Source organism: Panicum virgatum, chromosome 9K (genome assembly GCF_016808335.1).
Source record: "Panicum virgatum strain AP13 chromosome 9K, P.virgatum_v5, whole genome shotgun sequence".
Classification (NCBI taxonomy): Eukaryota; Viridiplantae; Streptophyta; class Magnoliopsida; order Poales; family Poaceae; genus Panicum; species Panicum virgatum.
In genome coordinates, this window is record NC_053144.1 from 15,749,605 (window position 1) to 15,818,319 (window position 68,715).

The 68,715-nt window shown below is 46.4% G+C and overlaps 8 protein-coding genes across 13 annotated transcripts; 5 read left to right on the forward strand and 3 right to left on the reverse strand.

The window, feature by feature from the left end:
* Positions 1 to 24,575: 24,575 nt before the first annotated feature.
* On the forward strand, positions 24,576 to 27,457 carry LOC120650367 (protein OSB1, mitochondrial-like). Its single transcript, XM_039927480.1, has 4 exons — positions 24,576 to 24,967; positions 26,098 to 26,236; positions 26,680 to 26,776; positions 26,864 to 27,457. Exons 1-4 carry the CDS (start codon positions 24,645 to 24,647, stop codon positions 27,013 to 27,015), a joined length of 711 nt encoding a protein of 236 aa, XP_039783414.1. The 5' UTR covers positions 24,576 to 24,644; the 3' UTR covers positions 27,016 to 27,457.
* Positions 27,458 to 28,164: 707 nt separating this feature from the next.
* LOC120650368 (protein tas-like) lies at positions 28,165 to 32,576 on the reverse strand. Its single transcript, XM_039927481.1, has 9 exons — positions 32,269 to 32,576; positions 31,360 to 31,573; positions 31,181 to 31,276; positions 30,985 to 31,068; positions 30,508 to 30,668; positions 29,745 to 29,862; positions 29,200 to 29,335; positions 28,864 to 29,042; positions 28,165 to 28,762 (listed from the first exon to the last, which is right to left on the reverse strand). The coding sequence occupies exons 2-9, from the start codon at positions 31,561 to 31,563 to the stop codon at positions 28,523 to 28,525; spliced, it is 1,218 nt and encodes a 405-aa protein (XP_039783415.1). The 5' UTR covers positions 31,564 to 31,573; positions 32,269 to 32,576; the 3' UTR covers positions 28,165 to 28,522.
* Positions 32,577 to 37,255: 4,679 nt separating this feature from the next.
* On the forward strand, positions 37,256 to 40,153 carry LOC120650369 (serine/threonine-protein kinase SAPK10-like). The gene is made up of 8 exons (XM_039927482.1): positions 37,256 to 37,757; positions 37,857 to 38,033; positions 38,150 to 38,203; positions 38,356 to 38,448; positions 38,824 to 38,916; positions 39,107 to 39,211; positions 39,296 to 39,394; positions 39,478 to 40,153. The coding sequence occupies exons 1-8, from the start codon at positions 37,581 to 37,583 to the stop codon at positions 39,766 to 39,768; spliced, it is 1,089 nt and encodes a 362-aa protein (XP_039783416.1). The 5' UTR covers positions 37,256 to 37,580; the 3' UTR covers positions 39,769 to 40,153.
* A 1,235-nt stretch (positions 40,154 to 41,388) lies between these two features.
* Positions 41,389 to 44,365, reverse strand: LOC120650370 (serpin-ZXA-like). Its single transcript, XM_039927483.1, has 2 exons — positions 43,854 to 44,365; positions 41,389 to 42,401 (listed from the first exon to the last, which is right to left on the reverse strand). Exons 1-2 carry the CDS (start codon positions 44,268 to 44,270, stop codon positions 41,622 to 41,624), a joined length of 1,197 nt encoding a protein of 398 aa, XP_039783417.1. The 5' UTR covers positions 44,271 to 44,365; the 3' UTR covers positions 41,389 to 41,621.
* A 2,152-nt stretch (positions 44,366 to 46,517) lies between these two features.
* Positions 46,518 to 49,300, forward strand: LOC120650371. 5 transcript variants are annotated; one of them, XM_039927486.1, is made up of 8 exons: positions 46,518 to 46,811; positions 47,501 to 47,681; positions 47,788 to 47,827; positions 47,936 to 48,006; positions 48,389 to 48,483; positions 48,632 to 48,699; positions 48,785 to 48,895; positions 48,988 to 49,300. In XM_039927486.1, exons 2-8 carry the CDS (start codon positions 47,504 to 47,506, stop codon positions 49,163 to 49,165), a joined length of 741 nt encoding a protein of 246 aa, XP_039783420.1. In that variant the 5' UTR covers positions 46,518 to 46,811; positions 47,501 to 47,503; the 3' UTR covers positions 49,166 to 49,300. The 5 variants fall into 5 exon arrangements, 3 of the variants coding, with proteins under 3 accessions (XP_039783420.1, XP_039783421.1, XP_039783418.1); XM_039927487.1 differs by having other exon boundaries at positions 47,504 to 47,681; XM_039927484.1 differs by having other exon boundaries at positions 46,519 to 46,811; positions 47,449 to 47,681.
* Positions 49,301 to 49,617: 317 nt separating this feature from the next.
* On the forward strand, positions 49,618 to 53,290 carry LOC120650372 (protein ENDOSPERM DEFECTIVE 1-like). The gene is made up of 6 exons (XM_039927488.1): positions 49,618 to 50,644; positions 50,745 to 50,864; positions 51,696 to 51,812; positions 51,954 to 52,043; positions 52,503 to 52,610; positions 52,750 to 53,290. Exons 1-6 carry the CDS (start codon positions 49,685 to 49,687, stop codon positions 52,813 to 52,815), a joined length of 1,461 nt encoding a protein of 486 aa, XP_039783422.1. The 5' UTR covers positions 49,618 to 49,684; the 3' UTR covers positions 52,816 to 53,290.
* Positions 52,868 to 54,541, reverse strand: LOC120647753. Its single transcript, XM_039924605.1, has 2 exons — positions 53,975 to 54,541; positions 52,868 to 52,888 (listed from the first exon to the last, which is right to left on the reverse strand). Exons 1-2 carry the CDS (start codon positions 54,539 to 54,541, stop codon positions 52,868 to 52,870), a joined length of 588 nt encoding a protein of 195 aa, XP_039780539.1.
* Positions 54,542 to 57,259: 2,718 nt separating this feature from the next.
* LOC120650373 (zinc finger protein 1-like) lies at positions 57,260 to 59,288 on the forward strand. 2 transcript variants are annotated; one of them, XM_039927489.1, is made up of 2 exons: positions 57,260 to 58,447; positions 58,555 to 59,288. In XM_039927489.1, the coding sequence occupies exon 1, from the start codon at positions 57,686 to 57,688 to the stop codon at positions 58,445 to 58,447; it is 762 nt and encodes a 253-aa protein (XP_039783423.1). In that variant the 5' UTR covers positions 57,260 to 57,685; the 3' UTR covers positions 58,555 to 59,288. The 2 variants fall into 2 exon arrangements, with proteins under 2 accessions (XP_039783423.1, XP_039783424.1); XM_039927490.1 differs by having other exon boundaries at positions 57,266 to 58,451; positions 58,714 to 59,288.
* The last annotated feature ends 9,427 nt before the right edge of the window (positions 59,289 to 68,715 follow it).

Here is a 68,715-nt window from a genome sequence, read left to right on the forward strand (position 1 = left end):
AAAGAATGTGCATATATAATATGAACACACGGCATGAATCCTTCCCCTCGCGATATGGTTCACCAAGGGAAGATAAACTAACTTGCTTTGGTTGAAACCGCCTCAACTCAACAAGTTTCGTCCAGAGTAGCTCTAACGTATGCCATACTAACCTCGCTCAACAATATTTCAGATTCGAAAGCAACTAAAGTACAGCTCACAATTAAAGTTTCACACACTGACAGAAAAGATCATTACGGGAGTAAAATTTACATTAAGCCACCACGCTGGTTAAGCTGGAACAAGGGCTATTACATTACCAAAGCCCTGCTGCAAACCAACTAACATTAGAGAAGGGTTCACAAACGACCCGACAACACACCACTACGAAAAGAGGGGTCTTGCACGACCTGGCTACACACCACACTAGCGAGGGGTTATCCTACATGACTCGAACTACTGAGCCACAAAAGAATTCTCAACCCAAGGTTAGCCTAGAGCACTATGTTGGTCATCCTACCCAACTATCCTACAGTTAGGCTACACTGCAAGGGGAGAATCAACACTATCCATCCATGTCCTCACGGAGTCCCAGGTCCCGACTCGACTCCAGACACTCCCTCGATCTCCTCAGGGTCCTCTTCTTCTTCCTCTTCTTCTGGCTCCTCTTCGGCTGCCTCGGCCTCCATCTCTGCTGCTGCCTCCACCTGAGCCTGGACGTCCTCAATCCACTCCTGGGCCTGCTGAAGCTACCCCTCAAGATGCTGCACCATCTGAGTCCTATTCTCCAGCTCCTCCTGCAACTCTTGAATCCTTATCTTCCTCGCTCTGGACTTGGCCTTCAGGGTCTTGATCTTGTCTTGGGTACCAATCATGTGCTACTCATGGAGGTGAGCCTCTCGAGCCTTGCCCCTGCATACCGCATTTTCCTCGCGAAGCTGCTCATACATGTTGCTCAAAGCTGAGTAGCTGAACGAGAGGGCTGTCCTGACGTTGTAGTCGGGCATCATGTAGTTCATGTTGCGGTTAACCCGATCTGCATAGGCCTGAGTGGTCTCATCCCTCAAGGGAAACACACTGTAAGGAGTATCTATCACCTCTGCATTATACTTCTCTGAGAACTCCTCAATGGCCTTCCTAGATGCAATCTCCCAGGAGTCTGCCAGCTTCCTACCATAGACAGTGAGCTGCCACGAGTCCCATTCCAAGCGAGCGGGGCAAGCAGGAATCTTCACGATCATCTGACAGCGCTCAGTGCCCAGCAAGCTAGACTCGTGTCCTGAGTACTGTGGGGGCTCAGTGTAGTCAAACGCCCTGAGCATCTGCCACAGCAGACGAGGAAAGTGGCCGGTATGGAGGGCATTAGAGTGCGCCCAACCCTCAGCGTCCACGATCACGTGCGTGAAGCTAGCCATCTGTAAGAACACATAGCGCTAACGTAATCCACCATTTTCAAAAGAAACAGATTTAAACTTGGCAACGCAACACAAATAAATTTTTAAAGAACGCATAGTAAAACATGGCGATCCAAATAAATTTTTATGAAGCGCAACCATAAGCCACAAAACGATCAACAAACTTGGTTATGCAAGATGCAAGATGCATGCATGTTCTAGCATTTCTCACCCAAACAAGTACCAAAATATGGTATACGAGAACAATCGGTGGCACAATTACGTACTCTCCCTATATATAGACTAGTCGTTCCTACGATCAAGGATTTTATAACGCTCTTAACGTGGTTAGTTTCCTGCAGAAGAACACAGAGACAGATATATAACCACTTCTGGACCCTTCGTGCCAGCACTCACGAACGGCCCCCATGTGTCCTACGCCACACGGGTAACGCATATGCAGTTTCCCACATATTCACACATACATTACCATCCACTATAGAGATGGCACCCAGACATTCGACACTGAATGGGCAGCGCTGCATACATCATAACAACGTATTCACTTCCCGTACACTCGCCTTACGGGACATCTAAGGGTAGACGTGTCCCAAGGGTCACGGTCATGGCCAACCGCATGACAGGTTTACATCTCGTAACATTACCTTACGAAATGACCGTGATCACAATCACACGGTATGAAATCCGCACTCCATATCAGGCGGCAGATAGCGACAGGCTCGTTTGAATTGAGCCTTATCACCTCCTCGTATGCTCATCATATGGGACCCGCGCACGTATGAAACACGTGGGCTATTCTAAAGGACTACCAAGAATGCTTACCTTGCTTACCTTAGCGTAGGTGCGTCGTTACCGAAATAAGGTTTAACAAAAAGTAAAAGCTGGAAGTGCTGAAATAAAATAGATACTTAGATGCCACCTAACTTATATAACATAATTAGGGCATACAAACTATCTATCCTATTCCTTAGCGCATCTAGCGTCAACTTTTCGAAAAACCCGAAATCGTTGCAAGGTACGAGTTACTTAACGTAACTAAGCACACCAGTAATCACCCCAGTGCAATTTAGAGCTCTGATGCCAGCTGTAGCAGCACCGTCCAAATTAAACCGGCGTAAATGCACTAACCATCATCTTAATACTTAATCAAGTTACTGTGCACTTAAAACGGTGTAACCTGACAGGCTGTCGGGTAAAATCCCGATTAAACTACTGTACTCCAGGATCACAATTGCACTTAGACCCGTACGAAGATGAGCACAGGTGATACCAGCATACAGAAAACTTCAAATTAATTTACAACACAGGTTTTACATAAAAGGTTCGAATACAAACGACAGAGTTCAAAAGCACAGCGGAAGGTTAAAAACTGAGTTTGAAATACAATACGATAACCACGACGATGATATAAGGTGAGCTCCACATCCTACCCACCGATGTGACGCCAACCTGCCCGATCTTCACGGGGAAGACGGGGCCCACACGACGGTCCACCCAGGAGGAAGCGGCTGTCCAATCCAGGACGCACATACCTCCTCGAAGTCAGCAGGAACACAACCTGCTCAAGAGGGTGAAGCGTCCCCTCATAAGAGAGAACTTAAATGGAGGTGGCAGCGGCGGGGGTGCGGGCACGCGGTGCACGCGCAAGCGGGGATAGGCGGTGGGCGGCGCGCGCGTTCGGGGCGGTGGCTCGGCACGGCTGCGTGTGCGGGCGGCCGGTGTCGCGGCTCGGTGTTCCGCGGTGCGGCGAGCGCGTGCACGGCCGGGCTGGTGCGGCGCGGTGCTCGTCCTAGGAGGGAGTCGGGCGCGCGTGAGGGGAACGGGGTGGCGTGCGAGTCGGCGAGCGGAGGGCCGGGGCGTGCGGAGCGGGGAGGGGGTGAGCGGCGTTCGGGCGCACGCGCAAGAGCGGAGCAGAGAGGCGTGGCGGGGTGCTGCTCGGGCAGGCGCGACGGGGAAGGAAGGGAGGAGGGGAGGGAGAAAGAAAAGAAATAGTGAAAAGGGAGAAAAGAAAAGAAAAATGGAAAAGGGAAAAGAAATGGAGAAAAAAGAGAAAAAGGAAGAAGGGGAAAAGCGGGCACGCGCCGGCGGCGATCGCGGGGTGCGCGGGCTAGCGGGCGGCGTGCACGGTCGGGTGCGCGCCAGGGAGGAGAGGGAGGAAAAGGAGAAAGAGAGGGAGAGATTCGCGGTGGTCGGACGCGACGCGTCGCGGTGGTCGGGAAATGGATGGGACGTGCGTTGAAATCGGGTGTCGGGTTGTTCAGGAGAAAATTCTGGGACTAGGGTTCAGGGTTTAAGGGGGAGTCGAGCTCAACGACGAAAAACAACTTTAGCGCACGATTTATTTTAGTAAATTTTTGGGATGTTGCAAATCTACCCCACTTAAAATGAATCTCGTCCTCGAGATTCGACTGGTTCCTAAACAGGTGGGGAAATTCCTTCTTCAGAGCGTCTTCGCGTTCCCACGTAGCTTCTTCCACTCCGTGTCTGCTCCACTGAACTCTGCATATCCGTACTTCGGAGTTTCTGGTTCTCCTAGTGACCGTGTCTAGAATCCTGACTGGTACCTCCTGGTATCGCAGGTCTGGATATAGATCAATCGTTTCTACTGGCACATGCTCTGCCTCAGGTACCCTCAAACATCTTCTTAGCTGCGAGACGTGGAATACTGGATGTATATCTGACATTTCTTCTGGTAGCTCCAAATGGTATGCTACTGCTCCAACTTTCTTCAGAACTCGGTATGGTCCAATGTACCGAGGGGCCAATTTTCCTTGTACCTGAAATCTTCGGGTTCCTCGAATAGGTGATACCTTGAGATACACGAAATCTCCTGGACTGAAACTTATTTCCCGTCTTTTCTTGTCGGCGTAGCTCTTCTGTTGGGACTGGGCTGCTTTCAGCTTTTCTCTAATCTCGGCAACTCTTTCTTCTGCTTCCTTTATGAGGGCGGGCCCGACTAGGGCACGTTCTCCAACTCCTAACCACATCAGAGGGGTTCTGCATTTCCTCCCGTAGAGAGCTTCGAACGGCGACATGCCCAAGCTTGCTTGATACCCGTTGTTGTATGAGAACTCGGCATAGGGTAAACTCTGCTCCCAATCCTTGCCATAAGTAAGGACACATGCTCTCAACATATCTTCCATAATCTGGTTTACCCTTTTTGTCTGGCCATCTGTCTGTGGGTGATAAGCGGAGCTAAAGTCTAGCTTGGTGCCCATGGCTTTATGCAAGCTTTTCCAAAATCTAGAGGTGAACTGGGTCCCTCTATCTGAAACAATTTGGCTGGGTACACCGTGCAATTTCACTATATTCTCCACATAGACCTTGGCCAGCTTCTCTCCGCCGTAGTTGGTCCGTACGGGTATGAAGTGAGCCGCTTTAGTGAGTCGGTCCACTATTACCCATATGGAATCATGTCCTTTCTGGGTTCTGGGCAACCCTACCACAAAATCCATCCCTATCTCATCCCATTTCCAAACCGGAATGGGTAGGGGTTGCAACAATTCTGCCGGCTTCTGGTATTTAGCTTTGATTCTTTGGCAAGTATCACAACGGGCGACAAATCGTGCAATATCCGCCTTCATCCCATTCCACCAATATTTCTGTCTTAAGTCCATATACATTTTGGTGGATCCTGGGTGAATGGAGTAGGCTGAGCTGTGAGCTTCATCCATGATTATTTGCCTGAAATCTCCTTTCTGAGGCACACAAATTCTATCTTTATACCATAGGGTCCCCTTATTATCCACTCTAAAATCTGGTGCCTTATTTTCTCCGGTCTGCCTTCGGATTTCCATTAGTCCCTTGTCCGATCTTTGGGCTTTCCTGGTTCTTTCTTCTAGAGTGGACTGAACGTTCAGTACTTGGCTGGAGCCTCGAGGGACAATGTGCACATTTAATCGTGCCATTTCCTCTCGTAAATGTTCATCTTTGGGCCCGTAGGATTTCCGACTTAGGGCATCAGCTACTACATTTGCTTTACCAGGGTGATAATGGATTTCCAAATTATAATCTTTGACCAATTCCAGCCATCTTCTCTGCCTTAAGTTCAAATCCGGCTGGGTGAAAATGTACTTCAGGCTCTTGTGGTCGGTATAGATTTCGCACTTATTTCCAATCAAATAATGCCTCCAGATTTTGAGAGCATGCACTACGGCTGCAAGTTCCAAATCATGGGTCGGGTAGTTTTGCTCATGAGTCCTGAGCTGACAGGAAGCATATTCAACGACTTTCCCATCTTGCATCAGTACACAACCCAATCCTTGTCGGGACGCATCACAATAGATGACAAAATCCCGATGAATATCCGGCAGGGTTAGTACTGGGGCTGTCGTCAATCTTCGCTTCAACTCCCAGAAGCTCCTTTCACACGACTCCATCCAAGTGAACTTCTTCTCTTTCTTGAGCAGCTCTGTCATGGGCCGAGCTATCTTAGAAAATCCCTCAATGAATCTCCGATAGTACCCAGCTAATTCGAGGAAACTCCTGATCTCACTGACATTGGTTGGTTGCTGCCAGTTGGATACTGCTTCGACCTTTTCAGGGTCCACGGCTACTCCTTCTGCGGTCAAAATATGACCAAGGAAGGCTACTTTCTCCAGCTCGAACTCACACTTGCTGAACTTGGCGTATAGCCTATGCACTCTCAGCTTCTCCAGAACTACCCTCAGGTGCTGTTCGTGCTCCTGGATACTCTTCGAGTAAATAAGTATGTCGTCGATGAAGACTACGACAAACTTATCTAACTCGTCCATAAACACTTTGTTCATGAGGTTCATGAAATAGGCAGGTGCATTTGTCAGCCCGAAAGACATCACCGTAAACTCAAACTGCCCATACCGGGTGACAAAAGCTGTCTTCGGGATGTCGCTCTCCCTGATCTTGAGCTGAAAATATCCGGACCTCAGGTCAATCTTGGAAAAGTACTTGGCTCCTTTTAACTGGTCAAAAAGATCATCGATCCTGGGGAGGGGGTACTTGTTTTTGATAGTGACTTCGTTCAGTGCCCGGTAGTCTACACATAACCTCATACTTCCGTCCTTCTTCTTGACAAATAAAACCGGGGCTCCCCAAGGCGACGAACTTGGCCTAATGAAGCCAATTCATTGTAACTCCTCTAGTTGTTTCTTTAACTCTGCCAACTCGGAGGCTGCCATCCTATACAGTCTCTTGGCAATGGGGGCGGTTCCAGGAACAAGATCAATGATAAATTCTACGTCTCTATCTGGTGGCATACCGAGAAGTTCTTCGGGAAAGACATCGGGGTACTCATTCACTACTAGGACTTCTTCCAAGGTCTTGGTTTCCATACTGAATACCATCGGGTTTGCTCCACTTTCCCGGGTGTGACAGGTCACTCGGACTTCGGGGTGGGCAAATTTAACCGAAACCAAAGAACCGAACCGAAAGAACTGGAACCGAAACCGAAATAACCGAAACCGAAAAATTCGGTTCCTTGTTCGGTTCCAGATATTGAAGAACCGAAATAACCGAAAAAAATTCGGTTCCTACCCTCGGGTAACCGAATTAACTGAAAGAACCGAATTACATAAACTTTGTATTTTGTAAGAGTATATTTAGTTTACATGTGATGTATCATACTTCAATTGCCATGTATTTCTCTTACTATATTGTTATTGTTCTCTTCTCAATTATTATTCTCTAAAGTAGAGGAAGTATTGTCTAAATTTGCTATAGAACATGTATATTTTTCTTGTTATCTTAGCTTTCGGTAAAAAAATTCGGTTCGTTTGGTTAGAACCAAAACTGAACCGAAATAACCGAGAACCGAAATACTCGGTTCCTGAAATTTCTTGGAACCGATCGGTTCCTATTTTCTTGGAACCGATCGGTTCCTATTTTCTAGGAACCGAATTTCTTCGAAAACCGAGGAACCGAACCGAACCGAACCGAAGAACCGAATGCCCACCCCTACTCGGACTCCTTCTGGGTTTGTTAGATGCACTACCTTGTCCGTATAACCTATGAGGCCATTGTGTTTGCTTAGCCAGTCCATTCCAAGGATCACATCTATCCCTTCTGACTTGAGTACTACTAGATCTGCTAGAAACTCTACCCCACTTAAATTAATCCTTACCCGTAGACAACCCAGTTGACACCTGATGTCTCCTCCGGGCGTCCGGGTTAATAAGGGTGTTTTTAGTAGTACTGTAGGTATTTTATGTTTCTCCACAAAACTCGAGGATATGAATGAGTGTGATGCTCCAGAATCAAACAGTACTGTTGCAAGAGTTGAGCTGACTAGGTACTCACCGAGTACTACGCCCTGAGCTCCTTGAGCTTCCTGCGCGTCGATGTGGTTGACGCAGGCTCGACCAAAAGACTGCTGGGATTGCCTCTGCTGGTTGTTGTTGTTGTTGCTGTTGCCGCGGAGGGGCACTCGGTTGGCACCAGTCAGAACTGGCTTGGGTCCGTTCACAGTGTTGGAAAAAGCTGAAGTAGCCGGCTTGTTCTTGACATAGGGGCAGTCGGCGATGAAGTGACCCGTCTCACGGCAGTTGAAGCAGGCCCTCACGTTGCTGTTGTTGTTGGTGACCTGGCTTGCATTACTCTGTGGGGCCCTCATGGTGCTCTGGCTTCTGGGCTAGGTGTTAGGGGCTCGTGGTCCTGTCACTTGCGACTGAGTTCTATACTGCATTGGGGCTTGGGACCTTGGTGCATTATAGCTGAAGCTTCTGGGCTTCTGGAAACGATCCTGCTGGCGTGACTTGCTCTCTAAGAATTTGCGCTTGTTATCTTTTCTTTCATCACTCTTGGCCTTCTCGGTGAGGATTGCTTTGTTCATCAAGGTGTTGAAATCAGGATAGATCTGAGGGGTGAGCAGGGTCCTGAGTTCTGGGTTCAGTCCCTTTTTGAACATATCCTGCTTTTTCTCGTCGTCGTTCACTTCTTCTGGTGCATAGCGAGCCAGCTCCATAAACTGGTGAGTATACTCTTCTACCGTCATACTCCCCTGCTGAAGTGCACAGAATTCATCTGCCTTGCGCTTCATGGTGGCCGAGGGGATGTGATAACGGCGGAACTCCCTCACGAATTCATTACAGGTGATGGTGGAGGCATCTCTGGCAGCAGCGCAGTAATTTTCCCACCAGGCTAAGGCAGTCCCGGTGAGTTGATGTGCTGCCAGAAGGACTTTATCTCGATCCTGGCACCCAAACGGCTCGAGCTTCCTCTGGATCACGCGGAGCTAATCATCTGCATCCAAGGGGTTGCTGGATCCGGCAAAAGTAGGTGGCTTGGCCCTCAGAAAAGCTGTCAGCTTGTCATTAAAGGTCTGCTCTCGTGGCTGCCTGTTCACTAGAGCATTGGCCAGTGTCTCCAGTATGAGAGTCTGGTTATGGATTATTTGTGCCAGGTCCGTGAAGGGTGGTGGTGGTGGTGGTGGCAGCTGTGCATCATGATTTTCTCCTCTGCCCTGACTCACTTCTTGTTCTTCCTGAGGATGGTTTTGCCCGTTAGGACGTACTCCTGCATCAGCGGCTGCAGGGTCCCTGACGCGGGAGGCCCTCGTAACGCTTCGGGAAACCATCTGTAGAACAAGTGGGTTGGGGTTAAGATTAGGTGATGTTTAAGTTGTTTAATTCGTGTAATCAAGGCAGAATCAACCTTCTGCCGATAAGCACACAACAACAAACACACAAACAAGCACACGCAACATTATTAAAACAAGGTAGGGGTACAACGCGGGGACACGACTAGTACGCATACTACACGTCCGGGTACAGATTCATACTTAGGGATACAACTTAAACCGGAAGGGCTAAAAGAGTACAACAATAGGGTAGGGTCGGACATTCTACTCGCGGGGCGAGCCTTCTTCTGGGGTGGAGTTTGTGAGCAATCCTTGCTCGCCGTCTTCTAAGTTCCCGTCCTCCTGGGGCTGCATAGCAGCTTCTCCTTCACCGACGGCAGTAGACCCTTCGGGGTTCTCGGGTGGGGCTTGCGGGGTTATCACGAGTGGTCCCCATCCTATGACGGGTGTTCCGAGTAGAATTTGGTCTTCTCCGATGGCCGGAACTGGGGTTCCACTTCTGGTCCATTCTTGCATGCACCGGTCTCGGGCTTGTCTGAGGCTCTCCTGGGCAACTGCTTCACTGCTGATCGCGGCTGCGGCTCTTGCCTCGGTTTGGGCTGCTCGGACCTGTTGGAGCCTCACCGCGAGTTCAGCTTGCTAAGCATGATGGGTCTGCTCCCTCAGCAGGTGGGCTTGTTCATCGAAGAGCTGATCCAAAACGGCTAGGTAGTTAGCCACTTGATACAGAGGGTCCTCTTCATGGCGGCGCCGTTCCAGGCTTCTCATGCGAGCTTCCCAAACGGGGGTTCTGATGGCCGGCGGGAAGAACTTCATTGGTGTGGGTGCTAGGTGTTCTTCGAAAATCCGGCACAGGTAACGGAGTGTATTTCTGATGGCCAAGGGATAGGTGTCTTGGTGCCTAAACCCCGTAGCGGTCACTCGCCACGGCTGGATGTCGGGGTAGCGATCACTTCTAGCGATGACTATGATCACCCTGCAGCGGAGAGTACCATGGTGCTCGTACTCTCTGCTGTAGTACCTTGGGCGTTCCGTAACGCCAAGGCTTTCCAGGACGTTGATCAATAGGCTGGGGAAGCCAGGTGCAGCTTGGCAGTCGCCCTGGGTCCATCCTTCCTCAGCCATCTGAAAACAAAGGTAAGGTGAAAAACTTGCACAATTATTTGGGGTACACTAAAGGGAGTAGGTGATATTTATTATTACAACATGGTGGGGTACAAACTTCATGGTTACACGATTATTAGGGCAAAGGTTCCAGCTTGGGGTGCTACTCCTATCATGGAAACTCTCCCTCAATCCTAAGAGGGCGCTTCTTCAGTGGAAGGTACTGACCCATCATGTCTTCTTCAGTCTGAGTTCCTTTATCCCAGTGGGTTTCTTCGGGTTCTTCTTCCTCGGTCTGAGTACCTACATCCCAATGGGTTTCCATGGGTTCTTCTTCTTCTTCCTCTATCCATCCACCTATTCCTCTGCGAGCCTCGTATTCTCGCATTCGGGCTTGGAGAGTGGCCAGGGAATTCTCGGCGCGTGTGGCTCTTGCATGTTGCTCTTCCAGTTCTGCCTCTTTTCTTCCATTTGGACTTGGAGGGCGGCTAGGGAATACTCGGCGTATACGGTTCTTGTCCGTTGTTCATCCAGCTCCTGGGTTGCCTTTTCTGCTCTGTGGACTTGTTGCTTCAGTTGTGCTGCTTGTTCGCGGTAGAGCTCATCTAGGCCGGTGAGATAGATGGATAGGTGGGATACTGTGTCTTCCATGTCTTCTTCTTCCCTTCCGAGTCCTCTCATCCGGGTGATCTAGGTGCGTCCTCTTCCTTCAGTTGGCGGGAAGAATCCCATAGGAGTCCGTCGAAGGTGATGTTTGTAGATCATTTGGAGCCGTCGCAGGGCTTTACGGGCGGCTTTCCGATAGGTATCCGGGAAACGGAATCCAGTGGTGGAGATGAACCAAGGGTCCACATCAGGGTAGCGGGTGCTTCCTGCTATGAAGATCATCAGGTCACACCGAAGAGTGCCCTTGGAGTCGTACTCCCGATAGAGAAACTCTGGTGGGTCCACAACTCCGATTCGTTCCAGGCTGAGTATCAACAACTTTGGAAGGCCGGGCTCTGCGTGACAGATTCCGCCAATCCATCCATTGTCAGCCATCTGGAACAGGGCAAGAACCAAAGGTAAGTGTTTGTGTCAAGAAAGGGTTATGGATAGAAAAGTCCTAAGGTAAAGGGTCTGAAAACGGGTTTCGCTCCTAGGGTCACGTCCTACGGCCAACCTACGGCTCTGATACCACCTGAAGCGTCCCCTCATAAGAGAGAACTTAAATGTGATACAAACACCAGTCCCAGGAGGCTGATGCCACATTTATTACATCAGAAGGTTCATAACCGTACAAACCTTGGAGGACACTCGATACAGATAATGATAATAAGTAACCAGGCTACAACATAACACCAGACTGCAACCCACATGGGGTCTAACTCGGGCTCAGAGTACTGAGTTAGCGAAAACATCTCGGGCAGGGCCGGTTCCACAGGCAAGGTTGGGTGTAGAACGATAACCCTACTCAGCGTCGTCGGGTACGAAGTCTGGGTCTTCTTCTGTAAAAAGTAAAAATGGGGTGAGTACAAACGTACTCAGCAAGTCCAACCACACCCACGGAGGGGGTTATATCAGAATAATATGCACAGGTAAACCAAGGGTAAGGTTACGGTTTAATTTGCAGAAAGCTAAATTTTATGCAGGGGTTTATTTAGCAGAAAACATTTCAGAAACCAGTTTTTGTTTTGAGTAACACGGAGTTTAAGTTTTAAACTACTACCGGACTCCCCGTCCGTCGTAGCACACGGCACAACTGCCGGACACAATTCCAAAACAACTCACACCAGCCCATCCCAATAAAACACTAGTTATGTGACCACACCGTAACTCACCCAATACCGTGGGCACGGCTATTCGAATAGCTTTTAACTCTGCAGAGGTGTGCAACTTTACCCACAAGTAGGATACCACATCTCGAGCACCGTCGTGTCGGTGCAGATCCCAACATAGCCATTACCCACCTTAGCTAAGCCTGACTAGCCATCACGGGGATTCACCAAGGGGTCATCGACCTAACTCTGAGGTATAACCGGGGTATAAGTCACACTGAGCATATCCCTTCTCCTTGGTCACCCGTTGCTCTCAGCCCTCCTGATGGCTATCACACCAACTAGTGGGATTCATGCTACGCCGTTGCCCATTCAACGGTCGAGTGATTTGCACGATAAAGGAGTTAGGTGAGATGACACATCAACTCGGTCCTTAGACACAACAAGATGGATATCTCCCTTCTTTGCCCTACCACATTGGCACGAGCACACTAAATGGCAAATCCGTAAAAATGCCATCCATCCCGTCTGAACTTTCTTTACAAAAACACCACATTTATCCCATCCCTCACACACACATTTTCTTTATAAAATAAATCGTATTATGAGTAAAGTCCTAAGCATTCTAATATCGATTAACATCCAAGCAAAACCAGACATTAATCTAGGTGGTCAAGGAATGGTCATCACAAATCAAGGGGTGGCTATCCAACCGTGTTTTCATGCAAGCAAAACATATGCGATTTTATAAAGCAGGCCATTGGGATGTGTTTATAAAAACTAGGACAGAAACATGCATCAAAGGATGGGATTGAACTTGCCGTCTTCGTAGCCTTCGGGGAGGTCCTGTCCTTCGGGCTCGGGGTCGCAAAACTGTCCCTCGTTTGCTTGCTCACAGTCCTGCTCGTCAACGGGCTCTCCTTCGTTCACACCGTGGTCTACGACGCATACAAACAAACACACAATCAAGAAACAGAAATACAAGCTTTGTCGTTGAGCTCGAATCGGAAATATTTAAGATATGGAGTTTGGAGTAATGTTTTCATGTGGTCTCCTAACAGCATGGCCGGAATTAGGTTAAGAAAGGCATGGTAAAGTTTCGGGCCGATCAGAGTTCGTTTGGTACATGAAATGATAGGTTTTATAAAGGTTCGTGGGTCGGTTAAGGGGTCAGGGGCCTAGTTGTAATTAATCCGGAGGAGGTAGGGGCCTGGTTGTAATTTTTGAAAACATTTGGACTGTTCTGGAAGGGTTAAGGATATATTTAGAATTATGTTTGTATGTGGAAAGGGTTTATTTTGAAATAGGGTAAAGGGCAGGGTTTCTTTTGCAAAACAGCAAAGAGTGGGGGGTTTCTTTACTAAATAAGGGAAGGGGAGGGGCCTTTGGGCTAAATGCCCTGCCCTCTTCCTCCACCCCCCCCCCCCCCCGCGCGCTGGGAAACAGGGGAGTGGGGAGGGCTCGCCGGCGGCGGCCCGACCGGCGGCTCAGGGCGTGGGCCTGGCCTCGGGGTGAGGGGAAAAGGAAGGAGGGGAAAAGCGGGCACGCGCCGGCGGCGATCGCGGGGTGCGCGGGCCAGCGGGCGGCGTGCACGGTCGGGTGCGCGCCAAGGAGGAGAGGGAGGAAAACGAGAAAGAGAGGGAGAGATTCGCGGCGGTCGGACGCGACGCGTCGCGCTGGATGGGAAATGGATGGGACGTGCGTTGAAATCGGGTGTCGGGTTGTTCAGGAGAAAATTCTGGGACTAGGGTTCAGGGTTTAAGGGGGAGTCGAGCTCAACGACGAAAAACAACTTTAGCGCACGATTTATTTTAGTAAATTTTTTGGATGTTACAGAGGGTTACAACAACAACCCTGAGTATGCTAATACTCAGCAAGGCTTACCCGACTTTGGGTATACTTAGCCCATTACCTAGACATGCAAAGCTTTCTGGCTCTGGAGTTCTTTTGCTGAAAGGCTACTAGCAGTGAGTCCTTACTTTCAATATTTTAGCTCCATTTAGTACAACGAGTATTAACTATATTCGCCTAACATCTAGAACACACATGGTAGATCAGATTAATTCTTCAAAACAACAGATACAACATTCCGACTTCACCTTTCAAAGCTTATTCCACTTCTTACTACGATGTGACGCAGTGACCAAGGTTCTCTTAACCGAGAGAGACGGCGAATCAATCCGATTTAACCTTGCAAGATAGACCTAACTCACATGACACGCGTAAACCCCTTCGGGCCACACACGTCAACTGTTCCCATCATCACCCCGACGTCTGAATTACGCCTGCCAAAACCCGGGTGTAGGGACCCTCACGGCGAACTCCCTGAGAACCCGGAGGCGCTCTCCCAGAGTAGCAGGTCGCGATTCAAAGTATCGTTGCAAATCAGGTAATTAGCTTACCAGTTTCGACTACCTCATACTTCCGGCATGTGGTTAGTACTGTTCAAACTCGGTCATCAGGGCCAACAACGGTACGGTCCTCAATCGACACAGGCGGAAGGTCATGTTCTCATCTATTCCATATCCATACTCCAACTCATTTCTGTCCGGTCTCCAATTCTTTTTACTCATCAACTCATTTCAAAGCCATAACTAAGGAATCAAGATCCTAAAACTCGCGAGTGACAGCAATCACTCGACTTCTACCGAAATCCTACTTAGCAGAGCATTTCTATCGACACCTGTATACTAGTATAGACCCACGGTACCTAGGGAAAACATGCATACTATGGTTCCATACAACTCCTAGAACATAAATGCACAAATACTTAAATATTAACGTTGAATACTAAAAATAGAGGTTATGCTCCGGGGCTTGCCTTGCAGGTCAGCGGGGTTAACGAGACCTTCTGGAGCGGGATCAATGGCGTCCTCCTGTTGCTCTTCGGCTCGTGGCTCCTGGACCAGCTCAGCAATTAGCTCGCAGGCGACTTCGTTCGCGGCGTCTACACGTATGAAAGAATGCCATGCAATAATTAGGACACAGCGCAACGCATGAGTGCTTAAGATGCGATTCCAAAATTCAACTCATTTTAGCCTGAAGTGTTCCTTCCAAAAAAAACTATTAAACTTGCTTAGAGCAGCATGGAGTGAAACAAAAACTAGCTTTGCTGAAGCTACACATGCATGAAACAATTAACTAACAACAATATAAAAAAAGAGAAAGAGCATAGCTAGGGCAATATAAAAGTAAAAACCTAACTTGCAAACATGATCTATCAACAAAATTAATCAGCTTAACGTGAAAGCAGTAAAGCATGCCACCCAAATTTTTCCAACATTTAACGACGATCGAGAGCATTCATTTTAATCCTAGAAAAGCAATTAAACAACACTAGATCCACACACTTGCACATAGAACATGCACCTGAAACTTTTTTAGTGAACTACACATGCAAGAATTAAGCTACTGAAAAATTTTCATACTTTTTAGAGCAACAGAATAAGTGGTAATAATTAAACTAGATCAAGCACAAAACAAAATAATAACAGGGGTAATAGTGACAATTCACAGGCACAAGTATTTTTCCTCTGAAGCTTTTGATTTTAGAAACCTAACAAAATTTACTTTGCATTTTTAGAATTTTTCTTCATTTTTCTACAAATTCTTGAAGTTTTCAGCCAAAATAACTAAATGAAAAACAATAAAGGGGGGCTGACAGCCGGGCCCCACTTGCCAGGGAGCCCAGCCCGCCCCCTCCTCTGCTTCGCCCGCACGGGCGGCTACGCGGCCAGGCGGGCCTGCGGCGGCGCGGCACCGGCCCCCGCCGGCGGCGGCCGGCCGGCGACGCGGCTGGGCCGAGCCGCGGCCGGGGTGCGGGACGGGCGGCGGCCGAGCGGAGCGCGCGCGGCGCAGCCCAGAGGCGCGCAAGGAGGTCCACGGCGGCGCCATGGCCACGGCGGTGGCGCGCGGTGTTTCCCGCCGGTGGAGCCGGACCGGCGGCGCGGCGGGGCGGGTGGCGGCCAGGGGACCCAGGCGGCCGTGCGGCTCGCGGCGGCGCCCCGCGAGCGCGTGCAGGTGAGCCCCGCGGCGTGAACCGGCGGTGGCAAGCGGCGGCGACGGCGGTGGCAAGCGGCGGCGATGGCGGCGCGGCGGCGTTCCGACGCCGGCGGCCGCGGAATCGAGTGGGGAAGGGGTTGGAAAGCAGGAGTAGGTCGCCTGGATGCTCACCGTGCTCTCGATTCGGGCAGAGGAGGGCCGAAAGAGGGAGCTCGACGGAGAGGGGCGGAGCTCGGCGGGGAAGGCGATGGCGGCCGGCGCTCTGGAGGTCGATTCAGCCGGGGTTTGGCTCAAACGGGCACGGGGTGGAGTGGAGACGGTGGACGGCAAGGCTGCGCAGCTCGGGGCGCGACAAATCGAGGCGGGGTGGCGAGCAGTGGCCGGCGCGGCGGACGGCGGCGACTCTGCTCAGTCTCTGCTGGACGCGAACGCGAGATAGTAGAAGGGGAGGAGAAGAACAGAGACGTCACCGGGACGCGATAAGCAAGGGCTCGCTTGAGCGGCGCCGAGGCGCGATAGCCGACGCGTGGAGGCGGCGCGCCGACGACCACAGTCGCTGGTATGGCCGGCGAACTACACCGTGTCGAGCACAGGAGATCCACTGTTTCTTCGTTTGAATGATTTTGACTCGAAATTGACTAGCTGAAACTCCAAATTTCATATGGGAACATGAAATTTGGCCAAAATAAAAGTTGTAGAGGAAAAGAAGATCTACAACTTTCGTTTTGGGCGAAAGTCGATTTGAGGCTCGGATCAAGGACAAAAACGAGATCGAACACGGCTAAAACAAAGATTACTATGCGAACCCGATTAACGCTAACGACGAACTCGAGTCCACGATTAGCGAATTAACTCGTGATTAGCGAGCACAATTAACACAGGGGTGTTACAATCACACTCCAGCAGACCCTCTACTAAAGCTAATGACGGACCCAGAACATTTTAGAAGACGGGTCATTTAATAAAGTAAGCTATAAATTATGTCTAATCTTTATAATATATATAGCCTGCTAATTATATGGGCCTAATGGAAACAAAGTAGAGGAGCTTGGGGTGTGGCCCAGAGTTGCCAGGCCCTGAGCCCGCCACTGACTAAAGCCCCCATTTCAAAGAGAACTTTAAATCTTTTCCACCACCCTCTATTTCTGGAGGGTCTCTAGGAAGCAATGTCCACTTATAAATGGATCCATCCTTTAGATTAAAATAAGAGGGTGAGATTTAGAGATCACGACTGAATTTGAAGTTAAAAAATAGCACTTAAAAATAGAGAAATCCCTCATTTATATAGTAGAGGGTTTCATTCGAGAATTATTACTGAAGATGCTCTTACTGTCGTAGTTTTTTTTGAGGGTCCTAGTTTTTTTTTATTTGAGAGGATTGAGGGTCCTAGTTGATGTGCCAGTGACGGCACACGGTAGGCAACCACAGGAAGCTGCCATTTTCAGGGCCATTGCCATTCCAGCTCAGCGCCAAGGCCCAAACATGCACAGAACTAGATAATTGTTTGTAAGGTTGGAACAATTGTTTCAGCTTTTAAAAATGGAAATATTCCAACTTCAACAGTCAAAATGTTCTATATTTAATTAGAGTTAAATTGTTCTATCTTCACATTTAAATTGTTCCACTTTTACCGTTATTGTTCTAACTTTATAGCTGAATTGTTCCATATTCAAAGTCAAAAATTTGTTCTAACTTTACAAAAAAATATTATTATATTCGTGGTGAAAAATGTTCATGAGCAAATAAATATGTTCAGAAATAAATAAATATCCATAGATAGTAGAATGTGATATAGTTTTGAAGATGTTTTTACATTAAACACAATGGATTAATCAGATTTTGATATAGATAATCGCTTTGATAAGTACGAGCTTTCTGTTTGAAATTATTTGCACGAGATTCGAGGCATGTCATGCTCTGCCACTTATGCCTTGACCGATTGCTTGTGCGCACCATTTCTAATGAAAAAAATAAAGAAATAGAAAAATTCGAAAAAAAACCCTCGAACCCACGTCATGCCCCAGCATCAGCATCCAATAGCCTTGTTTGGTTTCTTAGAATTCTAGTAATAATAACACTTTGACCGCTAATTACGGTGTCAAACAAAATCAGTTTACAAAATCAACTTCAGAACCCCGCGCTAGTAACCCTGAAGAATCTAACGAGCCATTTGACCATGTGATTAGAGGATGGTTACTGTAACATCACAGCTAATCATCAATTAATTATTGTCATTACATACAAGCAAAACCCAAGGCGACGCGATTTTTTCTTTTTTATATTTAAAAAAATCAAAATTTCAAAAATATATGTCCGTTTCGAAAATTTTAGAAAATATACCCCGGTCATGGGGCGACAGGCCCTAAATGTAATTTTTTCTTCAAATTTGCAACGACGTCCCTGGTCGGGGGCACGTGGGGACAGGGGGGTCTTGCCCCCATATATAACCACTCTACCCCTATTTCCTCCACATTTGAGCCCAAAAATTCCACCAAAAATCTAGAAAAAAAGAGGGGTGAGGAGAAGGGAAGCGGCGAAACTCTGCCGGATTGCGCACTTGTGATCTGCAGGTTAGTACATTTAGCTTATGTATTTTTCCATTGGTATTGTTGAGTAATTTAATTTAATTAGTGCTATAATAGAACCATTTAAATAGGAGTTTAGTGATACTTTAGTTACGTAGTAGTAAATTAGTTTAGAAAATTAGTACTACGCGTTTATTATTACAATTGCAGTACTATTAGAGATGTGTTTATAAATTAATTACGATTTAGAATAGAATTTCGCATATGCAGTATAGAATTTGAGTGTCATCACGTAGTTATGAATACTTATATGTTGTAGTTGAAATCCATACTTAGTTTTTACGGCTTATTGAATAAGGTAGTGAAGTAAAGAGTATAACTTGATAAGTATTCTGTGATATACATATATGTCGAGTAAGATGCAGTTTCAAGTATTTTTTGGTGACTACAATATTTTGTATGGGCCAAATGGAGTAGACCTTTCTGCCTTTAAGTGTACATCTAGCGCCATAGATAAACCTCTGGAGAGGAGTTTTGGTTCCATATGTAAATGGTTGCAGCATGGGTTCCGTGTTGATCCGGAGACACATGTGATGGCCGTCCAGTCTCTTGTTAATTGGGAGGTAGAAAGTGATTTATGGGAATTGATGATGATACACATCACTGATGACTGGCAGAAGTACATGCAAGCAGCTCTAGAGCGTGGGTAGCCTCTGGCCATTCTTGTTCAAATCCGGGAGAAGACACAAAATGAAATCCAACATGGTGCAGATCAAACAACTCCGAGAATTCGAAGAGAGACCAACTATGTTGAGCAAGATGAGTTAGAAGAGATAGCGAACCAAAACATCGGACCACAGGGCCTTACTGATGAGGGAGAGAGGATACATAGCATCGTGGACGAGATGGAGGCAGAAGACCAAGCCTCAATGGAGATGGAAGAATATGAGGGCTCATCTGATGACGAGCAGTACTCATTGCCAAAAGAGTGGAAGGAACATGGTTTTGGCAATCATGTCATAGAAGACGTACGAAATTAGGAGTGGGAGTACAGAGGGAATTAGGTATACAAGGTACAACATATCCAAACATTGAAGCCGTAAAAGATGCTGTGAGAGTATGTGCAATATCATTGAAGCAAGAATTTAGAGTCGTGAAGTCTGGCAATAAAGAATATGTGGTGAAGTGTGTGAATGATGGATGCCCATGGCGAGTACATGCATTCAAGGGAAAATGGAAGTCGAACTGGAAATGTTCCATTTTGACATAGCACACTTGTTTGCTGTCAGAAGTTCAGCCCTCGCATCGCAATATATCATGCGACTTTGTTGCAAAGCAAATATATGGGTTGATTATGGACAATCTAAATTGGTGCTTGAGGTGCTACAGCATGACTTGACGAACCTCTTCCCTTTCCTTTTCTCTCTTTTCTGCATCTAGGTTCATGTACAGAGGGAGGAACATCATGTGTTGGAGGCCATGGTTGCCCCTGGCGCAGGAAGGCGAGAGGCGTGTGGCGCGGATGATGCCACACCCTCCATCATCTCCACGTCGTCGTGGTGGTGGGAGTGCTCAACCACCCGAGCCATGGAGATGGGCAAGAGATGAGCTAAAACTAGCTAAATCCCCCTACCTGGCGCACCAAATGTCGTGGTGCTGCAAACCACAGCCGGGTGGCGGAAGGCACCCGCCCTAGCCCAGAGGGTGTGAACTCGGGGGTTAGCTAGTCTTAGATCAATATCACTCAAGAACACGATGAACACGGCAGGATTTAGAGTGGTTCGGGCCGCCGGAGCGTAATACCCTACGTCCACTGTGTGTTGTATTGCCTTCCCACGAGAGTGAGAAGGTTGCGAGAGCTTGAGTCTGTCCGTCTTCTGTTCTAGCGGGCGTGCTCTCCCTTTTATATGTCCAAGGGGAGCACGCACACTGAGCGGGGCCCCGACATGTGGACCCGGCGATGTATTATAAACTACACTTTGGCCTTCAATGCCTCAGATCCGGAGATCTTGTCGTCGGCTTCCGTGCGTAGCTTCTGACCAGGGATGGTCTTGAGTTGTCCTGTCAGAGTAGAGTCTAGCCTCTGCAGCCGCGCGTCGAGGTCATGATGAAGCGCCGAACTACTGACTCAGTCCACTGTAGCAGCGTGCACTGTTGCTCCAGTCAGTAGCTGGTCATCATGACTCATCGCCCATGGGCGCGGCGCTGCGTCTTTAATGCTTGCCTTGGTAACTGACGAGCCACCTCGGTAACTGGCGATCCACAGTGTGGACTGACAAAAGCTGCCCCGTGCCCAGCGGCAGCAGAGTATGCCTCAACCACTCGCACTTAATGCGGGTGGGCGAGGGAGCTTCCAGAGGAAGGCTTGCGCCCGCATCCGCGTCTGCGTGACACGAGGCGGCTCCGACCCCTCCCGAGCAGCTAGCTGAGCCGAGAGCTCACGGGGGTCCGGATAGGCACGTGGAGGTCGCGGACCCACCTGCGGGGGTTCGGGTCCACGGTCACAAGTGCCGAGCATTTTCACCTCTGGGACACGTGGTGACACCGGATATGTCCCCGAGCAGGAAGCGGGTCCGGGACCATTGGTTCGGTGAGATGGAGTCGGACCCCAAGGGTCCGGCTGCTCAGCTCCTTAGGGCGTAGTTACGGATAACTACGCGAGTCTTGGCACAGTAGGAGTGGGTAACCCAGCTGCAGGGTACCGACAGAGGGCCCCGGGCCCGCCTCGGGAGAGGCAACAAACCCGCAGGTGGGGCCACTACTGTGAGCAACTTGGCTGCTTCTGACGCCCAGCGGTGTGCGCCGCAAGGGTCTTGTCCTGCATCGTCCATCTTTTGGGTCACCTGCTGCATCATCACATTTGGACCTACACATGACTTAAGGTAGATGCTTAGTAGCATGCCCACGGGTCCCAAATCCTGTTGGCTGTAATCCTTTGAGATAGACAGCTAGGTTCACTGAACGGAGCTCAAGGGGCCGGCCTTTAGGTTAAGAGAAAATCAGGACCTCCAGGTTCCCAGTCCTAGGTACTACGGCACTCATTCACATGAGGTGGTGCGTGCAGGCTTAGGGTACGGAACTAGGCTAAGTGGCTACACCGCTCCGGACCTCCCCGGAGAATGAGTGCGCTTCCCTGAACCTGCAGGTTCCCAGGGGTCCGAACCCCTCTCTTCCATGAGAGGTCTCGAGCTAAGTCACTAACTAGCCAACTCAATTCGGACCACAATCACCGCACAAGAGTAAGAAGCCACATGGGGGTTAGCGCAAACAGAATGCATAGATTGAAATTGGAATGTAACATCCTTAGAGGCGAACTGAGAATAAACTTTTCCTTTATAACTAGATGTACATGAGATGTGCGATGTAAGCCAGAACACGGGTTTATGAGGCCGGAGCTGTCCGGACCTCCGGGCCCCCAGTCTTAGGTACTACAGTACTCGCCCTAGGGAGGTAGAGCATGCAGGCTTAGGGTACGGAACCAGGCAAAGCGGCTACACGGCTCCGGACCTCCCCGGAGGGTGAGTACGCTTCCCTGAACCTGGTTCGCAGAGGTCCGGACTCCTCCACGGGGGAGGCTCACCGGACTGGACCACACGGAAGTACTACCTAGTTACAAAGGATAATGTTTTATTCCCTGCTGGGCCTCTAAGGGTAGGACTTACAGAGATGTAGAGTCGGGGGTGCGACCGGAGTCGGCTTTCCGCCGGAGAGAGCAACCAGAGTCGGCTTAGTGCGACCGGAGTGGGCTTTCCGCCGGAGCGGGCTTCCTCACATGAGTGAGGTATGCTGCGAGCTGGGATTTGTCGCTCCGCCGCTCGCAGCTTGTGAGGGGGCCCTTGACGGGCGCCCTGACTCTTGCCGACATGCAGCGCGCGCCGCTGCCGACGGTGGCTGCTCCACAGGCACAGTTGCCCCTGGAGCAGGGACACGGGAGGCGTGTGGCGTGGAGGACGCCACACCCTCCGTCATCTCCACGTCGTCCACCCGAACCATCGGGGCGAGGAAGAGACGAATTGCGACCAGCTAGCGCCCCTACCTGGCGCGCCAAATGTCGTGGTGGTGGTGGGAGTGCTCAACCACCCGAGCCATGGAGATGGGCAAGAGATGAGCTAAAACTAGCTAAAGTACCCCTACCTGGCGCGCCAAATGTCGTGGTGCTGCAAACCACAGCCGGGTGGCGGAAGGCACCCGCCCTAGCCCAGAGGATGTGTACTCGGGGGTTAGCTAGTCTTAGATCAATCTCACTCAAGAACACGATGAACACGGCAGGATTTAGAGTGGTTCGGGCCGCCGGAGCGTAATACCCTACGTCCACTGTGTGTTGTATTGCCTTCCCACGAGAGTGAGAAGGTTGCGAGAGCTTGAGTCTGTCCGTCTTCTGTTCTAGCGGGCGTGCTCTCCCTTTTATATGTCCAAGGGGAGCACGTACACTGAGCAGGGCCCCGACATGTGGACCCGGCGATGTATTATAAACTACACTTTGGCCTTCAATGCCTCAGATCCGGAGATCTTGTCGTCGGCTTCCGTGCGTAGCTTCTGACCAGGGATGGTCTTGAGTTGTCCTGTCAGAGTAGAGTCTAGCCTCTGCAGCCGCGCGTCGAGGTCATGATGAAGCGCCGAACTACTGACTCAGTCCACTGTAGCAGCGTGCACTGTTGCTCCAGTCAGTAGCTGGTCATCATGACTCATCGCCCATGGGCGCGGCGCTGCGTCTTTAATGCTTGCCTTGGTAACTGACGAGCCGCCTCGGTAACTGGCGATCCACAGTGTGGACTGACAAAAGCTGCCCCGTGCCCAGCGGCAGCAGAGCCTGCCTCAACCACTCGCACTTAATGCGGGTGGGTGAGGGAGCTTCCTGCGGAAGGCTTGCGCCCGTGCCCGCGTCTGCGTGACACGTGGCGGCTCCGGACCCCTCCCGAGCAGCTAGCTGAGCCGAGAGCTCACGGGGGGTCCGGATAGGCACGTGGAGGTCCCGGACGCATCTGCGGGAGTCCGGATGGCACGTGGAGGTCCCGGACCCACCTGCGGGGGTCCGGGTCCGCGGCCACAGGTGCTGAGCATTTCCACCTCTGGGACACGTGGTGACACCGGACCCATCCCCGAACGGGAAGCGGGTCTGGGACCGTTGGTCCGGTGAGATGGAGTCGGAACCCAGGAGTCCGGCTGCTCAGCTCCTTAGGGCGTAGTTACGGATAACTACGCGAGTCTTGGCACAGTAGGAGTGGGTACCCCAGTTGCAGGGTACCGACAAGAGTTATCTTAATGTGCATCTCATACACCTCTGGCCGCATCCATATCTTATAAGAACTTTGTAAGAATCCAATGACATTAGGATGATTCGCTAGTTCACATACTCTCATGTATATATTCCGACGTTCTAGTAGGTGTCCCTTTACATCTTGCGTTGTAATATTTCGAAGCATTGTGAAATCTTTAAATTCTACTATTTTGGACAACACCATCTCTATCGTACCTTCCGCTAATGGATCCAACTTCTTACTGATTAAAAGATGTGTCATGATATTAAGTATTATACTAGATTTTTCTTCGGTTCATGAAAATCGTCCAGAATTGGAGGCAGCCATTGCCTTATGCTGTAATATCAATAAGGTACTGTCATTATAAATTTATAATTCTATATTTCACTATTCAAAAATTAATTCTATCATCGAACTCGTACTTAAATTGTTCTACTATAGCACTAATTATATTAAATTGCTATATAATATCAATGGATTCAAATATAATTACCTGCAGATCACGAGTGCGTAATCTGGTAGGGCTTCGCCGCTTCCCTTCTCCTCACCTCTCTTTTTTTTCAGAATTTTTGGTGGAAGTTCCTCTCTTTTTTTTCTAGATTTTTGATGAAATTTTTGGGCTCAAATGAGGAGGGAATGGGGGTGGGGACTTATATAGAGGAGGGGACCCTGTCGCCCGAGGGGGGCGACAGGCCCCCCTGTCGCCCGTTGGGGGGCAACCGCCCCCCCCGCCACCGAGCCCCCGCGCCGCGCTGACTGAGGACCGGTTTGTAAAAAAAATTTATAAAAAAGCCTATCGCCCTCTGCTTGGGCGACAGGGGGCCTGTCGCCCTCCCCATGGGCGACTGAGTCTCATTTTTGAAATTTCTTGGAACGGCTATATATTTTTGAAATTTTAATTTTTTAAATATAAAAATGAAAAAATGCCTATATATTCCAGCCCAACCAAATCCAAGTCCAGTGAGATTAGCAGAAAAGCCCACTGGCAGAGAGACACCCTAAAAAAAAAAATATTTAGAACAAAAAAAAAGGAAAGCAGACCAAGGAGGCAGATGCTGCGGCGCCTCGCCGGCGGAGGCGCCACCGTGCGTTCGTCGTCGGCAGCGGCGGCGTTCCGGCGGCTGCTCCACACCGGTAGCGGAGGCGGATGCGGCTCTGGGGAGCCGGAGAGTGTGGCGTACCGCATGTCGATGCTGCGGCGCCCCTCTTCCGTCGGGAAGAGGGGGCTCACCCGGAACTCGTGCAGCCTCATCGGCCGCCTCGCCGCGCCGGTGACGCCGTACGAAGATAGCTGCGAGGAATACCCCGAGGCGTACACCTTCCTCTCCGTCTCCCCGTCGTCGTCCGCGGCCTCCTCGAGCTCTTCCAACTTCAGGTTCGAGTCCCTCTCTACCGCTGCCCCAGCCAATCCTCATGTTCTTTGCCCCCTCTCTCCCCCAGCTCTTCCCTAGAAATTGGGCGGATTGTATTGTCCTCATGTGGATTTTGCTTCGCAGTATGTTCCTGCAAGTTTTTTACGGTTACTGATAGAAGACGTCACCGTAGTTCCCGTCAAAAAAATCCTCTGTCGCAGTGTTTTCAAATCGATTAGTCACGACTAGTCAGGCATATGGATCGAGCAATTCGATTCGATTATATTGCCCAGTCGACTGATAAGTTGACTAATCGTCGATTAGTCACGACTAGTCAGGCATGTCTAGTCGAGCGATTAGCTCTGGCCTCAATCTAGTAGCACTCAAGGCCCAACCGGGCAGCCGGCCAAGCTGCTACTGTCCTCTGCTCTCTTCACTCTTGTTGCCGGCTGCTGTCACCTCCGTCCTCTCTGCACCCCCATTGCCTGCCCCATATCTAGTTTATCCAACTTGATGTTCTGCTTGATTGCTTGTATTTCCCGAGCTTTGACTTACATGCGCTGCTACTCTGCCTCAGTGGTAGTGGTAATGTGGCTGAGATAGAAATGGAACAAGCTGCTGCCCCTACCGGACCAGTTCCTGATCTTTGTGTTCAACTCTATCTGTTCTCTACTGTATTTAAAGCCAGGGTCTCAGAGATAGGCAGCCGGCTAGGAGTCATGATCAGAGTGCAAGAATCAACTTGGATTGTTTATTTCAGATATTGGCTTGAAGGAATGCTATAAATTTTTAGTTGAAAAAAATGTGGTGTTGGTTTCTTAGGTTGCTAACATGACTGTTACAACTAATACATTTAGTTGTCTACAATAAATACAACAACAAAAGGCAATCTACCATCCAAATAGAGAGCAAAGAAAGCACTATGTACCAGAAAATGGCTCAAGCAGCAAGTCATTTTCATAACACCCAGGAACAAAACAGGAGTTCCTCAATGCATACCTGATTTAACAATAGCTTTTCTATTTCCAGTTTGTTGCTCCTGCTGCCAGTTAACTACATATGTTCTTGTTCAACTAACTGCTATTATGAGTTGGAGCAAATGAAAATGAGACACTATCATTCATTATGCTTACGGTATGAAGAACTTGAATAGGGTGACATTGCAGTGGAAGGGTGAGCTGGCGAATGTTAGTCTAAAGCATTTGAAGCACAATGACCTTGTTTATGTATCGGGTCATCTGAGCTCTTATCATAAAGTCAGTTCAAGTGGTGAACGGTATATTTTCTATAAGGTCTGATAGCTGCAACTATTTCCTTAATGTTTTGCCATTCTAAATTACACTTGTCTGTTGAAAACCAATTGGACAATTAGTGGTTCTGTATTGATACCATCTGCCCGTGTGTTGCACGTGTCAGTAGACCTTGTTTGCAATGCACATCTACTACTGATAAATTCCTATTACTTATGCAGCCTTTGATCAGAATTCACATCGTATAATTCCTATTACTTACCCGGATTTTGTTCAGATGCCATCATATAAATTATTTTATTCAATGTCTCAATACCTCAACACTGTAGACAGATAAATTTTTTTTGCAGATATTGATGAACAGATACATGTTCATGATGTTTACTTATTCCATTTTGCTTTGTGATATTAGTTGTCTTTGAGGATGCTTTTATCAGTGCATTATCTCTTTCATATATTTTTAATTGGAAACACATCATATGCAGATTTATGTCAACGAGCTGAATTATGTACTAGATCAAAATAAGAAGCTTCAAAATGATGCAGATGCAATAGATCCACCCGCAATGCCATCTATCACCCGTAAGTTTTGTCACTTTACATGTACTATTTTGTGCTGTAGGCTATTCATCACATATCAAGTATTCTAACCTCCGTTTAAATTGTCAGCTCAAATGCTAGAAGAGAACAAGTGCATAAACCGGCTTCGCTTGTGGCATGTCTTCTTTGCCAACCCTTATGAATGGTGGGACAACCGGCAATCCAAACGGCATGTCAATTCCCCTGATTTCCGGCACAAGGACACCCGCGAGAGAATATGACTTCGTCCAGATGACCCTCCCTGGGTACGTAAACAGCTTGAGATTCATGACCTGGAAAGAGCAGAGAATGGTCACAAGGGTAGTGGTCGACTGTTAAAAGATTACAATTGGAAACCTCAAGATTTTGACTACTATTTACAGTATTCCGCTGAAGCATGAGGAAGAAATATGACATCATGTGCTGAAAAATCAGAGAAATTCATGTAGTCATTGAAGGACTGTGCTTTTCTTCGTCTGATGACCTTACTGGATTGTATATATGGTATACTTCGCAGTTAGGTTGTGGAGTTTTTAACATTGCTAATTATTGGCTAGTGTGTAGTTTGTAATTCGTTTTACGTGTATTATGAGGTTCAAATGTGAAAGGCAAACCTCAACGGTCAATGGAACATCTACATTTTAGTTGAGGCACTAAGCGATATATATTGTCGTTACTTAAAAATGTCCCCATATTGATTGCTCCCAGTCTGTACAATATGACGTAAAAACCTATGGGAGATGTTTGAGCAGCCAGTATTAACCTTTTCTTGGGGTAGCACTAACCCTGACTATTCTGGGGCTTTTGGCGACTGTTTTTCCATGTCATTCGTCTCCTCATTGAGTGGAAATTTTTGCAAGCTCAAAGCTTGAAATCTTGATCAAACTGAAGCCACATGATTTGCATGTAGCCTCCTTAAGCTCAGAAGCAATGATTCTGTGAATGCTTGAAATGGTGTCAAAGGCTCTACTGAATAATTTGAACTACTGAGGTATGTCAACATGTAGGCGGCACTGGGACCTGCAGCTGGTTGTTTACCTTAGCTGTACGAATGACATCATACCAGACTCGTCACTCGTGTCATATTTCCAGAAACCAAACAGCGTGAAAATTGGTTATGCTTCCACGCAATCCGATTGGTAATCTTGAGCGTTATCAGTTATCACAGAACGCAAAGTCCTAACCAGCAAAAGCTCAGGCCAAATCACGTTCGCAGCAATGAATGTGCCGAACTCTGTGGATAGCTTAGTTACAGCCCAACGATGAACAAGCTCAACAAATTAGGTATACTATGCAACAATACCAAAGCTAAATTCAGATGTACACCAAAAGCAGCAGTGCAAACCTTTTTCATAGCAACTTATACCTGATATCAAAATAGTATCATTGGGTTGTCATGAAAAATATTTTCATAATGTAGTAATTTAACAACCTTTACTAATATTGACACATGAAAAGAATTGGTCAAACTTGTGTATTGGAGACCTGTTAAAATCTAAAACCTCATACATTTACTAATATAGTATAAGAGAATGTATTCCCTTCGAACTCACTATGAAAATCTACTTCTACATAGAGTGCAAAAAAAAATCATTTTGATGGTAGTATCCATAAAATAAATGGAAGAAGATACAAAGAAACATTTCTATCTGCATTAATAAAATATTACTATCATAAATGCTACTATTTTCTGATCTTTGTATGATTTCAGCACTGCTGGTTCTTTTCGTCCAAATGGTGAATAGACATTTAGAGGATTACTGGGTCTTTGTATCTCTTGAACAGATCCTCAATGCCGTCGAGAACTTCTTGTGGTAGTGGCCGTGGAGCACTGGTGAATGCATCAATGTTCTCCTTTAACTGATCCATGGTTGTTGCTCCAATGATGGAACTGGCAGTGAATGGACGGTCACGCACAAAGCCCAGTGCAAGCTGGACTGGAGTTAGCCCATGCTTCTTGGCAAGCTTTACGTATTCGTTTGTCGCTTCCTGCCATACAAAGTTGACCAAAGTAAAATAAAATGCACACCAATGCTGAAAGCTCCATAGAGTTGGGGCACAAAAAAATTGGTTCTAGTGTATAATCATACCTTTGCCAAAGAGGCATTGTAGCGCGCCATGTATCCAGGGAAGAGATTAAGCCTACTCCTCTTTGAAATGTCAGTGTTAGCATCAAGATACTTCCCAGTAAGAACACCACCAGCCAACGGAGAGTAGGCCAGCAGTCCAACATTGCAGTTATTTGGGTGGCAAACTTCAACAAGATCAACTATGATGAAACAAAATTAAGTTAAAAGGCAGCATTATCTTTCTACTTGTATGAGAAATCAAAGGAAATTCTCAATAATTTGATACGGTTTCAGAAATGATGGCATAACTAAGAGAGCTCAATGAATAAAATGAATGGATCAATGAAATCTTGTCACCTTCAAAGCGGCATCTCACAATTAGACTATAACTGTTCTGGATGCTCACAATCTTTGGGAGGCCTTGAGTCTTAGCAGCATGTACAAACTCCATTACACCATATGAGGTCTCATTGGAAACACCAATATAGCGAACCTAAAACAGAGACATACCTCATAATTTGACAATGCTTAATAATACGACTTTATATGATATTCTTTCCGCTAAAAAATAAATAGGATATTATTGAATGTCTTCTGAAATGAGCTATCAGTACTGAGACAAAAAAAATAGAAACTATTCAATGTGTCTCTACGTACACAGTAGTTACATGCTGATAAGCTATTTCAGTAACCAATACTTATGCGGCTATTATCAGATGCATGTTATTTAACATATTTTTTTAACAAAAATATATGTACCACTGTACCAGCACATGTGCTAAGTTGCATCCATGTCAAGACCACATATTTACCTATGTAATTGTCATATTTTCTCATACAAGAGAAAATGTTTATTTGTTACTACCTTGCTCATATAAGAATATCAATTATAAAAAGCTCACCTTTCCTTCGTCAATTAGCTCCTGGAAGGCCTTCAATTGACCCTCAAAAGGTACGCTTGACCTCCATTTGGTTGGATTATAACTATATTCACCAAATAGTGGCACATATCTATCTGGCCTGAAGATGTAAAGCAAAACATTGGAACCAAGAATGTTTCTTTTATTCAGTTAAATTGGAAATCAGATATCAATCCAATAAAATCCAACTCCTATCAAAACAAGTTTACATGAGCAATCAAAGAACTCGTGAAACTGCACCCAAATTAAGCTGGTGTAAAATAAATACATGAAACAAGAAACAACTACTTTAAGCTGACAAAACAAGGGTCAAAAGAAATAAACTGAAATGTATATAGTCGAGTATCTGGTATGTTCTAACATGATTTATAAGGAACTCAGACTGAAAAGCAAGAAGAATAAAGTTCATGTATACCCATTAGCTTTTTCCTCTCTCTATTGCCCAGAAAAGCAATAGAACGTGCAGAACCTTATACAAATAATGAGAATGGAGATGCGCCTCGGCTTCGGGGCCTGTTTCGTCAGACCTTGTTTTACATGACAAGGCCTGGTGGCTTCTGTCAATACATTCGCCAGGTTTTTCTATAACATAACACATAACTTCCTCTTTTACGAGAACAAAATGCATACAATTATTTAAAGGAATGTTTGAAAGTATACATATAAAATACTGAACACACAAAGTGAGCCTAATTATGGTTTCTGACAGGCATACAGCCAACAAGTGAATCAATCTGATACTGACCAGTGTATCTGAAGCAAATCAATGTAGTCTGTAGACAATCGTTTAAGGCTCTTTTCAACACTTTCTTTGATATTGGCAGCATCAACACACACTACTTTTGCATTGTCCCGAAGAAAAGTGGATCTTTCTGAATAACCAGCAACTTTGGTCGCCAAAATTATCTAAAATGGACAGAAACAAAACACGCAAGACCCATCTGTCAGTGTCAATCAGGTCCTCTAAACATGCCATCACATAGTGGGAAGCTTAGGGAATGTGAATTGTAAAGACTGAGCAGTATTTACTCTTTACTCATTTGCGTAGTGTTATTAGTAAAAATATGCTTCTAAACCCCAAATGCTGGTGTAAACTTGCATATCACGTAAGAATCACTAATCACATACAGTCATACAGACGATTCAAAAATAAACTAACCGCATAGAGAGATAGTGAGTTTATATAAGTCTTTGAGTTTCATGCCTACACTATTTAGGTTACCTTGTCTCGCGGCTTAGATTGCATCCACCTGCCAATATATAGATCGGTACTTCCTTGAGTGTCCTTGTTCGTTGGAACAGGGTACTACAGATCAAAAGGAAAAATGGAAGTTGAAAAACAAAAAGGTATATCGATCACTAGACTTCAAAATACAAGATAGATAGTCAACAAAAGCAAGAAAGTACTATGCACTGACAATTTCTGCGGTGTCAAGGATATTAATGCCTTGATCGAAAGAATAAGAGAGCATATCATGAGCTTCCTTTTCTGTGTTTTGCTCTCCAAAAGTCATCTGAAAAAGAAAAGGATTAATCTTGAGATGCAGAAATTGTATTTGACAGTAAGGAGAATACTCGTTTCCAGTTTTGTACATACTGTTCCAAGAGTGACCTCACTGATAAGGAGGTCTGAATCTCCCAGCTTCTTGTACTGCAATTGTGTTTGTGCCAGTGCCCGAACCTGGCTGCAAATGCGTTTCATGTGCAGTCTTTGAGAATGACGGGCATGAAGGGCTGATAAGGCATAGCCATGCGATGAAGGTGAGGTGACCGCAAACGCTGACATGGCCATTTGTTGCATACTGAAATTCCTGCATATGGCACATCAACAAGTAAATGGTCAGGTGTGCGGTGTGCCATAAATTGAACATGCCTTCAGAAAGTAGAAGGCCTTTTTTTATATAATGGAAAAGTTCTTCAAACCCTTCATGGAAGGGGCATCAGTCCACAATTATTACAATCATACTCAAAGGTTTAAGACACATAGCATCCAATATTATTGAGTGTAGCATAAACGGTCATCCGTGGGACGCGAAGAACTCCATGGCTCTTGACTCTAAACATTGACACGCCTTGAGAAGCTCCATGGAAGCTTAGTCAGCACATGTTGCATCATGTCATGGGTAACAAAAATAACTTCTTCATAGTGGTTAAATTGATTACTTTACTTTCTTAATGTCCATAAAATTATTAGCAGTAGGCATAGCAAAACTGCAAAAGAAAGGGAAAGACTAGGTTGAACCCATTGGCGGATTCCTGCACTGATCCTACTGTCCTACCAAGGCACCAATGCTGCAGGTAACTGCTTGTGGAGTTCTTTGTCCTTCAATCTCGAAAAGAATACGAATTTCTAGTTTTCTACATCGACATGGCCGAGGAATCGTCAGGGACAAACGAATAGAAAATTTGGGACGTATTGCAGGCCACAACCACAAGAAACCTTTTGAATTACTTCTATCTTTTCAGAAAATACAAGGCCCAATAGAAAGAAGAGGAGGACTGGTACCTGTATCCCGGTCTAGGTGATTCTCTGGCCTCCGCGGACAAGCCAATCCGACGCGCACCGGCGAACAGAGGGGCAGCTGTGATCTAGTCCAACAGTGGAGTAGAGTACCCTGCACCGAAGGCCAGAGAAACCCCCCGGGGGTGGAGGAGAGCCGAAGCAAGAGGACTGGTGCAGTGGAGAAGTGGTGCGGCTATGTTCTTTCCTGGTGGGGGTGGGGGTGAAGCCGACGAGGCGGATGAGGTGGCCAACCCGCCACGATGGCGCGATGGGCGGCGGTCGGCGGAAGCGAGGTGTGGTGCCGTGGGGATCCCTATATAACTTCTGGTACACGAATAATCAATGTATCCATAAAGTCTATTAGACCCAAATTAGATTTAACATTTTCTGAAAAATATTTTAATATTTTGAAGTACTAGATTCAACATCTTTTACAAACTATTTCAACATTTAAATATAGTTGATTCAACATTTATCAACTTGCATCAACATTTTTTGAGAAAAAAACACCGGTCGCCCTCTTCCTCTCCGGCTCCGGCGTTGGCGGTGGCGCTCCCGCACAGGCAGGCAGGCGCGGCGGAGCAGCGGCCGCGCACCCCAGTAGACCACGGCGGCCGGGAGCGGCGCGCAGCAGCAGCATGCGCGCAGTGGCAGCACGCACAGCGGGGCGCAGCAGCAGGCAGCGCAGGCAGCATGCTGCATGCGGAGCGGGGCGCAGCACCCATGCGCGCAGCAGCAGGCAGCTGCGCGGCAGGGGGGGCGGCGGTAGTGCGCGGAGGAAGAAGAAAGGAGGAAAAAAGATAGGGTTGAGAAGATCTAACAAATGGAATAATTTGCACGAATCTCAAACAGCAGAAGGTGAGAAAGAAAAAAAATTATGGACGATGTATAGGATTTCCGGGTGCCGTGCCCTGCCGGCGAGCGGCCGGCACAGGCCCAGGCTGACTTCTCTACAAGTCCATATGCCGTTTAGGCCCAGCCCATCTGCTTGGGATCTGACCGCCTCGACACTCCAAGTCGTCGTCACACAGACCAGGTAGAAAAATGAAAAAAATGAGTGAAGATGGAGGAGGAAGAAGGTGTGAGCTCCTCATAGATTCCGGACGTGTTTAGTTCCGCGTAAATTTTTTGAAAGAAAATTTTATTATTTTGGGGTCCTAAATAAAATATATATATACAATTTTTTTTGCACGGATAAGTTGTAAATCGCTAGATGAATCTAATGAGTCTAATTTATCTATAATTAGCGAATGGTTAGTGTAGCATCACTATTGTAAATTATGGATTAAATATATTCATTAAATTCATCTCGCGATTTACAACTCATCTGTATAAGTTTTGTAATCATATTTTATTTAATACTCCATACATGTATTCAAATTACCTCCGCTACCGGGTCGAGTTGTGCTTTGTGTTACCCAGCGCCACAATATTTATTCATCTGCAGCTCTCACCTTATTATCAGTTACCACATGGAGTTCTAGTCTTCATCATTCACAATCTGATTAGTCAATTCTAAAATAAATAAATAATTTACCATAAATATTATATATTTGAAAACAAAAATTTGTTATAGTGATAGGACCTCACAGAACTGAAAACACTATTCCTCCATGGGTCATTTGTAATGATTTTGGGGGTGTTTGAATCCTCTAACTAAACTTTAAACTTTAATTCCAGTCACATCCAAATATTTGGATACTAATTAATTAGAAGTATTAAATAATTAATTAGAAAACCTATTACATAAATGGAAGCTAATTCACAAAACAAATTCATTAAGCCTAATTAGTCCATAAATTTATAATGTTGTGCTACCGTAAGCATGTGCTAATGATGAATAAAATAGGCTTAATAGATTTGTCTTGTCAATCAGTCTCCGTTTATGCAATTAATTTATAGTTAGCTCATGTTTAGTCATTCTAATTAACATCCAAATATCCGGTATGATTATCTAACACAAGTGACTATGAGTAGTGAAGTTTTAATCTTTTTCTCTTTTCTGATTTTGAAAAAGGTGAAGTCTTAGGCCCTGTTTGGGACGGCTCTCAGCAGCTCCGACTCTTCTACGCATAATACTGTAGCACCACTGTTTATTGAAGCGGCTTCACTCTGTCCCTTCTCTTCTCTCTCACTGACAACGCGCATTGTTCACGAAGCCGCCGAAGTCCGATTTGGGTGGCTCCGCCAGCTCCGCGCTACAGTAGCACTACAGTGCCGGAGCCGGCGAGAGCCCTCCCAAACAGAGCCTTAGGGCGCCTTTGGCACCGCTCCGCCCAGAGGTGCTTCAGCTTCGCACTGACTACAGTAGTGCAGCACCGTGCTATACTGTAGGTTGAAGCTGAACCAGCTCCCCGGGATGCTACAGTACAGTGTGAGGGAAGAAGCTCGCGAAGCTGAAAAACGGAGCTTCGGCTGCTTCGCGCTACAATACTTCTACAGTACAGCTTCGGGCAGCTTCGGCTTCGCCTGCTGCGGGCACTGTTTATTACTGCAGCGCTACTGTGCAACACTGTTGAACACTGTAGCAAGAAGCCCGCACGGGGCCGATGGCAGAAAATGAACTAGCACGCGGAGAAGCCGGAGAAGCAGTAGACGAAGCTGTCTTGTTCGGCTGGCTGTCTGCCTGATTTGGTGTGAAAGAAAAATACTGCTGGTTGGCTGACTGATTTAGTGTGAGAGGAAAATACTGTTATGGGTGGCTGAATCTCCCAGCCGATCAAGGCAAGCTTTGCTGACCTTAATTCGAGATATGGCTTCAGCTTTGCTTTCAGTTGTCTTTCCCCCACTTCAAAAAAAAAAAGTTGTCTTTCCCCGCCTCCTGGCTGCGCAAGCATCCGACCCGTCGCTGCCCACCAGCAGAGGCCAGCCGAAGAGGGAGCCCAAGCAAACCCAGCCGACCTACTAATTAATCATCACGAGAGAGGCTGACCGGCCCAGCTCGTCGGCATCGCGAAATGACGAGATCGCCCCTGCGCGCGGCCACCCGGCAGTCCGTTCTCAGCCGTCCAGGGCTCACTGGCTCAGTACGGACCACCTGACAGCCGTCCGATCCCATCCTGGGCCGGTTACGCGTCTTAACCGACCGGGAGCCCATTCCGGTAACTCCGCACGTGCACTTTTTTGACTATTACTGCTACCTCGAAGATATTTCTCCGCCATCCCTGCACTCTGACTGACGACTTGGTCCCACCTCCGGCCACCGACGTCGGCCACCAACGGCGGTGAGTGACAGGTGGGACAAGATGGGTATCTGGACCCACATGGCGGCGTGAGCTAGGTTCGGGCGCGGAGGGCGAGGAGAATCCCAGCCCATCGTCTTTCCCACTGGGACAGAGCGAGAGGACAGAGGACAAAAAAAAAACATTTTTTTCTTGCTTGGCGAAACAGCGCTGGAGACTGCTGCTAGAGTGTTGTGAGAGAAAAATACTGTTAGCTAACTGATGGCTGAAGACTGCTGCGGAAATGGCACGAGAGAAAAAATACTATTGCTTGGTGCCGGAGTGGAACAGCGAAACAGAGTGAGAGACCTCAGACCACCAGTGGGGAGGGAGAGAGCAAGAGGGCGATAATAATAAATAACTAGGCAGGCTGACGCGCGATGCACGTCTATTTGAAAGATATTAATTTGAAAAGAATGATGAAACATAAATTTATATTTTGTTGTACTCAATCCAATATTAAATTTAGATATTTTATGCTATCATAATGGTCATCTAAGCACAATATAATTTTTTTTAGAAATCCGTTGACTTTTAGGTGTGAGTAAAAATAGCTGACAGAGTAACGTATAAAATTAGTGATGAAAGAATAATTGATCCTATTTTTTAATTTATGTACGTGAAACAAACTATAAAAAGTATTAGAGCTATCGTAGATGAACGTGGTGTACAAAATTATTATTTTCATATATATAGTAAAAGTTTAATTTATTTTATATTTTCTATATGAAATCATCATCGATGTTTTTTTTTCAAATGATAGAGGCACCTAATAATACCGTGAGTCCATTAAGTGGGGCACACTAAATGTGCATGGGTTGCAAATGGTGTGGCCCCCACTTTGTAGTATACAAACAGTAGGGCTACTACATGTGAACGCAGTATACAAAATCATATTATTTTTTATATAAAAAATAATTAAATATATTTTATACGCAGGCCCCACTTGAATAGTATGCGGGCCCCTCTTAAGCAGTACATGTGGGCCCAATGAACAGTACCTGGCCCACGTGGGCCCCACTTAAACAGTCAGGTTGGCGCGCTACGCGCGCCTGTACCCAAAACGTGGATCTAAAATATTAATAGAAAGATATTATCTGTTACTATGTTCGAAGCAACATCGTATCGATGTATTGAGTTAGATATAAAAATTACAGTAAAGCGGCATAGTAGTTTTGTGTCTGAGAGCGCGCAAATCTCAAGCATTGTAGTATAGAGGTACAGGTAATTTTTCCTTAGGATTTTTTTGTGTCAGTAGGTATAGTTTAATTACTTTAGAAGGAAAAAAAGTAAGATTAGAAATGAATGAACAGTTTAATTATATTTTGTGGGTTTACGGAGGGAAATCGAAGCCCAAGAAGTAGTACAACTACCACATGTAAATGTAGTATACAAAGTTTAGTTATTATTTTTTGTATGTAGGAAGTAGTTAAATATATTTTGTATTATTAAATAAGAAGGAAAATATTTTTTAAGATAAAAAGACTAATTTAATAGAATCGTGGGCCCCACATGGGTCCCGCCTAAATAGTACGCGGATCCCACGCGGGTCCCGCCTGAATAGTATGTGGGTCCCATGTGAATAGTTGTGGGACTCACGTGAACAGTGCACAGACCCCCACGTGGAGCCCGCAAACAGTAGCAAGGCCTCTGAGAGCGCGCCAATTCTTGGCACTTTAGTATAGGTACTCAATCAATAAATAAAAAGGCAGCGAGCGAGGTGGGGGAAAAGGGCGAGGTGATAGACAAGGGGAGAGGGGATCACGAGGCAGAGAGACAAGGGGAGAGGGACAAGGCAGAGAGACAAGGGGAGAGGGGATCACGAGGCGTGCTTCCTCCTCCGCCCAATCCGGCCCCAACCAAATCCCCGCCAGCGCCGCCGCCTTTACCTCCGCCCCGGAGCTAAAAGGGAGGGCCAGGCTCGGTTCCTGGATCGCGGGGTCACGGGACGCGCGCCGCGGTCGGGTGCTGGGCTGCTGGTGCTGGTGGGAGGACTGATCGGGCGACCTCTGGCCTCTGGGTCTGGGCGGCGCTGGCGGGATAGGGAGAGGCTAGAGGCGGAGGCGCGCGGGGAGGGAGGGAGGCCAGCCGAGGATGGACCGGGCGGCGGTGACCGTGGGGCCCGGGATGGACATGCCCATAATGCACGATGGCGACCGCTACGAGCTCGTCCGCGACATCGGCTCCGGCAACTTCGGCATCGCGCGCCTCATGCGCAACCGCGCCGACGGCCAGCTCGTCGCCGTCAAGTACATCGAGCGCGGCGAGAAGGTGCGCTTGCTGCTGCCGCCGCTTGCTCGATTGCTGCTCGCCTGCCTTTGCTCGATCGGCCCCCCGTTTCAGAGGCTTCTTTTCTTGCTTCCCCTGCAGATTGACGAGAACGTGCAGCGCGAGATCATCAACCACCGCTCGCTGCGCCACCCCAACATCATCCGCTTCAAGGAGGTCATCCTCACCCCGACGCACCTCGCCATCGTCATGGAGTACGCCTCCGGCGGGGAGCTCTTCGAGCGCATCTGCAACGCCGGCAGATTCAGCGAGGACGAGGTCCGTTGCTTTTCCGTTCTGATCACCCCTGCATGCTTGTTTGCTGATTGCTGTCTCCTGTTGCCGTTCCTGTACATGGTTGATTAATCACCTGTCAAAGCTTTCCCACCTTTCAGGCGCGTTTCTTTTTCCAGCAACTCATATCAGGTGTCAGCTACTGCCATTCCATGGTACTGTTCTAACCCTTTTTTTCTTGTTGCGTTATTATTCCTGTATTATTACCAGATATGGCATGTTGACCATCCATGTTTAGTTCCGTGCTGTACTGGTCTGGTTTGTTTGGCTAAAAATGCTCTGTTTTGTGCCTACCTTTTTCGTCAAGCAAGTATGTCATCGAGACTTGAAGCTGGAGAACACCTTGCTGGATGGGAGTACGGCCCCTCGCCTCAAGATATGCGACTTTGGCTACTCAAAGGTACTGCCGATGCTCCAGATGTACAAAATTACCCTGTTTACATACAAAATTAGGTGAAAATGAACAGTAGTTGCAGTTAACAGGGCACACCTTTACTCTGCTACTATACCAAATGAGGAGTAGGATTGAATAGCAACTGCAGTTAGCGAGCCTTGATGTAATGGAGAAAAAGAAGTTAACTGAAATCATCTGCTTATATAATGCGAAGACGAAGGCAGTTGTAGACTTTGTAGTTTTAACTCTATTACTAAGTGCTGTTATCGAGTTCCTTTTTTTAAAAAAAAAACTGCTATCGTGTGCTTTTAAACATTATTGTTACCATGGGGAATGTGTCCCTGAACTGTTGCTCTGCTTATAACTTCTTTTGCCTTGCAGTCGTCAGTTCTACATTCTCAGCCGAAATCTACAGTGGGAACTCCTGCATACATTGCTCCTGAGGTTCTTCTGAAGAAAGAGTACGATGGAAAGGTATTGTTTGTGTTTCTACTGATTATCCATACTGTTTCTGGCAATGCACATGTGTTTGTTCTCCACTTGAGCAAGATATTTTCCTTACAAAGCATTTACAATTTTTTGCATGCGTAGAGTGTAGCTATGTGTGATAGGGAACTATGTTGGAGTATTAGTTCAGCCAATAACATTTTGTTACTAAACTAAGGTTGCTGATGTGTGGTCTTGCGGAGTAACCCTTTATGTGATGCTGGTTGGTGCATATCCATTTGAGGACCCGGATGAGCCTAAGAATTTCAGAAAGACAATTCAGGTCTCATTGCAGCCATATTTTCATCAGTGTTTCTGAATCAGCTGAATATTTTGATTGCAGATACTAATGCGATTTATTTGACAGAGAATATTGGGTGTGCAGTACTCAATTCCAGATTATGTCCACATATCTCCAGAGTGCCAAGATCTTATTTCTAGGATTTTTGTTGCCAACCCAGCCACTGTGAGTACTTTCAGCTTTGTTATGGGGTCCCTAGGTTTTGCACAATGTTTCCTTTGAGCCAATCACTGACATTGTATATATAGAGGATCACCATCCCTGAGATAAGAAACCATCCATGGTTCTTGAAGAACCTCCCAGCCGACCTAATGGATGACAGCACGATGAGCAACCAGTACGAGGAGCCAGAGCAGCCAATGCAGAGCATGGATGAGATCATGCAGATACTGGCCGAGGCGACTATACCAGCAGCTGGTTCTAGTGGAATCAACCAGTTCTTGAACGACGGTCTTGACCTCGATGATGACATGGAGGACCTTGACTCAGACGCCGATCTCGACCTAGAAAGCAGTGGGGAGATCGTTTATGCTATGTGATGTCACCAAATACTCTTCCACTAAGCAATGCGTATCATCCCCTGTTGCTTCATAGATTATTGAGAGGGGATGTGAACTGTGGGTAGTAGTACAGTGCAAGTGCTGTTGCCGGTGCAGCTCATGCCTGATGCGGTGATGCCCCTTTCACCATCCTTTTGTTTTGGCTGTTGTTTTGTGCACCTCCAGTGTTGTACAACAGTTAGCCTTTTTGGATGTGCCTGTGTTGCCGCTGCTGTTCTCAGTCTCATCCATCTGAGAAGAACCCTCGTCTCTACACACCCCAACTAAGGGACAGTGTTATACTTGTATTATTCGATTGTGTTTGTATCATAGTATGTATCTTGCTGTAGGCAAATAAAGAGATGCTACAATTTGCCGTTCTCTATGGCTTGGTGTCATGTTCATCTTGCAAGTTTTTGAGAACACGCCGGAGATCGGACCAGAGCGGCCTTAAGTGTTCAGTTTATAGAAGGCAAAGAGTTAAAAAAAAAGTGAAGACATGAGTTCTGAAAAAAGAATAAACATATGCAGTCAGTAACCATTTCCCCTCTGTTGGGTTTGGAAAACCTCCACATCTGAACAGGAGAGATTTTGCTGAGCAACTTCCGTACCTGCCACTGAAACAAGACTTGCATACGAAAAACAAAAGGAAACAGATGATAATTGCACCAGATGATCATGTTGTTAAATGTTCACAATATCAGCAGGCTCACACTACGATGTTTCAGAAATTTACAATGCACATTAGAAACTATCTTCAATGTATCTTACCTGGAACTTCAAATATGTTAAAGATATCTCAAGAGCGAGCAAATAAGAACTTTGCGCTCAGCACGCCTCGTTAACTAAGCCAACACAATCACAACAACAACATAGCCTTTTGTTCCAAGCGAGTTGGAATAGACTAGAGATGAAACCCAAAAGACACAAAGGTCACAGTTCAGGCACGCTGATAGCTAGTCTCAAAGCGCTCCTATCTAAAGCTACCTCTTCAGAGATATTCTAATCCTTAAGGTCTCTCTTAACCGACTCATCCCAAGTCAGTTTAGGTCTACCTCTACCCCTTTTTACCTTATCGACACACTTAACAACCCCACTACGCACTGGCGTCTCAGGAGGCCTCCGTTGGATATGTCCAAATCATCTCAACCGATGTTGGGTAAATTTCTCCTCAATTGGTTCCACCCCTGTCCTTTCCCGAATAATTTCGTTCCGGACTCTATCCCTTCTTGTGTGTCTGCAAAATCACCGTAACATCCGCATCTCTGCTACACTCAGTTGCTGGACATGTCGCCTTTTTGTGGGCCAACATTCAGCACCATATAACATCGCCGGGCGAATCGCTGTCCTATAGAATTTGCCTTTTAGCTTTTGTGGCACCCTCCTGTCACAGAGGATGCCAGAAGCTTGACGCCATTTCAACCAAGCCAGCTGAGATTCTATGCCTAACATCTTCATCAATATCACCATCCTTTTGTAGCATCGATCCTAGATACCGAAAAATATCCTTTTGGAGCACCACTTGCCCATCGAGACTAACATCTCCACCCTCATGCATAGCCGCGCTGAAATCGCACATCATGTACTCAGTCTTAGTCCTACTAAGTTTGAACTGACTCATCATCAAGATTGCATATCAGCATTTCCTCTTCATCCAGAAGCACAGTGCAGCATGTCACATCTCATGACCAAGCACCATATATAGCAGAGTAATTATCGAATATATCATCCCGCAACCTTTACATACATCGATCAAGCCGCTTATTTACTCAGACACAAAATATATAGTAGATTACACACGAGGCGCCGGAAGGAATCACCCCAAGGCAGCGCCTCAGACTTCAGAACAAACACTACGGAGCAAGTAGGGGATTGACCACATGGCCAACAAACAGCACGACACCAGAGGTATCTTCTCGGATCAGGAACAGGAATGGGTGATCTGCGACAAAATCCACAGGCAGACAGAGCATAAGCCGCTTAATCCCTACAGCAGATGCGGCTGCAGCCTCTGTTCCTTCCTCGTTAACTTCCACAAACGACTTGTGAAAAATGGATGAAACACACAAGTTCTGTCCCATTGGCAGATCAACCAACTCCGACAGATCTGCTTCTGAACTCAGTGGCAGATGGAGTCCCAAACCACTTAGCAAATCGGATGCTTCAAATCCAAAGGATATCTTGAACTTGGGAACTTTGAACTGCCCAACCGGAATTGTTCTCATTGGGATATGCTTCTCCAGGAACTCTGGTTCAGAGCTCAACTTTTCAGCCAAGCTCCAGATGCCATCTTGTGCTTCTGGAAGAAGAATGTACATGGAGAACTGCCTCTTGTCCCCACCTTGCTGGTATGGAAGCTTAAGCACCTTCAAGTTATTGTAAGACGCAATATATTGCTTGTCTGTGCTGGACATGAATGGTGCTTGAACTGAGCTCCCATCAAGAAGGCGGAACTCGCTATCTTTGGTTTTAGAAGCATCAAACTTCTGAGTCCAAGCTCCTTTGAAATAGAGCGCATTACCAAGAACAAGCCTGGTGGTGTGGTCAACTGAACCTGGGGGGAGGATCTCTTTGATCAGACCAGATGTGATTTTTTCCACCCATGAGTTCACTTGACCAGCAGCTTCAGCAGCCTGAGCAACAAGAATGAATATATCAGTGCTTCATAATGATGTGAAAAGCATAAACAAAATCATCCTGAAGTTCCCAAAACAATTGAAACAGTGCAACAATACAAGTACGTAGAATAAACCGAGGTAGCCATTATATATTAAATGTGCCACCAAGATAGACAAAACAGAAACCATTTCTAATCAAACAGACAAAACAGAAACCATTTCTAATCAAACAGACTTTAGATAGTGGGAAGTGAACCGAAAATCAATGTACTACCATCATCACAGGGCAGTCTTATGAGAAGGAAATTATATGCAACACGAAACAGTTCACATTACTATCTAATTGGTCAAGATACAACAACATATGCATAGTAAAATAAACCACGGCAGAACCCTACTGGAGAAAATGGTGATACATTCAACTGCATATCCACATTTTCTAAATGTTTCAACTTATAACATTCCTAATGGTCTAAATTACATATTCAGCTCTAGAGCCTTCAAAATCTCAAGGATGCACCCAGCGCGAACAACAAATCCTAAAGAAGGGTCCTAAATCCTGAATTTGCCGATTAGACTGCAAAAATAGCATCCATATATTGTACTCATTCACAGGCCAGCACCCATCAAATATCGAATGGAATTTATCAAATTTCTGTGCAAGATTCAAGGCTACAAAGATTAGGGAAGAAGTAAGAGCATCTCCAAGAGTTTGCCATATTTTACTTGGCATATCTTGTGTTTTGCCAACTTCTAAAAAGATATGCCAAGTAAAAAAAGAGCTTATCTCCAACAGTTTGGCATAATTCACTTGCCAAATCCAGATCTAACTTACATCAGGAACCCTGAGAGAAACAAAATTATATTTATGCTCTTCCACCTCTTGAAAACTTAAATCAGGAACCCTTCTCTGTTATTTTTTTTTCACCCTCCCACCTGATTAGAAACCACGATGCCAACCGCGCGCCGCGCGCGTATATTTACGCGCTGGAGGCTGGTTTTTCCCAAGTTGCCAAAAATTACCAAGTCTTTTGCCAAACTGTTGGAGGAGTATTTTTAACGTTTTTGCCAAAAATCTAAGATGGCAACTCGATTTGCCAAATTGCTGGAGATGCTCTAAAGCTCTAAAAACATCTAGATCTATGAAGCATATAACCTCAGTATAACGCAGAACTGTGCTTATCATGATACTTCAAATATTATTCCCAGTGCCACTTAAGTAACCTTCAAATATTTTTACCAATGCTAATCAGGGAACCTTCAAATATTGTTCCCAATGCCAATTAAGGAACCTCTACAGTCTCATTTCATAATCACTTAAGCAGAAATCAGCTAATCTAGCAAATCTGCCCCATTGCGGACATAGCAAGATTTGTTCATTTCTCAGCCAAACAATCTTTACTTCTTTAGTAACTACGGTGGCAGTTCGCAAGTCTAAAAAGCAGCACGCCGGGACGGGGATCAAACCTTTTTCTGGAAGTCGACGGATTGGGTCTCGGCCCTGTACTTGCCCACGGCGACCTCCCCGAAGGCCGGCTTGAGCTTCAGCGAGGCGTCTACGAAGACGCCGTCGGCGAAGGCGACGCGCGGGCCGCCGCCGGCGGACCCGTCAGCGAGCACGACCTGCACCACCTGCTCGGCGAGCGCGTGGAGGCCCTCGGCGGCGCCTGGCCCGTCGCCTCCCAGGGTGGCGGCGAGCTGGTCGCGGGTGGCGCCCCCGGCCCCGGCGGCGAGGAGGCTGAGCGCGACGTGGAGGGAGAGCGGGGAGAAGGCGGCGTTGGCGGCGGGTGCGGCGGCGGCGGCGGGGGAGGAGAGCAAGGCGGCGAGGCGGAGCGCGAAGCGGGTCTGGTGCGCGATGGAGAGGCGGATGTCGGCGGCGGCCATAGTCGGTCGGTCGGTTGGGCCCACTTGGATGAGACTCGCGGCTCGCCGGAGAGGAAAGTGGAGGACTGATCGGGGTCGTGCGATTTCCAAGTCTTGCGGGGTGTTTTGGGTTATTATATAATTATTGTTGGACAGCGCGAGTGCGCGACCCTCGGAGAATGCAAATGCAACGCAACAGGGCCCATAGTTTTCTAACACCTGTTTTCAAGCCGTTTGATACTGCACATAATAGAATAGTACTAAAAAAATCTAAGATACTATGAAAGTACTTTTGAAGATAATGCATGCTTAGGAAACTGTGTTAATTTCTTCAAAAAAAAACTATGTGTTATCTTCAAATCCTTAATGTATCCAAGTATATTTAAAAGATACTCCCTCCATACTTAGTAAAGGAAGTCGTTTTGGACAACGACACGATTTTCAAAACACAATTTTGACTTCTTGTTTATATAAAAATATTTGTCAAAAAATAATATATGTATATTTCTATGAAAGTATTTTTCAAAATAAATCTATTCATATAATTTTCATATTTTTTAGTTCAACAACTTGAGAGTTATTCATAATTTATATTTCTAAGGTTTGACTCAAATTTTGTCCTAACCAACTTCTTTTACCAGTATGGAGGGAGTACTGTAAGTGAAATTTTATAAACATTTAACCGAATGATATCCAAATAAACTACTTATGATTCGATGAAGTAGTGTCTTTCCAGTACGAGCTATACGTAGCAATTACCTAGATCCTCCCTCTAATCTAATAGTTCATGGGACCCGCAAAAAATAATCTAATAGTTCATGGGACATGTATTTATGCTTGTTGCGTTTTGCTTTGACTCTCATGCATTGTGATCTCTATCTCGTATTTTTTTTTCTATTAACAATCTGTCCTGCACAATCTTTTATACCCTCCAGCTAGGGATGCAAGTTATATGTAGGTTGGGTCATTGGATTGATCCAAAAACTTGATAAAAAAACTAGGATGGTATTATAATTTAAAATGAGAAATGAACTAGAATGATATGCTATTGCAATTATTTAGTTGACTCAGAAAATATCACTAGATACTCACTTGCATCCCTATTTTTAGGGGTGGAGGGAAAGGTGCCGAGGCATGGGCCGCATGGCACCCTATCTGTTTGTTTGGTTTCAAGGATTAAAAGATTTAGTTCCATCACATCGGATATTTGGACACCCACTAAAAACATTAAATGTAGGATAATTATAAAATAGATTGTATAAATTGAGGCTAATTGTCAAGACGAATTCATTAAACCTAATTAGATCATAATTATTTGACAATATTGTGCTACAGTAACATGTACTGATTATGACTAATTAGGCTTAATGGGGTTATTTCGACAATTAGCCGTGACTTTTTGCAATTAGTTTTGCAATTAGCCCTCATTTAGTCCATCTAATCGGTGTTACAAGAGAGGACTAAAATTTATTTCCTAGGATCCACACACCTACATGTATCAATCCCAAAGTAACATTTTTTTTGCTGCGGGTAATCCCAAAGTAACCTTAACCCTTGCTAATTAAGGTGTTGGATTGGATAATTAATTAGTGAGCTCTTATATGAACCAGTTACCTCAACCTAAATGGGTTCACAGCACATCCATAAATTTTGAATTTTCTGCACCCCCAACCACCTATAATCGCAAAAACATAGCTCCGCCCTAAATACTGTCCACAGTTCAATCCATTTTGTTCATAAGTACTCATAGACTCATAGTCACAGCATCACAATGTGCCATTTTGCCAGAAAGAAATGCATTTATCATTTGTGCCATTTTGCCACAGCAGATAGCTCTTGTTGAAGTTTGAACTTGAAGCGCTTTTTTTTTTACTAGTGAAAGCTGTGTTTGAACTTGAAGCACATACATCAAATGTTCTCAACTTTCAACCTTCCACCGAGCGCCGCAGCCACAGCCTCCACCGCGCCCCGGGGCGGAGCTATAGTGATATCTAGGTATTCCCAAAAATACCTAACTTTTGCTCTAAGAAAAACTAAAGACCTAAATTTTTTAGAAAAAAAATCAAACATACCTTAAGCTTATAAACATATACATTTTTTTGAGGGATTATAAACATATACATATATAAAGCTGGGTCTGTTTATTTGTTTCTAGCCCAGCGATCCACCAGCCAGCCCAACGGCGCAACTGGCCCGTAAACAGCCGCACACCCCACCGGCCCAGCAACGCCTCTCTCTCTCTCTCTCTCTCTCTCTCTCTCTCTCTCTCTCGCGGAATGCACGCACAGAGACGCACGTTTGACGCCCCGAAACCTTTCTCCCCTTCTCCCTGCCGCACTGCTGCTTCCCCAATCCCCCAAATCCACTTATCCACCCCAGGCCCGGCGGATGCCGTCCTGACTCCGCACCCGCGGGGAGGCTGGGAGCCTGGGACAGGCCGGCCGTCGGCGACTGGCCGTGGCCAGAAGGGCCTGACCGCCTGAGCCCTGAGGGCGAGGCAAGGCAACGAGGCTGCGAGGGCCGACCGGCGGAGAGCTGACGCTTGGGTGAGCGAGGAGGAAGGTGAGCACATCTATACCAATCCTCTCTCATGTGCATGGCTGCATTTAGTCCTACCGATAACTTTGCTAGTTGGGACGAAGACAAGTTGATTAAGCTTGCTCAGTTTTTATCATAGTGATTTCACAAGCACAGAGACGAACCATCTTCCATCTGCACTCAGACTCTTGCTTACTGAAGTGCGTAGAGATGAAAGGTTTAGAAAAGTGAAAAGCCTTGCGGAGCTTTCCATTATGCTTGTTAACACAAAGATGCACAATAGACATGATGTTGTTTACAAGCTTCTCAAATTGGTGCTAGTACTTCCAGTTGCCACTGCTAGTGTTGAGAGAATATTTTCTGCCATGAACTATGTGAAGAATAAATTGAGAAATAAGATGGGGGATTAATATTTGAATGATTGCTTGGTCACATTTAGCGCGAGTTCTTTTTGCAAGTTAACGAATGTGATATCATTAACCGCTTCCAAGCCATGAAGGAATGCAAAGTTAAAGCTACCCTTAGAACCCACGAAGCAACAGAAAGTTAGAGCTACTTTGTAATTTTTTATTTATGCATTTTGTAAGTTTTTTTTTTCATTTCATGGATATCTTAGAACTGATTAATTGAAGAACTTGTACCTTTATTTTTTTATTATCAGTTTTGATATAGGGGGGGTGGATTACTGTTCACTGAACATTTTTTTGAGTTAGAAGATGGGAATACCCAACTCTAGAATCCTGGCTCCGCCACTGCTTCACATCTGCCCGTCCCCGCCTCGGCCCTGCCAGCGCCGATGCTGCCAGGTCACGGACACCGCGCTCTCGCCTGCGTCGGGCCGCCGCGCCGTCGCCCTGGCTGGCATCGCCGCCTGGCTCGCCACTGCTGTCGGGCGTGAGTACCATCTCCATTTCCTGTGTTCCGTTTGAGCGGCGACCTGGTTCCGCTGTGCGTGTGCGCGCGACTGATTTTGGTGTGCCCGAACTGCCGCTTGTTTCAGGGGCGGACGCGGCCAGTCCATTAGACAAGTACGTCAAGAGGTATTCAGCCCTGTCCTGCCCTCACCTGCTTTGGATTCCTGCGCACTGTGACATTAGTTTTGCAGAACACCTTATTTCCTCTTCCTGTCCCTGAATTGTTGCCGTCAGGAAGAAGCTGGAGCCTCTGGAGACCTATGTTCCAGCTGTGCTGCTGACTATTGACCAGTTCGTTGATCTAGGTAATTCACAACTGATAAGTAGGGTAATCAGTATCCCACAATATCATCTTAATTGGTACCACTTTGGGCAACGTTGGCTGATGCACGGCAAGTAGTGTCAAATATGAATTATATTTAGTCATAAATGAGTCTCTCTTTCTGGGTACTTCAAATTCGAATCCTTAATTTCTATCTGCTTGAATGCTTCTCATAGTGCAATCTGTTGAAACTAGACACAAACCGGTCCTTCTTATTTACTTTGCTGCTACAGATGAATGTACATTTATTTTGACTAAAAATGCTACTGTTATGATTTTTTTTTTAAATGTCAATATTTCGAGTAGGTGTTTTAATATGATAGAGCCTATCCATAAAAGATTCTCCTGTACATGATTCATTGCAGAGAAATCCTTAGAATTTGAGAAACCAAGGTTCGACAAGACCAGATCATTACTTCGCTCCGGACCAGCATCATCTCTACGAATCAACATTCGGGCAGTAAGTTAGTGAAGATCAATGAATCATTAATCATGTTCTTTCATGCACAAGTCGATACCGCGATAGGCTGATAGGTTGTGTTAGCATAATGCAATTTCGTCATCCGAATGATGCCAACTGAATTCGTGTGACAAAAAACTTAATGCAGGTGGCACCATATGCCGACACTAATGGTCAAGGCAAAGCTGCATCGGACTCTGTGGACGAATGCTTACGGTAAGCATGTTCCTCTTTCCCGAGTGCACTTCTTTGCAGAATAAACTGTGAGAGGTTATGACATTTGTTTCCTGTGTTTTCCTATAGCATTGGAAGATCTCGACTCGCTGCTACTACATGCATCACGGAACGACCCCTCAGCATCCGTTGAGACCATGAGGAGCAAGATCAGTGTTGCCCTTGGAGCATTAGACAAGTACTAGCAAATGAAAAGCCCATCTACATCTTGAAATCAATAGGGATCATCAGTCATCACTCACATCTCACCTTTTCCTTCCGTCTTTTCAGTCTGTTGCAAACTGTGCCATCTGCGGTCCTGGATAAAGGAAAGGCGATTGTTGATGCATACCGTACTCCCGCAGATGATTATGTTGAGGAAAATGCTGCCGAGTTGGATCCCAAGCTGAAACAGTTGGAGGATATTCTTTTAAGCCTGAATTTTGTTAAGTCCAACCTTATGTACTGACTACTTCCAGCGATGACTGTATTGTATAGTGAAATTTAGAGAGAGAGAGAGATCAGTACACCAATTTCCCTTTTTTTTGTAATACTTCCTTATGTTTATACTATACTAATCAAATATTGTCTTTGTGTCTCACCACTTCCTTATGTGGTTCACAACATCCATAATTTTTGAATTTTCTGCACCCCCAACCTCCTATGATCACAAAAACATAGCTCCGCCCTAAATACTGTCCACAATTCAATCCACTTTGTTCCTAAGTACTCATATTCACAACATCGCAATGTGCCATTTTTCCACAAAGAAATGCATTTATCATTTCTGCCATTTTGCCACAACAGATAGCTCTTGTTTGAAGTTTGAACTTGAAGCTCTCTGTTTTTTTTTAAACTAGTGAAAGCTCTTGTTTGAACTTGAAGCGCATACATCAACATGTTCTCGGCTTCCAGCCTTCCACCGAGCGCCGCAGCCTCGGCCTCCACCGCGCCGCCGCCCGTACGCCACTAACGTCTCCGTCAATCAATGGCCGCCGCCTCGGCCTCCACCGCGCCGCCGCCGGGTGAGACGCCTGCCCCGGCCTCGTCCGCCCCCGGCCGGCCGCCTCCGGACCCGCTCCCGTCCGCGGAGCGCCCCCGCCCGCGCTGCCGCGTCCGCGAGGTGAACTCGCGCTACCTCTCCGCGCCGCTCCCCGCCCAGGCCCGTCGCCTCTCCACCTCGTCGCCCCACTCCACGTCCTTGCCGTCTCCCGCACGCGGCGCGCAGCAGCACCACCGCGACGCACTCGCCCCCGCCTCCGCCTCCGGCCCCTTCGTCTTCGGCCTCATCGACGAGAACCGCCCGCCGCCCACGCCGGGCTCGCGCAAGCTCTGCGCGGCCCCGGACCTGTTCGACGCAATGCACCGCCCGCGCCCGGGCCCGGATGGCCTGAACACGCCCGCTCGTCTCGCCGCTAGTGCCTCCCGCGCCACCGCCACTCCCAGCCCGAGGATCCTCCGCCCGTCCAAAACCTCTGCTAACGTGGCCGCGGCGGCGCTCCAGGACCGCAGGGGCTGCGCGCGGCCGTCGACGCCAGCGCGCGCCAGCTTCAGCTTCCGCGGCGCCTCGCCTAAGCCCTCGCACGCACCGGCGGCGGCCATCGACTTCTGCGCACCAGCGCCCTGCCCTCGCCGCGCCCCGTGCTCTGAGGTTGGGTCATCACTGCAAATGACAGAAGGGTCCCGGCGGCCACCATTCTGCTTCCGCGCACTCGACGTGGCGCTGTCAGAATGCAAACCAACACTTCCAAAACCTCCGGTGAAGCCGCCGCAGACACCTGCACACAAGGTAGTGGTCAAGAAGGGCGCAGTGATCGGAGGCAACAAGGGTGCGGGGAAGCAGGAGGATGTGCACCAGCTGCGGATTCTGGAAAATAGCCGCATGCAGTACAGGTTCTTGAATGCCCGAGCGGAGGCGGTGGCGATGGCCAAGAATGCAGCAGCTGAGGTGATGAATACTTTAAGTTGTAGCCCTTGTCTCACCACTGTTTTTTGATTGGATGCTTGATTGTGGTAATCATGGTGTTATTTGTCTGTTGGGTCTACAGACATCACTCTATGGGCTCTCGGTGAGGATGGCTGGTCTGCAGGAATCTGTTGCACAAAAGAAGGCAGAATTGGAGTTTCTCAAGATGTTGGAGAGGGTGCATTCTGTTGTTGGTGCTCAGGTACGGCAAAGTTGTATTATGCTGTTTCTAAAAAATGTGGACGTAGCTTTAGGTACCTCATCGTGGTGAAGAAAACAGTTGAATGCTATGTGAGTGGCTTTTGGTTTTCAGAATATGGAATTAGTTACACACATATTATGGGCTTTGCCCATATGGTTTTATCCATACTTATATTAACTGATCACAAAACACTAATCTTATTAGGAACAACAAAACAATTGGGTGCATTTTTCTTGTGGGAGAGCATGCACTCATCCCTAGTTAATCACAGCTTCCTCAAGAATAGGTATAGCACAGAATACTTTTATGGCTAGGGTCTGAGGGCAGTAGTTGTGCATGAGGCAGCACTGTGGTGCCTTGCGCACTAGGAAGGTAGCCAGAATATATGTCAATAGTTTCTCGTTATTTGGATAAGTCTCATGTTGAAGTAGTTTTCTTAGTGTCCAACCAACCTTAGAATATTGGTTGATATGAGCTCTCGGCTGTTCTTCTGACTATGCATGCACATTGCATAAGTTCACCATTTCAAAACAAAGTTATTGTTTAGCACGGTCTTTCCTTCACTGTTAAAAAGACATCTGACAGTTTTATGGACATTTTCTGACCTCTGTTTTCTGTCACAATCCTCTGCTTCTCACTTGTCTCATCATAACGGTGCTCAAATAGAGCCATTTCATAAATCTTTATGCACTCATCAGTGAAGCATATTGGATTCTCTCAACTTAAATTTAAATATTAACATCCAATGCCTGCTGAAAGGCTATGAATTGAAGACGTCTGTATCAAATTCTTGACTTACGCGCATCAGTATTTGTGCATTCTAAACATCAGATGCCTTTCTTGGAACAATGGAGTGAACTTGAGACAGAACATTATAGTTGCCTCGGAAGAGGAACAGCAGCCCTCCATGCTGCTTCATCATGTGTTCTGACCAGAGGGAACATTACGGTAAGCTTTAAATGTTAAAAGTAAGGACATGCTATTTATATCTGATCCAGTTTATTCATTTTGCTACACATCAATTTCTTTAATTTCTTATGGTATACTGTGTCCATTGTTTATACACTTATGCTTGTGATAATATTTCAGATCAATATTGGAGGCATCAATGAAACTCTTCAATCTGCAACGAAAATTCTGGAAGAACTGCCTCCTTCTGTTGAAAAACTATCTGAAAAGGTAAAGAGAATGTAAAAATTTGATGTAGCCATGATTCACATCTTGCATTTGGGTGTGCGACCTCATACACCATTCCTTTTTATGAAAGTGAATACCATCAATTCGCAGCATTCTTGGGTAATGTAACCATAAAGCAACATGAGCTAAAATAGTTGCCAGTATCACTGCTGCTTCATACATGGCAATAGAAATATCCAGAATATACCTTGTGGAGCAATCTGACGTGGTCTATGACTATAGTTGTTTTCTTTTAGGAGTTCTTTGCTAGAAGTAATACATCAGGTCGTAATGATTAATGTGGTGATAGATACTAATGTTATTAGTAAATGGGAATCGATAACCTGTGTCACGTCCTAGCACATGGATTGCTGATTTCCTCCCACTACTAAAAAAACAGTCCTCTATGATCATTTTCCTTTCGAGTTTTTACTGGAACTAATTGACAATCTTGCAATTAAGTTTCAAGAAGTTGAGGATATCGCCCCCAGCCTTGCAGAAGTGGTGGGAAGCGAACAAATGTTGCTTGAAGAGTGTGCCAACCTCTTACATCAAGCGCTCAATATGCAGGTGCGGTTTCATCAAAACAAAATGATTACCTTGATCGGCATAAATTCAGTTCTATTCAATCATTCGTATGTGGCAATATGTTTGGCTTTTTACGTGATGCTACGCTGTACTGATGGTATTAGACATTCCAATTGTGTAGGTGATGGAAGACAGCCTGAGGGTACAACTCTTGCACCTGAGAAGTCAAGACAAAGAAAAAACATGAAGGCGATAAGCCAATAATCTTGTAGGTTGGGTAGTGGAGCAAATTTTGGCCGCTAGCTGTTAATGTCGAACAGCTACACAAGATTGTGTTAGCAGACTATGTGTTGCTAACACAATCCTGTATAGCTGTTCTGGGCAATCATAGTAGAACAAAAATGTCGTTAATTGTAGACTTGTAGTTATAGTCAAGTTTAGATGATATAGAGGGGCTCAGAACATATTGATAGAGAAGACTCAGGAAAGGTCCTCGGATCAAGAAATATCTAATCGGTTGTAGTACAGCTTTTGTTCTAGCTAGCAACATATAGTCTGCTATATATAGAAGTAGTAAAATTGTCAAGGGCTCAGAGATGTTTGTGTTAGAAACGAAAACATCCTCTCACGTCCCACGCTTTGACGCGTATGTGAATCATCATCTGTATAAAGAACTAAAGATCTTCAAGAACAAAATTGGACAGCACATGGATGCTGGAGCAGGTGGTGGAGCATCATATTGTGGGTTGTGATTCGGCTTCGAGTTGATGTGGCTTATTCGTAGCGCAGAGTTTGCCGAGCTCCGTACATGGATCAAAGCTTTTATGGACAACAGGGACAACACTATATAGTCAATCCTCTCCCAACAGGGACAACACTGGCGCTATTTGGTTTAGTAGCGCTAGACTACTCTAGCAAACTTTGATCATCAATTAGGAGTATTAATTAAGGGAATATATTAGGTGCAAATCAACCCCTCCGTGCAAACTTCAATCTGGGCTACTTGGCGAGACGAATCTAATGAGATCTTTGACTATATAATTAAAGAATGGTTACTATAGCATTATTGTAACAACTTATGAATTAATTAGGCTCATTAGATTCATCGCGTAAAGTTGCATCCATCCGTGACAAGGTTTTACAAATAAATTTTATTTATAATTTCGTGCATGTAAAATTCTCTTTAGGACTTGGTGTGCTAGGATGAACCCAGCAAGATTCTGCTTCGTGCTAGGCTAGCACATGGAGTAGCGCATGGTCGCATGGAGCATCAGAATGAACGCTGCATTCAAGGGCGGAGACAGGGGGGCGGGCAGAGGCAAATTTATATTGGACATTTGAATTTTGATTAAATTTTTATATAAATTAGTATGATTGATCTCTCCTAATAATAATAAAAAAATAACCCCTGCCTGCATGAGTTGCTGGCGCACGCAGGGTGGAGCCTCCGGGTGGCTGTCGCCAGCCGCCTTCCTCTTGCAGCTGGACACGAGAGCCGGCACGGCCGCGGACGACGACGACGCCTCGTTGCGAGGCGATCTGAACATCTTGCACAGGACGAAATCTCCCCCTCCGCCCCCGCCGCCGCCGCCGTCTTGGTCGTCGTCGAGCGCGAGCTCCACCATGCACCAGCCGTGCCTGGTGACCGCGGCCCGCGGCGCCGCCGTCCTGCAGGCCCCGTAGGACAGCGCGCGCGACTGCCCAACGCGGCGGCCGTCCGGCCCCCTGACGGGCCAGGCCGCGCCGCCGGGCTCCGAGGTCGTCCAGCACCCCTCGCCTAGCGCGCCGGCCTTGGCTGCCCGGTAGCGGCAGCGCGCGGGGCAGACGAAGTACCAGCAGATCCCGCCAGCGCCCAGCGCGGGCGCGTACCGCTCGGCGAGCTTCTCGGGCGCGACGGAGTAGACGTCGGCAACGTGGACGAAGCCGCCGCCGACGACGAAGCCCTGCTGCTGCTCGGTCCCGGCGGCCGCCATCGGCGCAGGACGAACATGATGAGGTCGTGGTCGCTGGGGGCGCGGACGACGGCCGCCGCCATGGCCGTGCCGAGCGGATGGGTGTCCTTGCCCTCTTGTACGGCGCGGATCGGGGGATGGACGTCGGCGCAGGTAGCGCCTGCATTTATGGACGTGGAAGGCGCGGCCGCCAGGCGCCCAGGCCAGCTTCGTTTTGGATTTGGGTTTTGTTACCATAGTTATCGGACTGGATTTCTTGTGCGTGGGCGGCGCATGCTTGCACGCCCGCGGACGCCTGCATTTAGGCTAGTTCCAGCGCAAAATTTTTTTATGTTGGAATCTTACTAATTTGAAGTACTAAATGAAGTCTATTTACAAAACTTTTTGCACAGATGGGTTGTAAATCGCGAGACGAATCTAATGATGCTAATTGATCCATAATTAATCAATAATTAGCAAATGGTTACTGTAGTATCAATGTTGCAAATCATGGATTAAGTAGACTCATTAGATTCGTCTCGCGATTTACAGCCCATCTATACAAAAAATTTTGTAAATAGACTTCATTTAGTATTCCATACATGTATCGAAACATTCGATGTAACGGTTTTTTTTTATATTTACGGAGTTTATGGGTGGGAAAACAAGGCCTTATCCGATCACCATGAATGCGCACGGTCCCATATGAAAAGAGCCACCGCACCGTAGAAATGAAAATAGTCTTCACCAACCTCCTAGTGCTTATTATCGGGCAAAAACATTAGAATTTTTATTGGAAGTGGAAGAGTTACACAAAGTTCGCTTTTTTGAACAGACAAACTTTTTTGAGTTGTATTCGAAGACAGGGAAAGAAATATTTTTATGTCAGCAGATGAAGCCAAAGTTTATGGACTTGTTGATATTGTAGGTGATGAAATGATTGACGAGCACTGTGATACTGATCCAATGTAGTTTTCAGAAATGTTTAAGGATTGGTAGTGCTGGATTTCTTATAAATTTATTTCAAACCTAAATTCGCATTATGCTATTTTATAGAAAATAGAAATAATTCATAATGATGAATCATCAGGTTAAGAATCTAAGTCAAAACGGACTGGAGCAGGTAGTTGATTGAAATGTTTGAATTTGGAATATGGGAAAGTAGCTCCGGGTCGGGGGATTACTCCTTTTATGGGGGTCGCAATGGTTTTATTCGCAATATTCATATCTATGATTTTAGAAATCTATAATTCTTTTGTTTTACTGGACGGAATTTTAATGATTCAAATTCTACGAAGCGTGATTCCATATATCTTATATCAAAACAAAATCCACGAGAGAAACCAAGATGTCTCCACGTCCTTTGAAGAAAGCTCCGGCGATGTAGGCATCGACAGCGGACGCGGGGCATCTATTCATCGCACGTGCGACTAGAAGCTATACTATTGTACAAGTCCGTTAGAGATGTAAAAATAGAAATTGTTTCGGGACAAAATAAAATGTTTCAAAAAAGATAAATTCTGGAACAAATAAAAATGTTCCAAAAAATATTTAGAGATAGAAATTGTTCCGAAACAAATAAAAATATTAAAAAATATTATCTAGATACAATACAATCAAGTGCGTGCGATGAATTGACCCTCGGGGGACGCCGGCTTGGGTGGTTTCCTCATCCTCCGTTCCGTTGCTACCCCGCACGGCGCGGGTTGTTTTTTCTTTTTTTTCTTTTTTAGAAACTGCGCGGGTTGTTGGGTGGTGGACTGGTGGGTGTGGTTCCTCTTTTCTCTGGGCCCAACAGACCTGCGTGTTAAGCATATGGGCCAAGAAAACACGCAGGCCTATGAGGCCCATAAAATACACGCAGGCCAGGCCGCCGAGTTCGCTGCACGGCCCGTTGCCACCGCCCCGGCGCGCGCGGCGCGGACGCGGACGCGGTGACGACGCCTTTCCGCGCCGCGCGCGAGGAGTCGGCGGTGGAGGTGGAGCTCCACGGCGCAACGCTCGCGCAAGTGCCTCCCCAGCTAGAGCTAAGCTACGCCATTCCGCCGCGTAACCCTCAACTTTCGGATGTGATTGGGCGACGGCGGCGGCCGAGATCTCGGCGCCAGCTCGGAACAGGAGCAGATCGAGGCTCGCGTGCACTCCACCGCACCGATCGATCGAGCACCTTGCTTGGCTTGCGCCAACCACCGACGCGTTGGTGTCTCGCTCTCCTCGCCAGACGCCAGCGCCTATGTGTTAATCCGTGACCCTGCGCCTGCTGGCCTGGAGATTCTAGAAAGCCCCGGCCTCCTACCCTCGCCATCACGCGCGGGTCCTAGCGGTGCCGGCCGGGGCGCGCGTTCGTTCGTCGATTCCACGCGGCGACGACGCACAGCCCCCCTGGCCGCCCTGGGGACAAGACAAACACGCGCTTGCTCGATCGCAGCCGACCTCAACCACTCCTCACACAACGTACCACACGGAGCCGGGCACCTGTGTGCTCGCATCGCGTATGCCCATTTGGCAGGCGCCAGCGCAACCACGGCCGGCCATGTCAACGCCCTGGATGGTCCACTGACGTGCTCCACTCCAGCTTGGACTAGAGAATCAGTCCAGTCAGTTCACTCGAAGCTAAGCCAAAAAAAAGTCACTCCCTTTCACTCACCACTGGTCTCGGCTGTCCAGATTATATTACACTAGTTCTCCCTCTTGACTGACCGGATCTCCAAATGGCCAAGCCCTCTGTCGGGCTGTCACCACATGGTATACTATTGAAGTGGAAGCCTCGACGTATCTTTCCTCTCCTCCCTGGTTGACCCGGACTCTGCAAGTACTCCGCCACTACTCTTCCAACCATGCATACTATGACCACCACATCCTTTGGAATTGGAACCAATCAACCAACCACCAGTGGTGGAAGTGGATCAGTCCAGCACTCCAGTCGCAGCTCGCACCAGCAAGCCACCAACTTCCCTGCTGCCACTCACCTCCCTCTCCGACCTTCTAGCTAGCCTTCTGCTATAAGACGAGCCACTCGCTCTGCCCTCTCCGTCTGCTCACACGCAAGCGCAAACCAAGCTCCTCCCCTTGCTAACCACTCCTTGCCCACTAGACCACTACTCTGCTTGATTCGATCTAGCTCGTGTGCCAATAAGGCGCGCGTACACGCGTCTCGTCGTCGAGATCGGCAGATCGCGCATAGGAATGGCGGCGGCGGTGGGGGCGGCTCGCGACGCGCCGGCGACGCCGTGGACGCTGCCGGAGGAGGGCGCGGTCTCGGGCTCGGCGCGGGAGGGGTCCGCCGACGGGTGGGCTAGGAGGAAGCGCTCGAGGTCGAGGCGCCGCCTACGCCGCGCGGCGCCCACCGAGGAGGAGCACCTCGCGGTCTGCCTCCTCATGCTGGCGCGCGGCCAGCGCGACGCCCGCGCGCCGCCGGCGGCGCAGCAGCAGGAGCACAGGTGCTCCGTCTGCGGCAAGGCGTTCCCGTCCCACCAGGCCCTCGGCGGCCACAAGTCGAGCCACCGCGCCAGGCCGCCGCCGCCGCCGGCAGCCCCAACCCCGGCCGCCGAGGAGGAGCCGGCCGCGGCCCCGGCCCCACCAGCCGCAGCGGTGCCCTCGGCCTCGCCCGCCGCGTCCTCGTCCACGTCCGGCGCCGCCGCTGGCAGCATCAGCGGCGGCAGCGGCAGGGTGCACGAGTGCTCCGTGTGCAGGAAGACGTTCCCGACGGGGCAGGCGCTGGGCGGCCACAAGCGCTGCCACTACGAGGGCGCCGGCGGCGGCGCCACCACCACCAACGTCCCATCCACCAGCGCAGGATTGATGAGCTGCCGCGGGTTCGACCTCAACGTACCGGCCCTGCCGGACATCATCACCGCCGGCGATCGGTGCATGCCGGCGGCCGAGGAAGAGGATGAGGTGCTCAGCCCCTTGGCCTTCAAGAAGCAGAGGCTAATGATCCTCGCATAGGTAGTTGGCTATTCCCTCCTTCCCCGTTTATTAGGTGCACCATCGATTCACACAGATACCAAGACTCACCAGCTCGCGATTAATTATCCGCCTACTGCTGCATGCAGCATGCTCTCCGAGCCTATCAGTGCCTGGCACCTGATTGGATCGAACTACTTCAACCAACATTTATTGCGTGCATGCTTGCATTTCGAGGGCGTGTGCCCTACATAAATAAAAAAAGCTGAAAATCGTGGTACGCCTAATAAACGGAACGGAGGGAGTAGTTGGTTACTCCAAGTCATGATCTCCTCCTCGATTGCTTCTACTGTGTTGGGTTGCTGGAAGTGTTGGTGAGCAGCTGTACGCTTGCACGGGTCAGGTGTAGGTCTCTGATTGCCGTAAACCTATGTATTTAAATTTTAATTCCGTAGAATGATTCTTTTCATTGATTGCTGTAAGCCTGTAAGCTTATGTGTATAGAAAAGAATTGGAATTAGATGTGGCATGTGAGTGCTACTATCTTTTACTAAATCCTTTAGTCAGTATTTCATATATGTAGAAGAATGGAGAAGACATATTGGCTTGAATATAGCTCGCCATTTCAAGTTGATGGTTTTTGCCGACCAGAGTAAATGTCAGGGCAGTAAAAATTTAAATCCTCAAAAGTTTTTATGGTGTATTGGCATGTCAAGATTTTGGTTTGGCAGAAATTAGCATCCAACCAATCGGGCTCATGATGTACATGAAGAGATTCTCATCAGTTTTGCCACTTGAAGTGCTAAAAAGAAATAGTTCAGACATATATTTGTTGCTTTCTTTAGTTACACAATATCTATGTTAAACGTAAAGAACAACTCAACTTCCTTTTTCACAGAATCAAAATCGTGATGAAAAACATATTGTCATGTCCAAGTACTACACAAGTCACTTTCAGTCAGTACTCGCTACAACATGAACATTTAAGAAATAAAGCCATAATGCACAATAGTAACTAATGAAAGGTTTGAGCGGAAGACAACCTTAATATAATTCTTTAGTGCACCTCGCAACTCATTTCTCAAGGAATACAATGATTTGATGTTATCATGTTAAAATTCACATCCCTTAGTACACGAGTAGAGATATCAAGGGCTAAGTTAGGTTTTACAAAATTCACCCAATCCTCATGGTTTGCCTTGAACTGATATCTAAAAATCTTATTGAAATACAAGTTCCAAAGTACTTCTTAATTCATGTAGAAGCAATCATATGATTTAGATTTACTTCAGTATGTAGCAAGATTCTAAATAGATGGCTATAGCCACCGCTATAGTCTTTGGAAGAGGAGAAAGCTAGGATATCCATCTCTTAACTCTGAAAAGCTAAATCCGCTAATAGCCGGCTATATCCCGCTATAGCCGCTAAATTAAAGGTCATTTAGCTAGCTAAACCATATAATTGGTCTTTATTTATTGTTAGTTTAGTATTCAACTTTGTTTTTATAAAATTTAGTATTTTGTCAATGATGTAACGAGGAAATGAAGCCCAAGATGTACTTCGATACATGAAATTTTCTTGATTTCATGTTTATATGCACAATTGCTCGTAGATTTATGCACGGTGTTGAAGTAGAAATGCATAATTGTGAGAATTTTCTAGAATATTCGAGAGTATGCATAAACAATGATTACCATGCTTCATGGTGAAATATAAAATACTCTAAAAATTAGATATTTGCATGCTTAAATAAGTATGAGAAAAATTCTAAAGTTAGATATTTTGTAAAGAAGTGTGTATAAGATGGACACATGGCAAAACCATATGAGCCATGAAGTCCTATATATAGGGGTGCTCCCCTCCCCTCTTTCCCTACCATGGCATAAGAGGTCTTAAATACATCATCCTCAGGCTTTGATCCCTTCAAATGAGCATCAATGATATCTAAGGAGTCATTTCTAATGTGATCTTCAACAAGGAAATATGTTTCCCTTATTTTGTCCATCTCTTCTTGCTCAATACCCAAATGAAGTGTGCGTCTTGCAACCATGTTATCCAAACTTCTTGATGTTTTCATGCATGGTGGTGAATAATTCTTCTTTCAAGTCTTTGAACAAGCTGATCTTCTCGAGGTCAGAAAGTTTGTTTTTCTTTATCTAGAAAACCACTGAAATTAAAATATTATAAAAATACTTCACTTCTAAGTGCTTTTAAGTATTAGATTTTAAATATAACAACTTTTTTTAAAATTTTAATCACTTCGATTAAAGCATTACTCACCGTCTACATCATTAACCAGTCATCTTCTTGAAATTCACATGCTTTTTATTGTGTTCAATGTGCACATTCACTTCCTAAAAAGGGGCTAAGATTAAACACATTGCAAAACAAAATATGAAAGGGTAATATGACAAACTTTTGTAAAAAATTGTCTTACATAGAAATAAGGCTGGACGAAAAACTCGTAACTCGCTAGCTCGCTCGACTCGCTCGTTAGTAGCTCGGTTCGAGCTCGACTCGTTTTATAATGAGCCAGCTCATTTTATAACGAGCCAGCTCGAGCTGGCTCGCGAGCCATAACAAACCAAGATAAATAACAAATATTATATGAATTAGTGGAAACGATCAATGAATAATGATTGATCATGTTCATGGATGATAACATACTTATATTTTTCATTGTAAAATTCACATTATTTTATTTATTTCGCTTTAAATATGCATGTGATGTGTTTTTTTATAGATTTACAGTTATCATCTCTATGTAAATATTTTTATACTCTGGCTCGCGAGCCAAACGAGCTAGCTCGAGCCACTAACGAGCCGAGCCGAGCTAGCTTTCTGGCTCGTTTGTATAACGAGCTATAACGAGTCGAGCCATAACGAGCCGAGCTATAACGAGCCGAGCTGGCTTGATATCCAGCCCTACATAGAAATAGTTGAAGATTTTGATGCAAGTAAGGCATGAAAAATTAAGCTCTCCATCTGCAGGATAAGTGAAACTTCTATGATTCTCCATGTTGCGGTGCTCCTTTTCTGATTTCACCAATTGAAAACAAGAAGTGTATAGCACTCAATCCTCCATTACCACTAGGGATGAAAACAGTCGGGAATAGTTGGGAAAAAAACTTAACCATTTTCGCAACCACATATTTTGGCCGGGAACGGGAACGGAAAAGCCAAACGGTAATACGAAACCGATATTACAGGATTATCAGGGAATAATTCTATCAGGAACAAGCCGATTACGATCGGGAATCAGAAACTCAAAATGGGAACACCGCCACATGTTACCACTTCAAATATTTAGCTCAACGAAATAGTTACAACTATACATAACTTATACACAAAAAATGAAAGGATTGAATTGTAAAAATATAAAAGGAAAACAAATGGAAGAAAAATGATCAAACCTGATGTTGTGTGCTCCTTCTTGAATGCTTGGGCCATTGTGGGCTGCGTCCTTGGCCCTTGCATGGTGGGCGGTAGCAACCCAAACAGCTAGTAATGCAGCCACGCTGTAGTTGAGCAGCATCAGTTCACTTTAGTACCACCTCATCAAACTGCAGGAGAAGGGTCACCGTTGGCGCACCCTAAAATGGTATCGAGGGCAGGCTAGCAATTCTGTGAACCAGACACTCGGTTGATGGGCTGGATCATAACGTTTAGGTGGCTGTTGCGCATGACACAAAATAAAACAAAATAGGATTCCTGACGGGAATTTCCCGTATTAATAAGGGATCCGTGAAAACGGTTGGGAGAATGACTCAACTGATTTCATTCCCGTTCCCAACTGTTTTCTTGATTTTTTTTCCTATTTTTGTTTTTCTTTCTGAAAATATAGTATACGGATGGTATGTACGGGATACGATGTCAGTCGGTACGGGATCTTCCCGTTCCTGCTTTCATCCCTAATCACCACTGCTTCTTAGTTGTGTAGCCTGATAAGGTGCTATTGGCTTCTTGGGTCACGCGGAAGGGGCGTCCTCCCGTGTCCTACAGATCAGGTATCTCAAATGAAGAATAAGAATATGAAGAGGACCTTTTGATTGATGATGATGAATAACACGTATAGTCAATTGATATTTCTAGTATAATGCGGTTTAAACAAAGCAATCATTTTACCCAGCAAACTACAACCGGGAAGTGCCATAAAATTTTCCAATTGCAAACAATATAAAATGTACATGTTGGCACAGTTCAGTGTTGTGTTGCTGACCCGTGCAAGTGTTGTGTTGTGTTGTATTGCTGAAAGTGTTGATGAGCAGCAGTTGTACGCTTGCACGGGTCAGGTGCAGGCCAGTCTCTGATTGCTATAAATTTATGTATTAAATTTTAATTCTGTAGAATGATTCTTTTCATTGATTGCTGTAGTTACCGTAAGCTTATGTGTATGGAAAAGAATTAGATGTGGCATGTGAGTGCTACTATCTTTTACTAAATCGTTTAGTTAGTATTTCACATTAAAGAACTGAATATTGGCATTGCATATAGCTCGCCGTTTCAAGTTGCGGAGTTTTGCCGACCGGAGTACATGTCATAGGGCAGTAAACAAAACCCTAGAAAGTTTAGACGGTTTAGTGACATGTCAAGATTTTGGTTTGGCATCCAACCAATAGCTCTCCTTTTCAATGACAGTTTTTGCTGACCGGAGTACATGTCAAGGCAATATAAAATCCTAGAAAGTTTTGACACGAGGACATGGACCGTTGAATGAATGGAAATTTAAATCTAGAAAGTTTCTTACGTTCCTTGTTTCTAGATCTGCATAGACCGGAAGGGCTAAACAAACAAAACCGTGATGTGCTTCAGGCATGAGGGACCGAAGCCGGCGACAAGAGGGAGGGTGAATGGGAGCCGATCAAAATTTCTTCTGAAATTCAAATCGTCGGCCTATATTCCGAAAATCACCCAAGCCCTCAAGCGTTCTGGCCAAAGTTTGGAATAGCTATGGAAAAGCTAAACCAACACAAAAGGTCTCGAACGAGCGAGTAAAACCACGAAGCAAATCGGGAAAACTGCAGAACTGATTTGCCTAAACCGGTCTGACCGGTGCGCTGGACCGGTTTGACCGGTCTCGGCTGTTCAGAAACTAGCAGACCGGTCTGACCGATCTTGCCTACCGGTCTGACTGGTGGCACCCAGAAAACCCCCCGAAAACTTGGATTCAAATGATGAATCTCAACCAAACAACCACGAAAATCGATGAAACTTGGGGAATAGCTTCGCCCCTACCCCGTGAACATATCCCTAAGAGATCTCGTCCTAAAGATCAACAAATCTTGAGAATTCGAGGGGAGATCAAGAGAGATTGGGGTTTTCTCAAAAACTCAAGAACTCCAATTCAAAAGAGCTCATGATTCCAGAGGGTTTGGGACAGGATTAGAAGCGTAAGAATCACACAAAGAGCTCGTAGAATCCTCGCAATCATGAGCACCAAAAATGAAATCGAAATCCATCACGCAAGGGCACAAAAACGAGAAGATGGGATTGATTCAAAAAGCCCAGAGGGCACGAGGAGGTTAGGGCCTCCTTTCCCAATCAAATACCATACAAGGTCTCAACAATCCATCAACTGAATCTATCCTAAAGAGAAGAACACGGGGAGAGAGACACAGGGGCGGCGGCCTGGAGGAACAGAGAATTCACGGACAAGTTCTAAAAGCCGCGCCCAACCTAACACAAGTGAAGGGGTATTTATACCCACGGGACCGGTCAGACTGGTACGCTGGACCGGTCAGACTAGTTGGTTAGACCGATCAGACCGTTGCCAGGGACCGGTCAGACCGGTTGGCCTGCAGCACCGCCTGTACACGATCTCATCCGACGGCCGAGATTCTTTCTTCAAAACGAAGTCTTCTCCGCGATGCCGTCGCCTTGATGAAGATCCAGTCCGCGGTTTTGGAGGGTCCGCGAAACCCAGGTAGGTGGCCGGTTTTGAGAAAACTGCCAAAACCTCACGCGCGGGAAGATTCCCGCCTCCACACCATGGCCCTAGATGCCGTTCCCGCCTCGGCCTTCTGACGGCCCTAGACGCCGCCCGACGCCCGTCACCTCCTCGCCCGCAGCGAGGCCCTAGATGCCGTCGACGCCCATCGCCTCCGTCAGTCCCGAGACCGACGCCCGTGCCTCCACGACTCGGCGTCTTCGACCGCCGTCCGCCTCCTTGGTTTTGTGGCGCAAACCAAGAAACCCGCCTTCCGTCGCCGCTTGCGCCCTCGATCCAGGAGTGGACGCCACAGCTGCCGCCCGGTCCGAGCTCCGGTCCCGGCTGCCCTTCACCGCCGTCCACCGCACGGTCCATCGGCCATAGCACCTCTACGGCAGCTCCCCGTCGACACTCGACGCCCGTGTACCTGCAATCCAAAGACTAAGCGCACGATCACACCGCACGGTTGACAATTCACTAATCACAAGCAGGATAGAGTACTCAACATTCCTCAAGGCAAAAAATAACCGATTGATTATTCAACATTTTAGGCCATGATGAGCTATTTCGGGCTGCCACGCCGCTGAAGCCCACACTCATGGACAATCACCTGACCTTCCTGTGCGGGCTTTCTCATGGACAATCAGGTGGCTACGGTTAGCGTTCGAGCCTTCGAGGTTGGGCGGCACTTACATACAACTCGATTGGAGGGGTACAATGGTTCACGCCATATTTCATTGAGAGGAAACGACTACGGCTTCCCGACCGCAAAAATCTCTCCGAACCCTAGTTTCTCTTACTAGCGAGGGAGATGTGGTGAGGTGATCCTACCGGGTCGCCATGCTGTGTTGGGGGGGGGGCACATGCTGAATTTTTTTTAGCATCATAGTAACTAGCAAGGTGGCCCGCGCTAATAGAGCGGGTAGCTAGTTTTTTCATTTTATGTTAAAACAGCTTTAATTAAGTAATACCTAATAAGCAAGAAAAATATAGTTATATATGCTCTTTATGTAAGTAATTTCCTTCAAACTATCAATTGTATCTGAATTAATATTATCTATTTTGTAGTTATTTTTTATTTTCCTTCTTTTATTTCTTTCATAATGCATGCATTATATTTTTTTTGTTGAATTGAAGGTAAAATATATATGTATCATATTCTACGTTTTATTTTCTTAATTATAATTATTATGTTTCATATTAAAATCAATTTTTTATACATTTTTTAGTATAAGCATGGTGTTTTGAAGTCATATTTGTAAACAGAGTTAAAATAAATTTACATCAGCTATCAGTAAAACTTTGTACTAAGACCAGTTTCAATGGAGTTTCATGGTGGATTTCATGTCATTAAGTATTATTAATTTTGCTGACATGGTAAGGAGAGAGAAGAATGGAGTTTCATGGGATGCGAGGAGACTTTTATCATCATAAAACTCATCTGACATGGTTACCTAGTTCTCAATCTAGGTTTTTGTGCCCATGAATCTCCCACTGAGACTGGCCTAAAATTGCATTATTTTGGGACGGAGTATCATTTTGTTGAGAGATTTCTTTTTACCATTTTAATTTTCTGCATAATGTTGTTTTTATTTTTAAGAATATTTGAAAATGAGTGGAAAATGACTAATTACCCCTGTCACCTAAAACGATCCCAACTGCTAGCCTCCGTCCTGCTCCATCGTGTGGTGGTCCTCTGTCTTGCCCCTGCTCCGGTGAGTGGCGGATCTTGCCGGCGGCGCGCGGGGTCCTGCTACCGACCGTCCGGGCCATCACGCCTGCTGCTTTTTTGGTTTGTGCGGCATCGAGGCCTCAGCCGTAGCCATCCTACTGTCGGCGCTCTTGGGGCCTTCTGTCGCCCGGCCATGCCGCCACGCCTGTTGCTGCTTTTGGGTCCTGCTGCCGCCTGTTCGTGCCGCCGCGCCGGTCACCACTTTGGTCGTTGGGTTGCTGAGTTATCGACCGCGGCCCTGCTTGTGTCTGATGGTGCTGTTGTGCCGGCTTGGTCGGAGTTCGCCCGCGAGGCGGCGGCTGCATCATGGAGGCTCCCGCCCAGTTATGCAAAAGATAATCAGAAGAATTTCACTTTATTTAATCGCAGCTCAGTTTCATATTCGGAGGCTCATGCGAGGTCATTTGGGGTCCACCCGCGACAGTGCAGCAGGTAGACATTGATGGATTTGCTTGTGTCCTCGCGGCTCCAAGTACTCGTGGCCATCTTTCTTATGGGGATTTTGTTCCGGAGAGATGAAAGAGAAACTTATAATGGATTTTTTTTGTATACATGGAAGTTTTTATTTTTGCTATTCTTCCCACTTTATACTTTATTATTATGGTTTATGGTTTAGTTGCTGATGTTTGGTCACATGGAAATTCCATTGGAATATATATTATTGGCAAGATAGTAATGTCATAAGGAATATGTTTTCATTGTCAGTACACATATTTTTTTTATCACTGTTCAGTTCATCCTTATTTCATACTATATATGTTTGTGATTACATTTCATGCGAGGACTATGCCTGACAGTATTATAAATATGCAAAGCATGTATCTATTACTTATTAGAAGATCTCTTTGTAGATAATATGTTTGGCTTTATTTTCTCCTGGACATTCTGTGTCATCGATTAGCACCTTCAGTCCTTTCCTGTTTGTCACCCTTGATAATGCCACATATAACTGGCCATGGCAGAACACCTGTTTAGATAAATATATGCCCACCTTGTTAAGAGACTGATCATGGCTCTTATTGATTGTCATTGCGAAGCAGACAGACAGGGGGTATTGCCTTCTTTTCAGCACGAACGACCACTTAGACTCATTTGGCGACAGATGATTCTAGGTATGTATACCTTTTCTCCCACATGAGTTCATGTAATTATTTTTGCCTCAATGTATTTGTTTCCAAGCTGAGTGATTGTCATTAGTGTACCATTGCATAGACCTGCTGATTGGTTGATGTTTCGAAGGAGCACGACCGGCATGCCTACTTTCAGCTTAAGCTCGTGGTTTGTGATACCAGGGAACTTCAAGCTGTTTAGAAATTCTGTAGGATATAGCTGGTCCATGCTGCTGTTGTTTGTAGATGCTTTGCACACGGTGTCCGAGCTATGGTATGTCACTTCCTCGCCTTCTATTTGCTTCATTATATATTCATTTATCTCCTCGACAGTTTCATTCCTAGGGCATAATATTGCTCTTTCTTCTAGGAATTTTGGATCTTTGTAGTTGGACAGCAAGTTTGGATATATGCTGTTTACAATTGTCTCTCTTGGGTCATTTTCTTTCTCTAGAAGCAAGTCTCTGGGAATTTGTATTCACTCATCTCCTTCATCTGATGATGTTTTCCCATAACCAATATTCAGTATCCACTCAGCAAATTCATTTACTTCCTTCTGTTTTTCTGTGTCGTTAGGCATACAGGTGAGTCGCATGTTTTCTGTCAGTTTGAATATTTCGAAATGGTTCCATAGGTATGAACGTTTGACTGATGCGCTGACTATGTGTTCTCTTCTTCCTTTGGGGACCACCAGCAGGATTTGTCGAAAGTCTCCTCCTAGCACAACAGTCATCCCACCAAATGGCTTTTCATTGCTGTTCTGGTTGGTAAATCTGAGTATATCCCTGAGACTTTTGTTTTGTCTAGTGCCTCAAAGCAATTCTTGTTTGCCATTGGAGCTTGATCCCAAATAATTACTGAGGTCTTCTTTAGCAGCTCTGCGAGATGGGTTCCTTGTTTAATTTCACATGTGGATTCGTCTGTTATGTTAGTTGGAATTCTAAATCTGGAGTGTGCTGTTCTTCCGCCTGGTATTAGTAGGGCAGCTATAGTGCATAATGCCACAGTAAGTACTATCTTTCCTTCAGATCGTAGCTTTGTTGTAACGGCTTTCCATAGGTATATCTTACCTGTACTGCCGTGACCTTCGACAAATATTTGTTTTCCAAGTCCATTATCTACCGACTCCATTATTGCATCGTATGCTTTCTTTTGCTCAGGATTTATGTTTCTGAGTATACTTTGTAGTTCTTCTTTCAAACTGTCCCTGTCATAGTTGAGCTTTTCATTTATCAATCTGTTCCCAAGTTCCTGTAGCTCATCTGCATTTGGCAATTGTATATCTGGGTAATTTTTAGTGACCTTCCTGTTTGTTGCATCAGCTTCTCTATTTCAATCAAAGTGTATGCCTTTTTCTGAGATGCAGTTAACTGCAGTGTTGGAAACTTCAGAATTATTCTTCTCTTGTGCTGGATGTCTTCTGATAGTGCCTCCCAGGTTGACTCCCAAAGCCTTTTTGGTTCAGTTACTTCACAGTGGCACAAAATGGTTGTGAATAGTTGTCGTAGTTGGGTTCCAGTAGCCCAGTTAGTTGCTTAGT

Bases quoted from the DNA above. Each gene is read 5' to 3' on its own strand.
- LOC120650368 (XM_039927481.1), bottom strand. From the start codon at position 31,563: ATGCAACAAATGGCCATGTCAGCGTTTGCGGTCACCTCACCTTCATCG. The intron at 31,277-31,359 runs GTATGTACAAAA...TTTCTTTTTCAG, and splicing joins GTGAGGTCACTCTTGGAACA to ATGACTTTTGGAGAGCAAAA. The intron at 28,763-28,863 runs GTATGATTATAC...TTTGTATGGCAG, and splicing joins ACAATGCCTCTTTGGCAAAG to GAAGCGACAAACGAATACGT.
- LOC120650367 (XM_039927480.1), top strand. From the start codon at position 24,645: ATGCTGCGGCGCCTCGCCGGCGGAGGCGCCACCGTGCGTTCGTCGTCG. The intron at 24,968-26,097 runs GTTCGAGTCCCT...GAACTTGAATAG, and splicing joins TCGAGCTCTTCCAACTTCAG to GGTGACATTGCAGTGGAAGG. The intron at 26,237-26,679 runs GTCTGATAGCTG...CATCATATGCAG, and splicing joins AACGGTATATTTTCTATAAG to ATTTATGTCAACGAGCTGAA.
- LOC120650372 (XM_039927488.1), top strand. From the start codon at position 49,685: ATGGCCGCCGCCTCGGCCTCCACCGCGCCGCCGCCGGGTGAGACGCCT. The intron at 50,865-51,695 runs GTACGGCAAAGT...TCTAAACATCAG, and splicing joins ATTCTGTTGTTGGTGCTCAG to ATGCCTTTCTTGGAACAATG. The intron at 52,044-52,502 runs GTAAAGAGAATG...CTTGCAATTAAG, and splicing joins TTGAAAAACTATCTGAAAAG to TTTCAAGAAGTTGAGGATAT.
- LOC120647753 (XM_039924605.1), bottom strand. From the start codon at position 54,541: ATGGCGGCCGCCGGGACCGAGCAGCAGCAGGGCTTCGTCGTCGGCGGC. The intron at 52,889-53,974 runs GTTATTTTTTTA...AATCTTGTGTAG, and splicing joins AGCAACTCATGCAGGCAGGG to CTGTTCGACATTAACAGCTA.
- LOC120650369 (XM_039927482.1), top strand. From the start codon at position 37,581: ATGGACCGGGCGGCGGTGACCGTGGGGCCCGGGATGGACATGCCCATA. The intron at 38,917-39,106 runs GTATTGTTTGTG...TACTAAACTAAG, and splicing joins AGAAAGAGTACGATGGAAAG to GTTGCTGATGTGTGGTCTTG. The intron at 39,395-39,477 runs GTGAGTACTTTC...TTGTATATATAG, and splicing joins TTGTTGCCAACCCAGCCACT to AGGATCACCATCCCTGAGAT.
- LOC120650370 (XM_039927483.1), bottom strand. From the start codon at position 44,270: ATGGCCGCCGCCGACATCCGCCTCTCCATCGCGCACCAGACCCGCTTC. The intron at 42,402-43,853 runs GTTTGATCCCCG...CTTGTTGCTCAG, and splicing joins CCGTCGACTTCCAGAAAAAG to GCTGCTGAAGCTGCTGGTCA.
- LOC120650371 (XM_039927486.1), top strand. From the start codon at position 47,504: ATGGGAATACCCAACTCTAGAATCCTGGCTCCGCCACTGCTTCACATC. The intron at 47,828-47,935 runs GTATTCAGCCCT...TGTTGCCGTCAG, and splicing joins TTAGACAAGTACGTCAAGAG to GAAGAAGCTGGAGCCTCTGG. The intron at 48,700-48,784 runs GTAAGCATGTTC...GTGTTTTCCTAT, and splicing joins TCTGTGGACGAATGCTTACG to AGCATTGGAAGATCTCGACT.
- LOC120650373 (XM_039927489.1), top strand. From the start codon at position 57,686: ATGGCGGCGGCGGTGGGGGCGGCTCGCGACGCGCCGGCGACGCCGTGG.